This window comes from Blennius ocellaris (genome assembly GCF_963422515.1).
Source record: "Blennius ocellaris genome assembly, chromosome: 5".
In the NCBI taxonomy this organism is placed as follows: Eukaryota; Metazoa; Chordata; class Actinopteri; order Blenniiformes; family Blenniidae; genus Blennius; species Blennius ocellaris.
In genome coordinates, this window is record NC_137654.1 from 13,702,806 (window position 1) to 13,774,894 (window position 72,089).

The 72,089-nt window shown below is 40.3% G+C and overlaps 1 protein-coding gene across 1 annotated transcript; it reads right to left on the reverse strand.

Moving 5' to 3' along the window:
• Positions 1-6,493: 6,493 nt before the first annotated feature.
• Positions 6,494-55,523, reverse strand: ajap1 (adherens junctions associated protein 1; the record flags this gene model as incomplete). Its single annotated transcript, XM_080497036.1, has 5 exons — positions 6,494-6,566; positions 8,140-8,382; positions 8,515-8,602; positions 27,533-28,272; positions 55,495-55,523. The coding sequence occupies 5 exons, from the start codon at positions 55,521-55,523 to the stop codon at positions 6,494-6,496; spliced, it is 1,173 nt and encodes a 390-aa protein (XP_080353162.1).
• Between the last annotated feature and the right edge of the window lie 16,566 nt (positions 55,524-72,089).

The following is a 72,089-nucleotide window of genomic DNA, read 5'->3' on the forward strand; positions in this document are numbered from 1 at the left end:
CACACTCATCAGCTATTCTGAAACATAAACTGAAAAGGCAAGAAAGCAGTGAAACATTTCCGTGCACATCAGTTTGATTTCAGAGAAAGGTAAAAGGAAAAAGGGTGATGTATGCCAATGTCTCGACACATTAGTGCCTGAATAAAATATCTATATATCATGCCTGCCAGTTACATTTTCTTCCTCTGAATGCCCTTCAGAAATACAAAGTGGATTTCCTTGAGCTCGCAGCCCTTTGTGGTTTTAATGAGGGATGCTAACAATGTAATCAAGCTTTTAAATGGAAAGTAAAGTGGAATTTTTTTTTCTTCCCTGCAGCGGGAAACGCAATAAAAATTAAAAATCTAAAAACCTATTATTGTTCATTTGGAGGATTAGCGTGGTTGTCAGTAGGAGCAATTTTCGGAGGGGTCACACTGACATTTCACAAATATCAGGTATTGTATTTGTATAGTAAATGGGCCACTTCAATGTCCTCCCGTCGTTAATCAGTCCAATACAATTCAAAGAGCCAAAATGCCAACAAACAGTCGAACATCCAGATCCAGAATTGCTGTAGTTGTATGCAAAGACGGGATCAGGTAATGTTTTCGCACCATCTCTCACAATAATCAGTTTGCAAGTTTAGAGGATAAATTAAGTTTAGTGCAAGTAGAAATTAAGAAAATAGGAATACATTAAAGCAAGTTTCCAACTTTCAAATAGTTTTGACCATCACTGCAGTCAGTCATAATAACACTTTAACAAAGCTCACTGCAGACATGGTGTCAACATCATCGCTAAAAATAAGTCTGACAGGGCACATAAGGCCATGAGACAGGTTGTAAACAATGTTTTTTGAAAGAGAAAATCTGAATTTAACAGGCTTCAGAGTTGATTTTGGATCCCCTTGTTCGCAGTTGTCTGTTTCACGCTTGTGTTTTGCTCTGTCACTGCAGACGTGTTATCATGTTTTGAAGCCTCACAGCAGATTACTTGCTATGTCACTGGAGCAAAAAGATAAGTTGGCCGAAGCTATGAGGCGATGAGGAGCTCTGTGTTAGGCTCATCAAAAAGCAGTGCCAAGCCCAGTAGAAGTGTCTTTGGTAGTTTTAGACTGACATGCTCATCCTTTTCCCATCCCAAATGGATGACTAGATCTTGAAATATATAGAGGTCAAATACAGAGTGACACGTTGCGAATAAAAAGAAACAAGTTGTGACTAGTCTTGAGTTAGTGTTGGATTGTTTTCTTATCATTTTGAGGGTAAACTCAGATGCTCAGTGGTACTACTCTGAGACAAAGTTGTTATAAAGTATTACCTGGGAGTTATTTGTTTCTCCTTGTTGTCTAAGTTTAGAACATGAGAATGTATCTGCATGTCCAAACCAGTGGGCGATAGATTTATAGACATGGCACGGCAGCAAATGTATCTACTGAACAATGGATAATATTGTGTATGTGTCACGGGGGAACTGTCACAGTTACAGTTTATTATACAGAAATAATTAGCCACAGCTGTTGTATTTGTGTGTAAATTTCTTCTTCTGAAAAATATAACTTTATTACCGCAGGGCAATTTGTTCTAATGATAATGACCTGTGGGTGTGAATGTGTGTGATAGACTGGTGACCCGTCCATTGTCCACTCTTCTCTTGCTCGTTGGGGTTGGCTACAGCACCTCCGGGAACGTGAAGGAGAAATTGATAATGGCATTGTATTTATATATATATGTGCCCTTGGCTCTAAAGCAACTGGGCGATGGTACAAACCTCGGAATTAGGCAAGTGACTGGATACAATGACTTTGAACCATGTGACACACTTTAACCATAAGACTATCTGTCACTGCGATGTGACCTTAAACACACCCGTACGCAATTTATGTATTCATTTCAGGCAAGCATGTAAATCCCTAAGAGTCTGTAAGACTAAACTTAGGCACAGCAGCAGTTAAGCTGGACATCAGCATGCTAACAGACAATGCTAACATGCCAATGTTCTGCAGGTATAACGTTGGTTATAGTCACTGTCCGTGGCGTAATAACATGCTTGTCAGGAAGATCATATCTATAGAAACCCAATATTACCTTTTCACAATCACACAGCCATGACACCAGTGGAACAGGTGGTGCACATGCCGTGCAGCAACCTTTGGTCATCATCACTTTGTGAATATTTTTTTAAGCACTTGTTAATATTAAGCCTACAGTCTGATGTATGTGTGAATGACCGGAGTGGAAATGTAGGAGAGCAGCGGATACTGGCTGCAATTCTCATTCCATGCTCAGAGATCTTTGATTCACCTGCATCCAGTGCCAGTGGACAGATGTGGAATGGCTTCCACAGTGGCCTTGTGTCCATGAAGAACTTAGTATGTAATGTACCCACTTCTGTGGTTTACCAAGGGAAGGCCAAATATATTGATTTTAAAAGTGAAAATGAATGTGCGCTTCTATCCAGCCAAATATGAAATGAACCACAATCATCATTGTGAAAGATTTTTTTCTTTTTTGGGGGAGGGGGGGGGAGTTCAAACCATGACGATTTAGCTGACACACACACACACACACACACACACACACACACACACACACACACACACACACACACACACACACACACTTCTACAGAGATTACCTTCAATGTCCTCTCCTGATCACTTCAATCCTTCATAAATGCTTGTAGTTTGTTTCCATAGTCCTTACAGTGTGAAAGAAATCATACATTTTGGGGCAGTTGTAGCAATATGTACAAATACAAAACAAAATGTATGACAAACAAATCCAGTATAGATCAAGTTTAGTTGGTTTCTTGGCAGCTACTATTTGATTTACAGTTTTTTAGATAGAGATGTGGTGGAGCCTTGTCTGTTAAAAACCATGTAGAAATGATGATTTAAGAAGAGCGAGTCATTGGTTTCCCAGCCAGCCCACCAAGATATGATCACAACACCCTTTTGTTCAAGAAGTGCTTTCAGACTTCCCACCTGGAAATCGCTCTTCACTCCCGGAGCTATTGCAGCGTCTACTGAAGTATTATACTGGTTAGCTAACGATATAATACAAGTACTGCTTGAAAGTGCAGGTAAGAAGCTTGGCACAAGGTTAGTTTTGTGTTTTTGAAAGAAATACTGTAGTTACACATGTAAACAAAGACACTATCCCCGGCCTAGCTGAAAACCTGCCCAAAAAAATGGGAGGCCTTGAAAAATAGAACACACCTGTACACAAATAGAAGCAAATATATAGAAAATACATTTACACGTGTATAATATACAGTAAGTTTCATAACCCTCTGACTAGCAAGATAACACTCTTCATTCAAAAAAATATATGTTATGTCAAAGAAGCAACGCAGCCTGACGCATGTGAGGCTGAACTGGTATGGGTCATTCATGAGATTCGCCTTCATGTTGAGGATGGGCCAAAGGAGGAGTTTTGCACCACAGTGTTTTATCCACAGGCCATCTGGACACCTCCTGAATGGCTCACACCTACAGATACTGATCTCCTGGGGGACAACCTGTTTTCTTTATTTCCCTTTTAAGGAAGCGGGGCACAAGGCCAGAACCCACTGGAGTGAATTGCTGGAGAGTGACTGTCAACACTCAGTAACCGTTTAGACCTGTACATATTGCTGTCTGCAGCCACAAGCGTTTACAATTACTGAATCGTATTTGTGCTTTGTACAAACCCACAGCACAATGGAAAGGTAGATTAATAGGCGACTTCCTCAAAAGCTTCGCAGCACCAAGGTAATCTGTCTGTCAGAGCTTGAAGTTGATAATGAAATTATTGGTGCTGGGAAGCTCCCGGGAGAGTTTTACTGTCTCTCCTCACCATAGAGTTCCCTAACCTTGACTTAAAGAGATAGTTTAAACCAATTTGGTGGTGGCTGATAGGCTTGTCTTAATCCTTTTACTTCAACATAACACTAAGGGGGCGTTTTAGCTTCATGAAAGAACTTAATATATATCTTTCCCTCCCGTAGTTCTGTCGTGTTTTGCTGAGCTTCCTTTCGAGAAAATTGAAATGATATATTTGTGTGATGCTCCCAACATGGTGGCTTTGATAGCTGAAATTCTGATATGCTCGAAATATTGTTCCTCGAGTGCTGCATACTGATCCAGGACAGGGCTTAAACCCTCACGACGTGTTTGGTAAGGAAATTATTTCCTGCTTACATCCTGCATTATTAACACCTAATAGGGATAGCTTGGGGCTCGAGGGACGCCCATTCATGGCTCCTCCACAGCTACGGCTTCAGCAGTAGTCGAGAACATTAACATCATTTAAGGTTTCTCCTTCAACAAATTGGTTGATTGCTCTTCTTGACTTCCTCACTTAAATTTTATTTAGGGGTTTGTTTTTTTTTTGGCTCAAAAGTGAACCAATCCTAGAGTTGTGTGGGGATATTCAATTACTCTCTATGGGGGGATTAGTTTCTCAATCTCTCTTTGCTATTTATGCAAATTGCTGCATGAATTATTTGAAAGTGAGGCTGAAATTAAATCTGTTCCGCCCTTTATCGTCGCGGCTCGGCTCCAAATCATAACCAATCGTGGGACTTTAATCCCGAGCAGCTGCTGAGATGGAGACCGATACGAGGTGTGCGAGAGAGCTGGACAGACCTGAGACAGCGTGAACGTCCTGACCAGCTCCATGCAGCCTTCTGTGGTTGTCCACATTTAACTTGGAATCCATTCGCTGGTGCGATATTGTGTCGGAGCCTTCTCTGTATTTCTCCATTAGCCTAAATCTGGTGCAATTCTTACATAATGAGCAGTTGATGTGCACATTGGATGAGCTTGCACCATGTGTACTAAGATGTTTTGTTGTTGTTGTTGTTATATTGTCAGCTGGGAGGTTTCTACCTTCACCTTCAGGCTGTGGCAGAGTGCTCGGAGTAAAAAAATAGACCTAACTACTCTGTCTTTAAAATGGGAGCTCTAGAAACCATGTTTTGAAGTCGTCTGTTCAGTAAAGCATTTACCGTTCCAAATTCTTTTTTTTCCTTTCATCACTCCTCTCCAGGTAATGGAATAGTGCTTCATGTGAATATATTTTGACTCTTTTGCAACACATTTCTTAAAATTATTTCAAAACATATTTAAATAGATTTGTAGTTTGTTTTTTTGTTTTTTTTTAAACATTTCCTCAAGACAAACAAAAAAAAAAATAAAAATAAAATAATGTCACCGGAGTTGATACAGGGATAATATAGCTCTCTCTTTCTTGTCCATCGGTTGTTGTCGAAACTTCCGTCTATCCAGGTTGTGGCACATAGTGGCATTATTGGCACATTGTTCAGAAATACAGTTCATCCTCCACCCAAAGCGGCTCCTTGGGCTCCGTTGTTAAGTGTCAAATGTTTTCCTTGAGACATCCGTGACGTCCATAGTCTTGTTCCATACATCCTGTAAATATATCTATATATAATCTATATCTAAATGACTGTAGGTTCCTGGAAATATGGAGTGGCAGCGTTGTAGCTGCTCTGCTTGTCATCTCTAGAAAAATAAATATTTTCACCAGTGTCCAAAGAGTGATCACACTATTTTACAAAAGAAGCTGTTTTGTGTGTGTGTCTTGTATCCGTCTGGATCCTGTGGAGATGCAGAGAGCAAAACCTCGGTTAGCCCTTCATTAGGAGCGGAGTGCAAAACAAAACATAGATGCAGTTTTGTAATCTAGCCTACTTTTTACAACTCAGAAGAAAGAACTGCAACCCAGTGCCTTTATAAAACCAGATGAAAGGGCATAGCTGCATTATGAGCCAAAGAAATACATTAGGTTTGAAGAGATAATAAGGGACTTGTGCCTTTTAAGACTGCAGCATAGGGAGCATGCTGTGGAAAACTGAGCTGACCGAGGCTAATGTGTGTCCAGACGTCGCAGAGGCCCTGTCCTCACACTGCATTACCTGAAGGCAATCTATTCCTTTTAAAATCTGGGTCAATAGCAAACGTTACACCTCCCCCTAGGCTTCCAGCAACACTGTGGGGCCAGAGCATGTGTTTAACGCTCACGCTTTGAATTTCAAATGCAAGACCATTCTGGCATATATTATCCATGCATAAAAATGTGCCACAAGTCAAGTGAAAGGGCCTCTTTCCTTCTCAAATTGTTTAAAACAATATGCTTTTGGTGTAATAGTGAAAGTGACACCATAAATAGTAATGAAATAAATGAGGATATGAAGAGGATCTGATGAACTTCGACTGCACGGTTTATTCATGCTATTATATAGGTGATTAATCTATTATCTTGACTGAAGAACTGTGATGGTACATTAAATGTAAATTTGCATTTATCATCTCTGTGCAGAACATGGAAAAGGAGCAGAATCGTGTCACAAATGACCAACATATGCCAAGTTCCATTTTATTCCCAATGTGGGGCAGCGTCACCACGGGTTCAGAGCATGGTTAACAAGGGGACACATTACCCACCAGAGCGTGAATTCAGGAAGTCTCTTCCACCCACAGAGCATGAACAAGGCCTTCAGCTCGTCAACAGGAGATCTCGAACCATTTCTCTGACACAAAAGCCACAGGAATCAGTTGCCTTTCAGTGGGGGACGGCCTGTTGGGGAAAACACAACAAACTGAATGCACATTGACAGATTTGATTCGGTCAATTTGATCACAGATTTACATCATGTACAATCAGAACACATTTGTAGTTTGAAATAAGCACTGAACCTATTATAAAGTGGCATTCCTGCTTAGATAGGGACATTTGCCCAAACTACAAACTAGTGTTTTTTTAATAGATTTCTCTTCATCCAAGACTTAATTGAGTCCCTCGTTAGCTTCCTGGACTGCAGTCAACACTGCATCTTAGTTTTAGCCACAGGGAGATAGAGGCCTTCGCTTGTAGCCTCAGTAGTCTTTAACAGACACGACTGGAAAAATACGTTGTGTCCTGCAACGATATGATGATCATTTTAAAGACCAGGCATCAGTTGCAGTTACTCCAACGTACTGAGTTTTTTTTGTTTTTTGTTTTTTGCGACCCTCACAATGATCATGATGATGGATCACTGAATTGCTCCTTGGAAGTGAAGCCAGGTGTCTAAATTGCCCCTCAAACCACTGTCATCTCATGTTTATAATCAAGATTTTATCAGCATCATTATTATTTATTAAATTATTTCAGTAAAACTGTGTATTGATTGACAGCTGCTGAGGCAGGAATGTGTCACGAGCAGGACTTTGATATAACGACCCCATCACTCAGTATTACTGTGTGGTGTCTTATATATCCCATATCTCATTGTTTAGGCTTTGCATTTGGACACTGCAGATAAAAATGGACGCGATGACAAATTATGGGGCAAAAAAACAAACAAAAAAAACAGCCCATCCCATATTCATCAACTGTGCTGCCACTATACCTGAGGAAGATAACCAGGGAATATGTTGCCATGCTTTCATCATTTTCAATAGACAAATGTGGACATTTTGGGGTTATTTACACCTGATGAATTATGATCCTCCCCTCCTGCCAATATAATGAATCTGCTACAGGCTGCTGGTGCACTGAGTAAGTGTGAGCATGTTTGCTGGCCCTGCAGTTTAGATGACTGGACCTGTGATCCACTCAGACAGTAAACACTTCACCAGCTTATCATCACATACCCCCTTGTCATGGATGGAACAAAAGACAGAGGAGCAAAACACTTCAAAAGTACAATGTAAACATGTCAATGAATTACCAGCATTACATTGATTGACTCTTTATTTTGCTACAAAATGGCAAATATTACAAAGGTTAAGAAACTGGTTGAGTTCAAGATATGACATTAATGATTACTAATATAGTAAAAGCCAATTTTCTCAGCATGTATACACATATATGAAGGATAATGATACAGAATGTGGCACTGCAAAGAAATTACACTGAAAAACAACATCAAGAAGCTGACTCATTGCGCAGCAAAAAAGAAATCACTGGAACATTTAGATATCTGTGCCCACCATGGCATGCCGTCCAGGCGGGTGTGAGGCAGATGGATGATGAATGAGGCACCGGACAACCTTATCAAAGGCAATTCATCTGTGTAGATTGGTTCATGTTGATTTTCTCTGATAGTAGGGGGGGAACACTCGCAGTATTATTGCTAATTGTTTCAACTGTTCCTGGGCCGCCGTACCTGTTTCCGTTGTAAGCGGTCTTGTAGACAGGCGTCTGCTGGATCATCTCATCAGTGTAGATGGGCACGGCAGTCCGAACGCATTCATGCGAGCACTGCAGGCTGTCATTGTAGGCAGTGAATATATCCACCTTGCTGGGGACCCGGGCCGGGGTGAAGTCTGTCAGGTTTTGGCAGCTTTCTTCTTGCTGGTGGATCTTACGCTGATGGCTATTGTGGCGACCATTTCCAGACTGCGCACAGCTACAAAAACACGCACCAAAGACAAGAAACAAACATAAAATCATACCTTGTGCCTCCGGCTGTATGCTACAACTTCTGCGTCTGTGGAATGGGTCTGTGCTAAGACGTTAAAAGTAAAGGAATCTTTCCTACCAGTTTTTAAGGACGAGTGTTGTGATCAAGGCTGCGATAACCATGATGAGAGACACAGTGATTGTGATTATCTGGTGAACTGCCAAACCTGCAGAAAGACAGAAATAAACATGAGTGCAGAAAATCACAACCATTTGTAGAAAAAAATGATTTCAGCCCCATTGTTCAGAGCTACTACTTCAACATATTGTTGCTTTTATACTCCACAAAGATCACTGAAATTGGTATAAAAACTTTCCTTTTCTTTTTGGAACAATGTTTCAACCATTCATAATTCAGGAGTGTCATTCATTATTTCAATAAAATAGTGAATTGTTCTGGGAGTTTTTGTATTTGTATTTTTTTTTTGTGTGTGAAACTAAATTTGAATGAAAATGTGTATCAACTTTCTGACCAGCGCTCCCTCAAACAAAGAATTTGTATTCTTTGCCTCCACAACCTTCAAAGTACCTCAGTCAATTGTGCCCTGAGGCCCCTATTCAAACATTAATAGACAATTTGGTGTGAAATATCAAATGCAACATTTGATCAAAAGGTGTTCCTCATGGAAATATATTCTCTTTCAATTTATTAATCTGGTTCTAGTATTTTGAATTGCACTATATTAGTTTAAATACCATTTTGTTTGCTTTTTTAATTTTTAAATGGCACATAAGTAAATCATTAGCAGTAGTGGCATGACTAGTGTTAATGTTATTATTAATATTAGTATAATTATTATAAACGGTAATTATGAAGAGTGTGTGTGTATGTGTGTGTTTAATCATTAATAATTATTCATGTTAGTTATTCATAATATTGCAATAAAGTGCAAAAATACACAGTGAATGGTAATCACCCATTCACTACTTGCATATTTAAAAAAAGGGACATTTTTCTGAAGTGATAACATGGAGACAGCTGGAAAAGGAAGCAAACAGTGAGCAGCCTGGAGTTGAATGTTGTTGTTTTTTTTGTTTGTTTTTTCTGTGACTCAAACTTTAATGGTTTAAAACAGCATTGACTGATCTTTTTGGGTCATTGCAAGGAGCAGCAACAGCTTCGAAATGAAGTAGCGCTATCATCTTTTCTCCTTAAAATATACCATGGGGTCAAAGGGATGGTATATTGCTGTTATTTGGAATTGTGTGTGGTCAATGGCTTGAATTGTGCCGTTTTCCTTTGCCCTCGCACTTTGGAATTAGCAACAGTCTTCGGTGGTGTGGAGACCAATCCTGTTTAAGTTTATCTTGGCTATAGACTCTTGAACACTCTGCTGTCATATCTTCTGTTTGGTGCTGAGCAGGAAGCTGATTACATAATGTCATGAATAATGTTGACATTTGTGAAAATCGTCCCCGTTTTAAAAAGAATATTGATATTTATACATTTATATTTAGATAGAACCATTTTTTGTCTTCAGTGGCCATTTTTAAGTCAATATTTCTGTAATATTTCACATGTTAAATCCAGGCCACACTAAATATGTGACAGTAGGGAACAGACAGCCAGGACTTCTCCACTGGTCATAAGTTCATTGGAGCCAACTGTAAATATTCATGATGCACTGAGCCGTGAAGATCTGCCTGCACTTGTCTCAAAAAAAAAGAAAGAAATCCAAGTCAAATTATTACAATGATGATAGTCAGACTGAATATAAAGATACAATACAATACAATATGAATTGACATAGAAGGCTACAATACAATACAATCCAGTAGCCTACAACTGGGGGTTTGCAGGTTTGAGTCCCACCACCGTGGCTCCCTGAACATGTGCCAATACAGAGCAGAAAATGGTAAATGTTACTGCGAATTTGTGCATTAAACTGGTTGGTCGTGTTAAACTGAAGGACTGCCAACATGTCGGCAAATGTGGAATTAAGTCAAAGCAAAAACTGTGTAATCACGATTTCTCACAGTTTTGTTTTGTTAAAAATCCATTACAATGCAAAACCATGGAATTAATAATGGTTGTTTAAAATGAGAAACTGTGCAGGATTTTGCAGGACAACGAAATTTTCTCTGCTTCCCCCTCTTTGTTTTGTCCAACTAATGAACCAAAGCCGCGCGGCATACTCTTAAGACTACCGCCTGTGCTGATCTCTCACTTTTGCCAGAGGACCGTAATCCACTAACAAAACTGTGCAGTACATATCTAAAGTGAGGATTAGTGCAAGCCTATTGCGCTGCATTGTAAGTTTAGTGTGTATGTGTGTGGGTGAGTGATAGAGCATGAGAGTGACTAGGACACAATGACACACTGCAGCAGGTGACGTGCTGCAGGAGGACAGAAAAAATAAAAAGAGGAGCCGTCATGATGAAAATGCCCACATGGGCCTTATACATCTCACCTCTCTATCAGCCAGCTGCCTGGCTGCTGATCCAAGCCAATTTGTCTTCCAGAATCGCACAAAAGGAAGTGCTGCTCAGTCATTTTGGAAGAGCACACAACCTGCCCTCTGCTTTCCTTCTGCTTGGACATCGTCCTCGTAGATAATAAACTTCTGCGGGATGTGCCGCAAAAAAAAATAAAAATAAAATAAAAGATGCAGACTTGGTCAACCTTGGATTAATGATATCTCTGACCGGCACAGAGAAATCTTACCTTCTCAGTGCAATCGGAGTCCCATCCCACGGTAAAGGGACATAAACTTATCTGGAAAGTCATTTGCATTTCCTTTAAACCTGCTCCTCTATCCACCATCTTCCTCTCTGCTCATTTCTGGCTGATGGTGAGTTGAAAGTCTTCTGTTATAAATTAACATCTGTCCGAGCTCAAGTGTAGTGAAGCTTGGCCCTGACATTGATCAATAGCAGAGGTGTCTACAGAGAATTGTTTCACTGCGCATTGATGTTACATTAAAAAAGGAGCGTTCTTGTCACTGAATGTTGCACTTTGTAAATTTGATCTGTGGAAACAACAGCTGATTAAGGCGCATAATGATCTAAATCCTACTATGCGTCTCTCCAGCCTTCTGTGGACTCTGCCCAGGCAAACAGAAGCAAGTGAAACTTGAACCAGTAGATTACAAACTGCCATTGATTGATGGATGTGATGTCTGTAAACACGCCTCACATGTGTAGTAGCCCAGCCGCTCTGTAATTTCAGATGACAGGAATCTGATTGGCTCAGCCGGTAAACATGAGCATGCGGCACCTAGTTTGTTCCATCTTCTCGGGGTATTTAAGTCAAAGCAGCTCGTTAAGAGTTCCTTCAGGCTGCCTTTTGGAGCTAAAATGTGCACGCTTGCCGAGCGCTGCTCTCTAATGAAATGAATGAACCCAAGAATGTGAGGTCCAGCAACACAAACACTGCGTTAAGTCCATTATAACCCAATTTTCTGAGCAGTATGTTTGAGGGTGCGGGCATAATGGAGCAGATAATGACATGGGTGACAAATCTGAGCGCAGAGGCCAGTTCTATTTTCATCCAAAACAGCCAGTTCGAGGCAGGGATATTTTGGCCGGGCCATCTAAAACTCGTTGTGTCCTGGCAGTCGGGTTGAAAAATCACCTTTGGCAGTCACCTTGCTTTTGAGATACCCAGTTAGAGGTTTTTTTTTTTTGGTCAAATCACTGCCTAACAAAGAGAGGCTGAGAGAAAAATGGATGGAGGAAGAAAGGGACAGAAATGATACAGAGAGGAAGGGACAGCGAGCTCGTGACCTCTGTGGCAGCAAGATCTGAGCCGTCATCAGCGCTCCCAGCAAGAATTAAATGAGGTTTTTTTGGTTTGTTTGTTTTTTTGCCGTCTTGGTCGTCGACAGGTTGATGAACATGTCAACAAAAAACAGTGTGGGTAAATGAAATGTCCCCCCGCTACCTACTTTTAATAAGAGAGCCCCAGCTCAGATGTAAAAACTCAGTGTGCAGTCAATAAATGTGCACTGAGGGTGATTCACACTACAGCCCTTAAAGAAAAAAAAAAAAGATCAGAGTGGGTTTTACCATTGTCGCATCACATTTTCAGGCTGAACGCATTAAAGACGCGTGATATTGATCTGCCATTACAATGATATGACGATACTGCAGAAAGGTCAAGACGAAGGCAGAAAACACAGAATACAAAGTGAAAGATGTATCACTCGCAGTGACAAGGCCAGCGAGCTGTAATCACACATATTTCCCTATAATATATATTTGTTGGATTTTCAGTTGAATAATGATATGAAAAAGTGCAATGGCATAACAAGTCTTCTTTTGTGCATATGTGTGTAATCATATGAAGGTTACTGTATTTGTCTCAACGTATACAATAACTTAATGTGCAGCTTATTCTCTCAAGGCATGCCAATTTATCTCTTTCTCTTGATTGAAAGAATCGTCTTGATGTCAATGATGTTGGTTTCTGCAGCCTTTTTTGTAAAAACACTAGTGAAATGATGGTTGGTGTGTTCCTGACTATATTGCTTTGTCAGTCGCTAATCACACATTATGGGCTTAATTTACTACAATGCAAAAAATTGCATCATGAGTGATTTCACACACAAACAGAATAATTCAAATGAGGGTCTTGCCTCTAGGTCCAGTTCACGCAATAAAGATCAGCTGGAAACTGTAATGCTTGCTTAAGTTCACCATGGTGTAATTGGATCGAGAGAAATGTGATAGCATAGACTTGGATGAGCTGGTGGAGAAAGTTGCCAAAGAAAGTTCTCAGCAAATAAAGCTGAATTTGCCAAGGGAAAAAAAAAATACATCAAAACAGAGACAAAATGAAGAATGCAATCTGAGAAATGATGGATCACAAAGTGGAAGTTTGAGATACAAAACAGAAATAATCTTATAACAAACTTGGCAACAACAGTCGCGGTGAGCCAGCTGTAGGAATGTCTCTCATCACAATAACGGCAGCGTCTGCGCTGAAGGCTGAATTGATTTGCATATTGACATAAAACACTATTTTGAACAATCTGGTGACAATCCCACAAACATGAAGTGAAAGACAGTAAAGAGAATGGGTGTGTTAGTTTTTGTGCCTGTCAGATGTGATCTCTGGTGCGTCCTGATAGTACATCACTTTTTCCCCAATTTTATATGAGCAAACCATTACTAGATGACACCTCGGACAGTTTAAGTATGTATTTAAAGCTCTGTTAGTGTTGAGGAGAGTCACAAAGCTAAATATGCATTTATTTCGGATGCAGAAAGAGAAAATACACTCAACTACCGAATGAGGCATCAGGTATATGATTCTGTTTTATAGGACGGGGGAAAATTTATTTGAAATTATTTCTCAAATATAATTGAGTCTAACATGGCTGGATCAGTTAATTTCATTGCTTGTTGAATAATGATCAAAGTTGCACTTGTTCTGCTGCCCTCTGCTGGCAATAAATCAACTGTAACTTTACTGTAGGATGAGGATTATTTAGTCAAAGAAGAACATCCTGCTCCTGCTTGATCAATTTTAGAGCCATGGGAACTGGGTAGATCCAGCAGACATTGGGCCAAAAACAGCAAGCACAGAGAGCCATTCGCACACCTGCTTTCAAATCTATTGTTGATTTGTTCACGTCTTGGTGACTGTGAAAGCAAATTGGAGTACCTGGAAAAGGTCCTTGAACCCACCAGGTGCCACTGCTGTCAGCTGAGAAGGGATGTGTAGGTAGAGCAGGACATCTTTGTACCACAAGATTCTAGTTTGATCCCCGTCTCCCCATACAGACATGTCCATCTGCCCTTGAGCAAAACACTGAACCCCAAATTTCTTCCAATGGATGGATTGAGCTCCATGCGTGGCAGTGGTGTGTGTGTGTGTGTGTGTGTGTGTGTGTGTGTGTGTGTGTGTGTGTGTGTGTGTGTGTGTGTGTGTGTGTGTGTGTGTGTGTGTGTGTGTGTGTGTGTGTGTGTGTGTGTGTGTGTGTGTGTGTGTGTGTGTGTGTGTGTGTGTGTGTGTGTGTGTGTGTGTGTGTGTGTGTGTGCGCGCGCGCACGCACACAGAGTCCAGTTTCTTATTTCATTTTGTGTGAATCTTGATTCCCTGTGCCCTTATTCAGACGGTAGGATCAGAAGTTGGCGTAAACAACGTAAAAATATGGCTCCATTTTGCTTTTCATCAAGGATCAAGCTGCCGCTGGTGAAGTAAAGATGTGGGGGATATTTTCTTGGCACACTTTGGGACTCTCTGCAACAGATGAGTGTCCTTTCAACGTAATATTGCTGACTATGTCCATCCTTTTATTACCAGTGTAGCATCTTCTAATGGATGCTTCCAGCAGGATAACACAAGGTCACAGTATTCAAAAGCTCTCAAACTCGGTTCTTGTTCATAACAATGAATCCACTGTACTCCAGTGGCCCCTACAGTCATGACATCTCAATCCAAAATAGCCCCTTTTGGAAAGTAGTGGACATTCACACATAAATGGTGAGGCAACTATCCTGGAGCAGTTCTGTTATGCTGTCATGTCAATATTAACCATAATCTTTTAGGAATGTGTCTTGCACCTTGTCGAACGTATGTCACCAAGAATGTAAAAAAAAAAAAAAAGGTAAAGGCAAAAGAGGGTCCAATGTACGAGAATAAGGCCTGACCGATTTTTGGGGGATAGACACGTTGATTAGTAATGTTTTGTTATGGCCAGGCAATTAATCTGTCGGGCCCTATAGGAGAATATTCATGAGGTACAGATAATCAAGTGTATAGTGCATGAATGACTGTAACACACGCAGCCACATAGAATTCAACATACGGTAGCATCGACTGAACCACATAAGACTCATCTGGAGACCATTTATTTATACAAAATTGCATTAGTGAGACACAAAAAAATAATTGTGTGTTGATGAAGTAATTATGTCTAAATAAAGAATATAGAGGGTGTGCTAATAACCATGCCAATGTGAACATGAGCGAGAAAGATACCATGAATAAATGAATGAGATGCTTAAATTACTTATAAGTATTTATGATAAAAATCAATTACTGTCGTTATCGGCAGTGATCATTGAAATTATGTACTTGGAAATGTGCCCTGTCTGTCAATAATAATAGTGAAAGCCATAACATTTTGTAACCAAAGACGCTTTAATCTTGGTATGCTGCAGTTTTTATTGCAGATTTTGACCTTGCTAGATCCCCGATTCGTCTCTCTGCAGTTTGTATGGTGAATTATGTGACAGCATCTTTATTGCAGGCAGCCTGTCCTCTGACTAAGAATGCTATATAACAAGTTCATGCTGCAAAATGATGAGGAAAATGACTATTTAATTATTATGCATGTATTTATGAGTTGGTGCATGCGTGCGCGCGCGTGCGTGTCAGGTTGAGCCGTTCTCCGCAAAGAGCCATTTAGAGCTAATGGTACTTCTGCCCACGCACTGATTGCTTAAAAGCTCCTGAAAAATGTGGGAAGGGCCCCTCATTTGTAAAGCACCGTTGCGGCTTATAGAGGTTGAGCCACCTCACTCCCGCAAACCGCACAGTGCTTTCATACAGGGCTATTCAATACATGCTAATGACTCTGCATGACCCTTCCAAGATTGTCTCTCCTATAGCCAGGCACCTGGGTAGGACAGGTTGGCTAAAGACTTCCGTCAGAGGTTGCCTGCTGATAGTTAGGAATTGCCAATTAAGGCTGGTGTCACAGTGTCAATCTCGGCTGATTTCCACTGAGTCACCGAGCAATCTAAAACACTTAGAGGAGAAGAGGCTGAGAAGAGCGGGATAGAGGGGTGTGGGGAAAGGAAAGTTGAAGAGGGGGAGAAACAATTACTCTACACACCTTTTTTCCTCTCAGTGTCAAAGGCAATGCTGCATAAATGCATTCAGGCTGAATGGGCCAAGGCTAAAATGGCCCAAAAAAAAAAAAAAAAAAAGGACTGGCCAGAATGTGGTGTGTTGCTTCAATGATGGCCTCCATTACAGGAAAATATGCTTGCTGTGTGTTCCTATCTGTATTAGGAACAGCAGGGAGGAGCTCAAATGAAAATGACTGCAATTTCCAGATGGGTGTAAAGTGGCATTGCTGCAGAAACAGCTTCAAACAAGCCATCTTCAAACATGTGCACTGGCATGCAGGTGACGGGAGGTTTGGCTTGGCTGGACTGGAAAAGGCTCTGAGACCCATTGTGCACCTGCAGTGCTTCTGACTTCTGTCAGGCAATTTTCCAACAAAGGCAAAACAACATAAAGCTCAAATGAGTTTGAAGAGAGCTCATATTAAGATTCTGCCGTGGCCCCGACTGATTGACAGAAAAATTCCCTCATATCCAAAACAGTGTCTCAGTCAACATCTGTACTTCTCCTCCTTAAGGCAGATGTGTCAAGTCAAGAAGAGAGAGCTGGAGAAACCGAAAGTGAAACAGCATCTGCTCAGTCTGGCCCATTCATCTCCTCTTGGCTGAGCTTTTCTGTAAATCAGGGACATGGGGTTTGACTCTGCACGCCTGTCACCGAGCATCAGCATTTAAGTCCAGATTTAATGCTTCACCAAAAGGAGATTCATTTTTACCCACTTTATTGAGTCAATACTGAGAGAAATGGCAACTTTATTGGATTGCCATGGTAACTGTAGGGAAAAGTGGTTTCGCTGTGTGTGTGTGTGTGTGTGTGTGTGTGTGTGTGTGTGTGTGTGTGTGTGTGTGTGTGTGTGTGTGTGTGTGTGTGTGTGTGTGTGTGTGTGTGTGTGTGTGTGTGTGTGTGTGTGTGTGTGTGTGTGTGTGTGTCACTGTTGAAGAGGCTGTATTGTACGCCTCTACAGGTCCACAGCAGGTCAAAATTCTGCATTACATTGTTCACTTAACTCCATTGTTTAAAAATAGATATCCAAGACACTTAACATACATTTTACATGTGCTCACTTTGCTTTACAGTGAAAGTGAATCTTTGCCAGATGGATGTGTTTATTTTGAATACCCTGGTAGTTGCTGCGGTGGCTTATCACAAACGTTCATTTCAGCTTGTCGTACAACAAAGCTGCAAGGTGCTGTTGTGTCTCTAAGGAACAAATAGTACCTCCCTTTTGCTTACTCTGACTTTACCTATAATATTTAATCTTTCAACCCTCATATTGTCTAACAAGACCCAAGTCATCAGCCGTGGCTATGCTGACTGCAGGTTTAATCATCTCATATCCGTAATGGAGCTGACGGCTCCATCTGTGAAGAGTAGAGGGGGGTTGAAGTTACTCACAGCACTAACACCGGGAACAATCAGCAAGCATCTGGAGGCACCACAGCACTTGACCCACCCCACCCACTTCTTCCTCCTCCTCCTCCTCCTCCTCCTCCTCCTCCACTTTGACCAGAGTGCAATAAGAGTGGGATTAACAGGAACCGTCCATTGAGACCTGCATTGCTCCTCTAAAAACTGCTTTCCAGGCAAGTTCAGACCGACATGGGCAACAATGAATCCTACTTATTTTATAATTACTGTATTAGTAAATACATAAAACATTTTAATAAAAAACATTGAGCATCATTAAGTTAGTAACCGCAGTTCCATTATTTCCTACAAGTAAAAGTGATTGTACTTTCATTATTATGTATTTATATATTTTTTATATATTTTTTTGTTTAAGTTTCAAATGTTATTGCCTGCATGACACCAATAAATAGAATTAGCATTTACACAATTCCAATGTCGCCAGTGACTTCATTATTTCAACTTAGATAATATTGTGCTTTAAATCCACAGTATTGGACAAAACAGAATAACATAATTTGGAAAACCGATATTTCACACAGTACATTGAAGGGAAGGCAAACACTGTTATGGCATGTTGTTAAAAAGAGTAACTTTTGGGGAAATATACTTTCTAGTTTTAATATGTCTTCTCTACCATGCTATAGGTACAGGCAGGGTACACCCCGGACAGTTTGCCAGTCCATCGCAAGGCAAAAACAAAGAGACAGACAGTCTCCTAAAGGCAATTTTAGAGTCACCAATTAACTTCAAGTACGTGTTTTTGGACTGTGGGAGGAAAGCAGTGTACCTTGAGAAAACACACACCCAGTTAGGAAGAACATGCAAACTCCAAAGTCTCCCAAGGCTGGGCTTCAACTCAAGTCATAATCACGGCTAGAGCCTTTTACCTTTACTTAAAAGTTGTAGAATACAAACTTCCATTACTGTTTCGACTTTACTGTAAAGAGAAGCGACGATGACGCGAGAGATGTTGAGTGTGCCCACTGGTATCACATTGTCACGTTTCATGTCGGTTGTTAACTACCATGGTTGCGCTGTGTGTGGCTACTCACCGCGACTGTCATTGGCCTTCTGTCACACAGCCTCATTACAGGATCATGGCCACCTGAGGCTGCAAGTCATTAAACGTCAGCCCATATGCTGAAGGATGACTTGCATGAGAGCAGTTCAAACTAGTTAAATTAGGCAGAAAGAAATCAGCTACAGGGCTTAAAAACAATTAAGAGCAGCATTCATTCCTTTACCCTTGTGTAAACATGTTGTGTTCCAACTGTAACAGAGAGAGTTGTGCCTTTTGTTGTCATGAGGTGTCCGTGCCAAGAGTGAGGGGGAGGTAAGACACATAGTCAAAAAATGCAAATCACACGAGCTGTGGCAAGCTGTCATGTACTTTCCCTGTGTCACTACATCGCTGGTTTCCAACTCATCCAAAGTGTCTGCCGAAACGTCAGCCTATATGAAAAAAAAAAAGGGAAAAAAGCTCTGAAACAAGTGTGGGATTCATCCTGTTCGATGGCAGTGAGGCGGACACAAAGCTTACGGTTCACTTCAGCACACGCTTTTGATCATCGCTGGATCAACATTAGGCCTCTGTGACCTGTTTAAATACATATGGGCTCAGGACCAGAGCCCTGACATTTACTGCTATTGTCAATGCAAACGGCAGGTTTTGGAATGAACTTGAATGAATGAAGCAGGATTCAACTGTCATCACTCCACTGTGTAACACAGGAAAACTAAAGAAATTAATGAATAAAGACTTGATATCAGAGATATATTAATCTGGATATATGGAAAACATGCAACTTAAAAACAGTACAGACTGATCTATTTGCTATAATGTGAAAACAGCTAACCGAGTGTGTGCAAAAAAATTACTGAAAGAGAAAACCCAAAATGTATCTGACGACTAATTTGCCTGAGAAATTAAAATAAGGACAAGCCAAAATTCTTTGAAACCATGAATATTCTAGTTTTAACAAAGTTAGTTGGTCACATATATTGAAAGGTAATTTTAATGAAATGTGATATATTTCTGGGCCCTATTTACATGTTTTCAAGTGAATGCTTTTGTTGCCTTTTGGATGTCCGCATTGATTGGGGTATGAGTTTATCTGTTTACCCCCGCTCATTGTTTTGCACATTGACATTGAGGTTGCTATTAGTGATGTTAGCATCAATTAAAGCTAACAGCTAACATGCTACTGATGCTAACTCGGTTCTGTAAACAAATGTGGCACTGGCAAAGGTTCAAGCTCTACCAAGTGCCCGTTCTAGTTGTTTTAATATTTCTGGTGTCATTTAATTGTTTAGGTGATAAAGAGCATGCTTGGTGAGCTCCAGTTGAAAAGATAAAAATGGGGCTTTCGGAAATCTAGAATCACCCTTACTATTGCTCAATTTTTATTGTGATGCTTTACCACAGTCAAGGTGAGTGGATCCTGACAGTATAGCCAGTGGAGACACTATATTTAGTGCAGCATTCCCGGTTGACTGATGACTCCTTTACTGGTGGTTCATGACGTTTTATATTGTTCACACAAAAACCTTTCCTTTCCGTATCCATGAATATACCGTAAGAGCTAAAAGAAATGAATACAGAAAACATTAGCATAAACACCCTGACATAAAACCAAAGAGACTACAAAAACAACTACAAACTGCTCCAAGTAAATCTACATAGTACTCGGAATGTGTACAAACCTTGTGCCTCTATCAAGCAGGTGCTTTGTGAAATAAACTTTAACAACCGTAACTTACTTGTATTCTATGTGCCGTTTCTGCCTCGTTCTACTGGACTGGTTTTATAGCCCTTCAAAATATAACCTGCCGTTTCTAATATAACGTCCAGAAAAACAAGCAACACAAGAGTAAAAGCACCTTCAACAACAGTAACAAGCTATTTGTGTCCTTTATATTTAGAAATGTCTGCAATACTCTCTGTCTCATTAGACGCACCACCACATTAATGTTCGTGAGTGATGAAGGTGAGACGGGCAGTCATGACACACACATGCCATACCAGGCTGAGAGAAAGTACACTCATGGCACACATGAATGCTGGTTAACTACAGTATTCATGAGTCATGGTGAATTAGACCATGCAGCCCATTTACTGCACGGCTGCATGCATCGACTGTATTCCCACAGTCACTGCTGGAGTAAAACACAAATCTATCTACATAGTCTGAGGTGCAACAGAAATTATTCCATTTATGGGGAATTCTAAGAAAGATTTGGGTGTTAGGAAAACCAAAAGTGCGTACTGCTGTTTGCATGATTTATACAACAAATGATAGCTATGTAAGCTATTAGACACCCTTAATTTTCCCCGGCAATATCTTTATGTAACCTGTTTTGTTTTTTTTAACCATCATGTTTCTGTGGATTTATTCGTTATATTACACCTTTTATAGAACTAACAGCTCTACCAGTTGATGGCATGACCTAAAACAAACATTTAATCAATAGTAAGGTCATATAGCAAGAAAAACTGTCATTCCACGTTCGTGATTTCAGATTACAATTAGTTGTGAGTGCTGCGGTTATCAGGGTGGCTGGGCTTGTTTCTCCCAGAGGTTCACTCACTCAGAGCTGAGGTGTTTCAGTGTCAGATGCTGGATGAGATGGGTAGAAAGAAAACGATGTGAGAAAGACAGCAGATGCAAACTGATTACTCCCCCCCACCCGCAAGGAATAATCAAATAAGAATAAAATGATAATAGAATTCTCAGTGCTGATGATTTCATTTTATTTGTTTATGATGTGGCTGTTAGTGAGTTAGCGTGATAAACCCTGCACCAATTTGCAATGTCGCAACTAATGGCGTCTTAAGTATATATGTTGCTCCTCACTCATGCTGGGAGAAGAACACCTGGGGTTCACCAAGTTGCATGCTTTGAATGCAAACTGGATCACGGCAGCGTTGCATGCGAAAATAGGTGAATCTTTGCATCGTTCACCGGAGAGTTGTCGCAGATAACTTGGCACAGCGAGGGTTAGCTTGAAGGATGACGAACAGCCGATTGCAAACCTCACTCACATCCTTGCCATCAAGCTCACAGTGTATATGCGTTTGCATCTGCATGTGCACCAGACTAACTGCTATGGTATACACTATATCAGATGTTTGGATCTGTTTGGACCTGAAAGAGTCGCATTGTGTTCGATTTTGTGACAAGAATATCAAAAAAATATTTCAGCAGCTCTCCAGTTGGTAATTTAGGGTAAAGTAACAACATTGAATCCCAAAATATGTCCCCTGCATTTAAATGCTATATAAGATGTATCAGTCACATTTTTATTTCTATATTCACAGTTATAATCTGTTTTATTTTCCAATAATTCACAAAATAACTTGTAAACCTGCTTTACACACAAAAAGTGCAGATATATAACATGTATATTTGGTGGATTAGTTATTTGTTGCTGAGGGTGGTGGAGGAATAAACCTTCGTCTGGTCTACGCAGCCGCCGCCCTGTTGCATTATTTGTACCACAGCGGGGGATAAAATGTATCTCCCCTGCATAGTTAATAGAGCTACTTCACCAGCAGACCGAACGGTAAGACATAAAATAAACATTTTATAAAGCGAAGCAGAGCTTTCATCTCTCACACGTGGCGCCTGAAACTCACATAATTAACTCTAAACTCACATCTCACACCAAGTGGTATATTATGGTTGAATTACTGAGTTCCTGTAGTTTCAAATCATATTGTTGCCAACAGCTGCACCAGAAGCAATAAATTACATTTGTAGATGAGCAATAACACAAAGCTATGGTAAATCTATTTATTATTTATTCTTTCAAAAAGCCTGATGATTAACTCATTGCTATTTTATCTGATTTATGCTTTTGTCACAAATTACCATCCTGATTGGAATTGATGCATAATATACTGTATATTATACACTTTAACATTTATATCTTTTTAAATGATACCACATACATGTGTGGACTGAGCATCAAAGGTCAAGACTGTGCAAAGATTGCAAGTCACATACTCATCCCACAAATATGGTTCCATTTAAATGTAATTTGCCTTCAAGTCTGATGCCCTATTTTTGCTTCCACAGTCTTATTTGCCCTAAATTCTATCATTTCAACAGTAAAAAGCATATTTGATGAGCTCTTGTGATCAGTTTTATCTCAATGATATGCAGACAGGTGACCTTTTTTATATGCAATTCTTGAAACAATAATTTCTCTTTGACTATATTTACTCTACTCAAACCAATTGGACACTGGGTAAGTTATGGTAGCCATCTACATGAAATGAGCTTCTGCAATCATGAAGAAAAGTGAAATCCCAGTCTCAAACCACAATGCAGATAAGCTGCAAAATCCCACAAATAAAGTCTTTCTTTCACAATCTCAAAAGTATCATCCAATGTGTGTTGTATCAGAATAAATATTCAAGTCTTTCATGAACAGAAGCAAATATCATAGCCAGTTATTTCCTGAATGTTGAATCGTGAATGAAAAACATATAAATGTGTAATATACTTGTGATTGGTCAATGTAATAAACATAAAGGCATCTCTAAATGTTGCAGTATGTTTGAATCATGTGCAGTGTATGAGTATTTGCTCGGTTGTTATAAAACATTGTTTCTTCTTGCCCCTCCAAGGAGGGTGAAACTTCATTTATTGAACACAAGCTGTAATAATCACTAGTCTCAGGCAGAAATCTATATGAGATAAATTGTGAGATGAGCTCCTTTCATCTCCGAACTCTGATTAAGATAATCATTTCAAAGTGGTTACGTAGTTGTTTTGTTTTGTTATTTTGAGGATATATTTGCCGTAATCAGTGAAGGACTCAATGTAATGTATCCATAAACGTCCTCTCAGACAACGGCAGTAAATATACTGCATATGAGACAAAGCAAAGCACTTCTTCTTCTGCAATAGTTTCATTTCATCAGCAATCCAATGCAGCTCTGTCGGTGTGGTAATTATAATCTTGCCTTGGGGCTAATATGAATCAGACATGGGTTAATGTGTTGTGAAGCCAAAGGAAAGTTTTTCTGCATCAGCTGTGCGGCCTTTGAAAAGTGATTTGATTCATCTGCTGCGATGAGACACAGTCTGCTTATTGATACAATGATGTGCACCCAGCCTGAAAAAAAAAGAAAAGGTTTTTTGTTTTTTTTCCCTTTGCTGATCAGCTTTCAGTTAGCAGTGGAGACTGATTTCCTCCCGGATACAATATCAAGTCATCATTTGTGTCACAGGTGGTCTCACACTCACCTCCCAATCAAGAGAAAATAAAGAGATCACAAACAACAAAGCAGATGAGACAATTACAAGCTTGCCATTAAATTTCAGTCATTACATACAGTTCAATCTCTGTATTGTGCACTGACATTAAATCCTTCACTTTTTTTTTCCCTTTATGCTTGTACTGTTTTTTTCTGACATGAGTGCTATATGGTTGCCATGGTGGTATAGTGGTTAGTACTGTAAATCTCATGGAAAGATATAAAGGTTTAATTCTCCTTGTGCACGTGAGGGTTTTCTCCTCATACACAGTTTGAGTGCAAAAAAAAGTGTTTGAGGTTAATTGATCAGTCTAAATTGACTAAAGGGCAAAGGTGTGTGACTTGTTTACACAACGTTTTCATTTAGACAAAGGAAAATACAATGTTTAACACCGCTGTGCATATGCAATATGGCTGCCGTAAGGTCTTAGACGGACTATAGACGGACTAGTAGACGGACAATAACAATAATGGCGACCTCCAGAGTGTCATGGCTTTATATAGTAGTTAAGAGTCACCTGCAAAAGTAATCCATCTATGTTGTCTGTATATTTGAATGTCCGTGTGCTTGCCACAGTTAGTTTACAGCGTACTGTTCTCTGTGCGCATATGTGTGAGTACAATATAAAAAAAACCCAATCAGTAGCACCAACTAGTGGCCCAACAAGTAAACTATATAATTTTCAGTGTTTATGCTCTTTCCATGTAAATGGACATCTTTTTTCAAAATGTTACCGTGAGGTTTTGGAAAACGAAAACGCACAAACGATGTCTTTTCACCTGAAATGTTTTGACCTATGATGGACAGGAGACCTGCGCTACCAAATGTTAGCTTGGATCTCTTCCAGCCTTCTCGTCTGAATTTGAAACAAGATGGAGCTGAGTGGTTCTTTATTTTTCTTATATAAGTCACTGAGTCAGCGGCGCAGTGATGCAGTGGTTCGCACTCTTTCCTCACAGCAACAATAACCAGATTCAATTCTCGGCCAAGGCCAATCTGTTCGCCTTGTGCATACTGGGGATTTGTCCAAGAACTCGTGCTTCCTTCCTATAGTCCAAAAACATTTGCTTATCTTAATGGCTTGTTGGTGTGAGTCTGTGTAACTTTTGCTTATTGTTTAGCTGAGTTTTGGCTCTCGCTCCCCCTGACCCTTAAAGGATTAAGCAGATTAATTATTATAGATGGATTCAGGGGCAACAGGAGGCTTGTTCGGGACATGGTGTAGTTTCACTGTATCAATACGCAGTTATGAACAAGTTATTAACGAAATCAGAGAAAATACTTTCACCACATTTCACAGCTCATTCTTACAGTAAGATTTTTTGCTTCAAGACTTTTTTCATTGTGACAAAAGAGGTGATCAAGGACTCCTGAGCACCTCTTATTATTCCCTTCCTAATTTGATGAGGTTTTTATGATTGCTGCAGATGTGAAAACCTCAATTAGCACAGTTCTTGTTCCCAAGTTGTTAAACATGACTTATGTTTTATCGCTATTATAGACCTAATGAAATGTTAAATCTAATATGGCTGGCTGGAGGGTTTGTGTGTCCACAGCACAGTGGGACTACTCATAAAAATTACATATGCTCATGTGGGGTATATCAGGTACGAGGGCTACAATATGGTCAAGGACATGGTCCATGAAGCAGGGGCTGATTCCCTAAACTGTAATATTTTATTTACAAAAAGTAGCTCCATTTGGAGGTACAGGTAAAAAAAAAAAAAGGTTTATCTTGCATTATAATTATAGACTGTTTGGAAGCAGCATCACATTACTAAAGACACATTTTGACCCCCTTCATGTACCGAATGCAGAATTTCTAATCCCCCAGTGCATTGTGGTTCTTGACTCTGTTGTCCAGGGAAGCTCGTTTACAGCCAAGAGCCGCCCACATGGCTCTTAATGCTGCCAGATCGTTCTCTTTCCACATGCCAACAAGGAGCTTCATCAGAAATTTTGCAGCACAAGTCATTTGTCATGCTGTCCCACCCACACAAAGGCACCTCGACAATCCAAGTAGAAGTCTGTAGGGCAACCACACGAATTGTTATATCCCACATCAGCTTCCTACAACTTAACACACACCAGCTGTGTCCGCTGAAAATGCCCAACCAAGGTGGGCTTTCCACAATTGGAAATATATTCCTTAGACTCTCTGGGGGCGGAGGTGGGCGAGGATTTGATCCACCACTTTTATTTTCTATTTTCCTTTTTTTCCCCCCATTTTGACTTTAATCAAATTTAGGATTTTTCATACTGCTCATTCTTTGTTATATTTGTTTGATTGATTGATTGATTGATTGATTGATTGAATTTTGAGTTTGCTATGCTGTGCACTGACTTACTTTACACTCACGTGTGAATTTGTTGCATTGATAAATAGGGAAGCGCCGATCCAGGTTTTTTCACTTCCGATCTGATCCCGATCCCCGAATTTGGATATTGCCAATATCGATATTATTCTGATACTAGAGATGTTTGCTTTAATATTATTATTGATTTTATATGAGGTTGTAATAAACTCCTCTCTCCAGTAAAGTATGAAATGTGGGACTGTATGCATGTATTCTCTCAAAACGCAACTTGAGGTTAGTATAAGGACAGAAAAGGAAGCAGTACAAATCGTTTTGTTCACTTTGGACAATGTGGGGGTCTGCGTGACGTCATCATCTCATAAGAAACTAGTTCTATCTGTAAAATCTCAGAATCACTTTATTAATCCATGGAGAAATTCTTTACCAACACAGCACAAACTGTAATTTTTACAGCTCGAACGCAACACAAATCATTGGGACTATTTTCAGGGAGTTTAGCGTGGAGTAGGATGCAGCTTCACGGAGGTGTGAATCGCCTGCTACCGCAGAGGATCGAGCTGTTCCCCTCGGCGAGCTGGCGTTTTAAAATGACGACGTCTGGCGGCAGAGCGTCCGCCTTGCTGTACAACAGCTTTGCAAACATCCACAACGATGCTTTGCGGTGTTTTGAGCGTAAAATCCATCCAAACAGTGACATGTCATGAAAAGTCAGGTGCTACAGGCTGGGGAAGTGCTACTTCCAAGCTTGCTGGCTACAAACTGTGGAATGGATTTCCTGACTCATTACTCCACGTCTCATAGAGACCCACCTCCCTTCAGGAAATCCATTTCACATTTTGCAGCCAGCAAGCTGAGCAGCCGGCCGGGAAACACGTGTGGACTCATTTCAGCAGAAGCACAGATGCAGCTTCATGGATCGGAAATCTCCGCAGGTCGGATCAGAAATTGCCGAATTCGTGAATTACGTTCATATCGGCACCCGATCCTGATACTGGATAATGTATATTCATTCGAATGGTCCCATTGAAGTCATATTTGAGAGAAACACAGTGAACATTCATAATGTAATAATAAAACTTTGTTATAGTCAATAAATGAACATAAATTTAATGAGGTACGACATTTTTAAGTACCAAGAAATGCAGTTGCATAATAATGTACTCACACATTCAGCAAGTGCCCCATTTTGGACCTTCTTAAGTCGCATCATCATCTGAACAGCTTTCATAAAACAAGACGGTTCAAGCATTCTCACACTCATCACACATAAGACTCATCCTAATGGATCAGGTTTTGTCTTACCTGGTGTGTCCCCATATGGCTTTGGTGGTTTGACAGTCTCCGTGTTGCTGTTCGTGGGTTTGGTGGTGCTCTTGGACTCTGTTGTGGTCACCACAGTGAACGTCCTTTGGGAGAGCCTGGTTGTAGTGCTAGTGGTCGTGCCCACTGTGGTAGATGAGGCCCTGGTGGACAGCGTTACATTGGTGTCCAGTTTGCTGTCCTCATCTATGCTGTCTGTCCCTGTGGGTCCCCAGTCAATAAATCCAGCCACGGTGGTAGTCCGGCCCTCCTGAGACTTGTCATAGCTGTCCCATTTGAGCTGCCTCCTTGCTCTAATTAACAACCTCCCGCTTGATAAAGCCGCTGGAGCTTGACCTTTTACAGCCAACGGGTCACTTGTCTCTATTTGAGAGTATCTCAACCGACACTCCTTACATGCCATTTGTCCTTTATATGCTGACTTTCGATGCTTTAGACCTTTGACTTTCAGCCCGATCCCTACCCTGTTGTCCTGGGGTGGGGAGACGGGGCTGAGGAGCCGACGGGCCAAGGGGCTCACTGTTCTCCAGTGGAGCTTGTTGGGCGTATCCCAGAGGGGCTGCAAGCGAGGCCGTGAGCGAGGCACCAGCTTAGGCGTGAGTTTGATGCCCAGACCCTGGCTGAGGGGGCTGCACACAGAGAAGTCCAGAGTGAGGTGAGTCATGGCAAGCAGGATCCACACTCGATGCCCCACACAGCTGCCCGGCCTCAAAGCAGACGTACTGCAAAGGAAAGAGAGAGTGAATGAGAAAATTCCTTAAAAAAAAAAAAAAATGCTCATTAAGTTTTCAGTGCCTTTCCACTTCAAGTTAGTGGCCTATTGTAAACAGTGACAACTTTTTCTTCTCTATTTGCATACTTAGCAAAGTTCTACTCCACAACTTCTTAAACACCCACACATAATTAGCTTCACAAAGTGCCTCTTGAATTACAGTGTAAAAGGTCAAGCACAAAAGCAAATGTTGTAGAACATGGTAAAGATGACCGACTTGCACTCTTTGCTCTCCACTGTCAAATACAGGAAGGACCTATTCTTGATGGTACAGAATCATATAAATCCTGCGATGATTACACTAACACACAAGGTCGGGCATGGTTTAGCTGATCATCATATTCTGCATTATCTCCCAGAGACACAAAGTCATCTCATTCCCAAAGGGCAATTTGATTATGCAGGGCAATGATCAGGGTGGTCACGTGTTTTACCAGCAGAAGGCACAGTATGTCACAGAAGCCTTCACTTATACAGTTTTTCCATTACATTATTCAAGACTGACAGATGTCTCTGAAGCTTCTTTGCCTCTGTTTAAAACTCACTCCTGCTCATCAGCATGGTGGCAGGATGATATATAGTCTGTCTGTGTAGGCTCGGGACCCTGCAGTAGACTGATTTTAAAGACAACCTTCAGTGGCCCCTGGGACAAAGCTCCACATTGATTCTTAAGGGAGAAACCTCATTATGGGGTATCTTTCATCTCTGCTGTCCTTGGCCAATTTAAGCCCACACAGAGGACTCATGTTGGAAGCATCTCCGAGGTGAGGAGAAATGGGAAAGTGTGAAAGGATTTGTCAGTGATTCATGGTTGTACAAGTATTTAACTATCATCAAGCTATGCTGGAGGGACATTTAATGAGACAAACTGGACCTGTGATGCCAGTGTGTGTATTTTAAGAGAGTCGCCACTGTGATTATCAAATCTGAATGTTAAATAGGACAAATAGAACAGTGATTGCTGTATAATACCAATGAAGTCATCTCCACTGAGCTGGAAATGTTTTGGTAAATGGACTTGTACTTGTAAAAAATATTTTACTACTTTAGCAATTTCAACCTGCTTCATTTGATCTGTCACAGTCACTTATTCAAGCACACAAACATTTAAACACAGCTCAGTGACGAAGACTGCTATGTAATTGGGAGAAATTAAGTTTACTTTGTAGAACAGGATACATCGACACATGGTTATGGGAAGACAGAGACTGAAGATTTCTTGAAGCTGAGCCACAGCCAGTAATTGTGTTTGCCTGACAGTAATGTTAGCTTCCACCTATAGTAATTTGGCAATTTTCATGCTGTGCTGTTCTGTGATTACATCAAAATTCAGAAGCAATCCAGCACATTAATAAAAGAACAACATGATTTATGCTTTTATTGTTTTTCTTCTTTTTATTTTTTTAATGCTCACACTGAGATTGGCTGCGAGGACAAGTAGCATCTTTTTTTTTTTTATTATCACCACCCTTCAATTTAAGATGTTAAGGTCCAGCTAATGACTTACTGATAAATAATTCACAAAGGTATTTTAATTAAGCTATAAATGGTCACTCAGGTGCTCATAAAAGAGTGTTGAGAAGGTCAGAGTATTAATGACAGTTAAAAATATGTGCAATAACTTGTCTTGTGTTTTTTTTTTTTTATCTCTAACCTTAAACAAGGATCTTGGCACTTGACCAATCTGCACACTAAGGGAGTTTTACCTCTCCAGGCCATATTAGTACATTATGCGGTGAGCAAATTACTGGTTACTCCTCATGAATATTGTGATCTAAAAGCAGCTGTATAGTTTTAACTACTACCCACCAGGTTTGTTAAACTGTACACTTTTAAACTTGAATATGTGCACAAACTGCATGAAACTGCACTGAGGAGCCCAGGAGAGCAGCTCGAGGGCAGATGGTTTGTTACTTTTGGTCAATTACACTTTAACATTTATTCAAAGTTATTACAGAAAACAGTAAAACATTTATAACTAGAAGTCTCACCCTTGGGTTGTAGCCCTGCAAAGCTGCAGTTACAATAATATCACTCCTTGTAAAGAATGTGATAAATGCAGGCTTTTCTGGACTATAATTGTATACAAATGATGTTACAGCGATCTTGCCCTTAAGACCCTGTCAGCAAGGACCCAATCTGAGCATGTTTTGCAAATCCTAAGAAATTGTTGGGAGCAATATGCATTAGCCTGACGTTTTGAGTTCAGAGTAATCTTGACCTCTGACCACGTTGTCTCCATAACTGCTCCAATATTGACCTGTCTAAAGAAGGGGGAATCTGAGAATGTACTGCAATCTCACCTCAGCTAACACGAGGCAGAGTCTGACTATTTAAATATCGTCATCATCATCATCATCAGTAATCTCCAGTTTCTACCGGATCACACATCCTGGTGAAAATATAGATACTTTGTGGGTTGAGAGTGGGATGATTGTAATTTGGTCATATGTAAAACACTCTGTGCTATAATTCCGAACAGTGCTTTAAGTTTACATAATTGATACATGGATTATTCCTATTATATCATGATTGTCATTAAATATAACTCCCTACAATGTTTAAAAAAAATTATGATAAACCAGTAGTGGCAAACATATTTTCTCTTGTGTCTCTCCAGCTATTACATAATATTGTATCACATCAATATGGGTACTTGGATCATTAATAACTGACATATTCACAGCAAGAATTTGACAAAATTCAAATGAGAAGCCAATGCCTGAGGACTGTAGTTTTAGAAATCAAGAACTACCACACTTCTTCCACATCCCACATGATGAAAAGTATTGCGCAGATGGCCCAATAAAAGCTGTATTCGCAGAGTGACCATACCAGATTGCTTTCTGGTGGCATTGTCTGCTCGATGCCCTATTTTACGAGCACATGCTCCATCACGCCATCATTACTAATGCGGGAGTAAAGGTAAGCCTGAACAATATGGCAGGAAATCCCTTTAGTGGAGCCTGTGACGTCCTCTGAGCATATAATGCCCCTGCCTCACATTGTTACCATCATAAAGCTCTGTGATACCACATGTACTTCTTCTGGGTGATCCAGGCAGATGGACTTTATTTTAACGGCGAAAGAAAGCTAATTTAGCTGAAATAAGGAAGAAGGGGACTATTGATGGAGGACACCCTTACACATATGTTTACTGGAGGAATGGGAGAAATTATAGTTGACTGTTAAATACTTCAAATGTATTATTCAGATCTTTTTCCGTGACCCTACAGGCTGCTTTCAAGTCATGGATCTCAGTATTCCAAGCCCACTCTTTCGCCAGACATACAGGGAATGAAATTACGTTGTGAAGTTATGGAGTGAGCTGCTAATTAGCGTGTCTGTTGGCCTGGAGGAGTCGGGTTTGAAGGTCAGCTAAAGACTTGCCGGAATGATGATTTGAACCAGGACTTGACAGACAGCAGATGAAACAGGCACCTTGGGCTTCTGCTCACAGACACATCAAGCCAAAACAAAATCTCTTTGCATAGCACGTACACGCGCTCACTCCTGAAGCCTTGAATATCAAAAGCACACATGCAGAGCGCGGCGTTTTGCATGTGTCATATTTGTTGTAATCCCTCATTGTTCCTTGTAGCTATTGATTCAATAACCAATATTTCTGCCATATGTTCACTAATACCAGACAGCTACAACAGAGGGGGACACAAGGGTGTGTGTGTGTGTTTGTGTTATCCCAACCTTTTCTGTCCTTCATCAAACTGGAGCAATGTAGAATTTCAAGAGAGCACCAGTGATGTAACAGTGTATGTAAGATGTGATATTTTAGAGCAATGCATTTGGATTATGCTTCTCAGCCCAAATGTGAAAAAAAAATGTTGGAGGAAGATTCACCAAGCTTGACTCTCTCTCTCTCTCTCTCTCTCTCTCTCCCTCACTCTCATCTGTGCCAGTTTAAGCTCCACTATATTCAGTAAATCTACTTCCAACTTATTCTGCAGAGTCTTACAAATGCCACTGTCACAGGGGTTAGGATTAGTCCTTGACAGGCACTGCAAATTAAACACATGATTTGTATGCTCGAAAACCACAGTCTACAGCATATAAGCAGGGTTCCACAATTGCAATATCATTGGCGTGCACTTAAAATCTGTTTAGTGTAGGTATATGTACGTATGGTCATAAATAGATAAATAAAATCCAACTTTGTTGACCACATGCTTATGACCCACAACTCTCATGCAAATAAAGTTAACGTTTGGGTCCTAGGAACTCATCCAGAACTGAGGTTTTTTTTCTTTTTCTTTTTTGTGGTCAGTATTTAATATCATTCACCTGGCCTTGAAACTGGAAACCTCACATAAATGGCATAATGCCATCAAAAGACCAAAATGAATGAGGAAAAGTCTTTGAAGTCTGTGAAAAAGATTCACAGTGTAATCCTGAATTGAATGCTTGAGCAAAGGGTGAGGGCGGTTAATAAAAAAAGGGCCATTCACAGGCTGTTATATAGTGAAGATACAAGTTGCTTTGCATAAGAGGATGTTGTCTCCGTCCCACAGGTCAGATTATTGACATGTGAAGTAGTCTCTTGTGGTTTGTACTTTTCCACCACCGCTATTGTTTCTCCTCTTTTATATGATCTGTGAATTGAGCCAGTCCAGTGTTTGAAGTTTCTCTTTCCCAGCAGCACAATGATGGAGCCACTCCAGATGAAGTAATTACATTTCCTGCCCTCTTACACCTTATGCAGCCCGAGCTCAGGGGTTTCAGCTGCTGAAGCTCATCTCCATGTACCTCAGTGAGAGAAAAATGGCGTCTTTGTGTGGTGAATTTATGTGAATGTCAAATTTTTCATAGCATGGTCAAATGCTTGCACACTCTCAGCCCCATACTTTTCCAGCATGAACTCCCAAAGCACCTGGAAGAGCATGAATTGGTTCAGGATGTAAAAGCAGACCTGGTCATGAGTTATTACCCCGCTGTTGTGAAAACCATCCAATTACCAAAACCTTTATTCCTATTCAGTCACAGAAAACCCTATGGTCTGTGTTGTAATTACTATATTTGTCCCAAAACATCTGAGAGAGAAATTATTTAAACATATATTAAAACTAGAGGGTATGGCTTTGACCTCCAGTCCCAGTGTGAGGAACTTGGGAGTTATTTTTGATCAAGAAAAATAGCATTAAACAAGTCTGCAGGACTGTTTTTTCACCTGTGGAATATTTCTAAAATCACCAACATGTTGACTCAGAGTGAAAAATTAATCCACGCATACTACTATTGTATTTTCCTATTATCAGGGTGTCAATAACTGATTAAAATTATTCAATTTATTGAAAATGCTACAGCAAGAGTTTTGACAGAAACTCACGGGAGAGATCACATCACTCCAATATTAGCTTCTCTCATTGTCTTCCTGTGAAATCTAGAATACAATTCAACACCTTTTAACCTATAAAGCTCTTAACAGCCAGGCTCCATTGTATCTTTAAGAGCTGTTAGTCCCATATTACCCCAGAAGAACAGAATGTAGTCTTACTGGAGGTTCCTAGGTGTTCTAAAGGTAGACTGGGCGGCTGGCACAATCTCTACTTTTAGGCTTAAAACTTTTTTTGAAAGATTACAGTGAGGGCTGGTTCAGGCCACCCTGGACCATTTTCTAGTAAAGCTGCTACATGTTTAGAACATAACAAGTGTATTAGTTTGCCTTCTTATTACACCTTGTTTATTTGCTCGCTGCCCTTTCATTTTCTCTTTCCATGTTCTCACACCAACCAGAGCAGCAGAAAGCCGCCAACCTCTGAGGCCCTGTTTACACAACAACGTTTCAAGTGACATGTGTTTACGCTGCAGCAGCGGACACAGGGACAACAATGTAATTAGTAGGCCAGGCCACAGGAGGGCGCTGTTGCTTGATTGTGTAATGAAACCACACAGACATGTGTGCAGAGAAGAATATGCTATAAACGTGAAGAAAATGGAGAGAACCCGACATCCGCATGGACTGATGACGCATCGGATGCTATCAGGGGTGTCTCAACTATAAAACTACTGATATGTATAAAACTAGAATACTGACCATGACTAATCCCACTGCGGGTCGCCATGTTTGTTTACAAGGGATGGAAGGGGAAGGGAGGGGGAGAGATGCGCATGCGCAGTAACAGGCTAAATAGCCTCCGGCAGTCTCCGCAGGAGGGATAAGCGGCTGTGAAAGAATTTTTCCACTTTGGGAGCTGGATTAAAAACTTTGCGGATTCAGTGCATCTGCACACTGGTGCCGTGTAAACGGACCCCCAAAAGTGAACAAAGTTTTGCGGCTCGACTTGTAATCGTTGTCGTGTAAACAGGGCCTAAGTCTGGTTCTTTTTTCTTTCCACCATCGCTTATGCTTCCTGATGCTGAATAGTTGGGATTTCTCTTTAAAAGTGCCTTAAGATGACTGTTGTTAATGGTCCTATACAAATAAAAACAGAATTGAATTGTGTGAAGTGTGTTGACTGTTAAAGTACAAAGACAGCAAGGATATGAAGCAAAGCTGGTTAAACTTCCGTTCATCTATCTTCTATTTTGCTTTACCCAAATGTAAGTTAGCATGGTATTGAAGTGAATCGCAGCTGAGAAGGTAGGTTACACTTTGAAAAAGGCACCAGTCCATCACAGGGTGAAAACACTGGGAAACACATACTCACCTTCATACTTAGAGGTAATCTAGAGACACCAGTTAGTCTTAAATACATGATACTGGGCTGTCGGAGGACACCGGAGTAACGATTTTTTTTATACAAATATGTGTGGAGCTTTGCTTTTACATTTTCTATTGAGGCATGCTGAATGTGCACGGCTTTATTAATAAGAAGAGAAAAGAACCAAATTCAACCAGCTGCTGTTTGTCTTGATGAAATCCTCTGTCTACCACCTTCAAATCTCAATCCTTTCCTTTCCAACAAACACTTCAAAATCCAAACAATGTTTAGTTTACCGAGCAGTAGATTTCAATTATCTGTAAATAATTTAATTAGCCACATATTTTTCTTCTGTGTTTTAACTTATCAATTATTGACTCCCCATCTCAGCTTTAATGTGATTTAATGCTCTGCCATCCATCTTTTGCAGTATTAATTAGCTCTGCATATTTTCCAGCTTTTTATCATCTTTTCATTATATTTTGATTGAAATACTGTGAAAGGACCCTAGTATAATATTAACCCCAATGTGGGATCTAATCAAACAGCTTGTGCGATTTTTTTTTTTTGGGTGGGGGGCAAGTCACAATCATCACTTTATTTCACCAAAGAAGAACCTCATCACGTCCTTGAAGCTTGACACATGTCAAGCATCTTGAAAAACGGCGAGCTTGTGCCCAGTGCCTGATGATTCTGCTCTTCCCCCAGAAAAGATCAAAGAGGTGGAGTGCTGTGTAGGCTATTATGCGCCGCAATTCTGCAAACCATGTGCCAGTGGGACACTGATAAGCAAAGAAACAAAGGGCAGGATGCAGGCTCTGTGAACGAGGCCAACTTTAAAGGCTCTTCTGAAGCCTTTTTTAAAATGCTTCGCACAGCTTCGATGTTTTAGTAATCATAACAAGTCAAGCTTAAGAGACAGTGGCAAAACAGTTAAGAATACATTAAAGTAGCACTACACACAGACTTAAAAAAAAAAAGTCTAAATTTAGAGTCAGATTCATTTCTTATAGTGCATATAAATAATTGTCATGAGAATACAAGGTCCTACTGCAGGATTATCTGGCTCCTTGAATTCGTCCATTGTCAGACCCAGCGAAACAAACCTATTATCTCTGCAGCTAATCAGATATTGCACCTCATTATTGTCCCGGTGCTGTATCTCTGGCCCACTTCTTTTGTCATCATCACACTGTGATCACTTGGGCAAAGTAGGTCTTAATTAGAACTTGCAGGGAGTTTGCAGAAGTGAGGCCTCAGCAGATGGACTTCCCACCTGAGGGAGGTGAAAAAGGCATGCCTTCTTTCATCCCTTCCACCTATGTCCCCAGGCTGCCATCAATAGGAATTTTATCAGCATGGTCTCGACAGCCCTGCCTCTGAGTACACATCATTTCCCAGCCAACACGAAGGCATTCAAAGACGCCTTGTTGAAGGTGACTCCACCTCTGCTGAAAAGCAAGGTGCGATCGCAGACGCAGGGCAGGATAGAGACTGAATCAGAGGTTTGCTTTTTTTTTGTTTTGTTTTGTTTTTTTTCTTTGTAACCTCTCAGTGGGGTTGCTGCTATTCAGCTTTGTGTTAACAATTTCAGCGCACAAAATATAACCAGTGTTTTCATTCAGGGTTGCACGAGGAATTTATAGAGTATTTACACGTATCCATAGCTCTCCCACATGCTTCTAAAAACAGCATTTGTGATAAAAAAAATAAAAAAATAAAAAAATTCACTGGGGGAAAAGGTTCACGGGCTATAGTTCACAAAGTTTCAAGCTGCAGTGGGTGGTTTTCTCTGGTGGCTCCCAACAGACACAGCAAGAGGTTAAAATAAGACTTTGTGAGCATATGCTTGCAGGACGGCATCTCGGCAACATACATTTCCAGTTGCTTGACTTTGTTTTGGCAGTTTGTTCACAAGTAGACTCCACAATAAAAGCATCACATTTCCCTCTTTTGCTTTTTTACTTGAGAAATGTAATATATTACCATTAAACTGTCACTGCCAAATATCTGAGACTTAACTTGAATTTTGCCTCAGCAAAGATGACCTATTTTTTCCATCATAGTTAATTTTATGTTTAAAGACTCTGAATTTTGGCAGAGTAGATACTGTCCTAGTTGAGTTTCTCTGCTGCAGAAGTGCAATGTTCATTTTTCAATTAACTTTTCAGGACAAAACTGGCACATACAATACATGTTAACCTAGTACTTGACTGCACCATGGCAAGGTTGTTAGTTGAGAAATACTCATTTGGAGGGGTGCCAGAACATCTTTGCTCTCTAAACAACCTCCTCATGTGTGCTAAACAGAAAAAGGATCAATGAGTTGTGCATGCTTTTGTATGCAGTAATATTTTATTGTTAATTTATGATCCCCATTCCACAACAGTTACAGCTATTGAATCCTTGTAGATATGTTTCCATCAGCTTGGCAAACCTGTGTTTTAAAGAAGAACTATGTGAAATTGAATAAAACAAGTCTATGAAGTGCCACTTCCATTTATGCTGATGGAAGCTATGTGTGTTTAAAGTCTGGGCTTTGTCTGGGCTCCTCCAGTGTTGTATTGCCTGGGGGCTTTTGCACATTGTCTCGCTGAACAGTAAATCATCGCCCAGGTCTCAAGTCCCCACTGCCAGACGCAGATTGACGATACAATTATTTGTGTTCATCCCTCCGTAAGTTCTGAGTAATCTCCAGTGCCCCCATGTTGAGAAGTACCCTGACAGTGGGAGGCTGCCACAACCATGCGTCATGATACGGATGGTATTATTGAGCAGTGCCTTATGTTTTGCAATGTTCAGTAGTACAAAGTCTTACCAAGTAGCTTTTGACTGGTCAAGTCAAAGGTTGTTCTCCACATGCACTTTCTAACCCACAGAAATTGGCCTGCTGGTCCTCCTGGTTTCAAGTTAGTTCAGCTTGAGAAGGGTTTGTATTCTCGCTTGGTTTTTGCAGGCTGGAAAGCTAGCTCAAATGTCTGTTTACATCCAATTCAAACCCAACAATGAGAAAAAAAAATGACACTGAACTATGGCAGGTTGCATATTACATAGTACTACTACTTACTACATTTTACATTTAAACAGAAATTACAGTATTTTAGCCTCAAAGGTTTCAGTTGACTTTGGTTGGTCACAATCTGCAGGAGTCACTTCTTTAGGTTTTGAAGCACAAAGACCTGACTTGAGGTTTTCCTTGGTAGAAAAGGTACCCTTCGGGTCCCTTAAATGTGGCTTTTACTAACTTTAGATGTTAGAGGATAGTTTGCCTTGTGCCTCTTACTCATCTCTGAGTTGCCTCTGTCAAACAGTTCTGCCACAGGGATTTGATTGACGTCGCACCCATTTCTGTCAATGACCTCTAAAGCTCAGTTATAATGGCTATTAGATCCTCTGTAATCTTCCTGAACAAGGCCCTCAGACCTGTGGGTTCAAACTGGTTTCATACATTTGTCCACATTCTACCTCGGTGTTGTCCTCAGTTATACACTAGTTTGCCACTGCCACAGGTATGTGTGTATGCCTTTTTTAAAATGTCTGTCGCTCTCAGCTTACCTCAAGTTGGCTCTGAGAAGATTGTGAATTCAATGACTACCGAAGCAAACAGGATGCATTTAACTGGGATTTAGACTATCGCAGTGACTGATCAGATTACAAATCGGCTGGTGTGACAAAAATGGAAATTTTATTCATGTGATATTTTATTTTATTCACACTGCATCGGTATGGTGTGCCTCATTCCCTCCCCTTATGGCATATACTTTGAAATTCCAAGGAAATGTAAGGAGGGAGTAAAAATGCATTTTTTTATATTTCTGTCCAGTCATGGTCTGCAGCTGAGGAAGGTATTAATAGAGTAAGCTTTCTATGCATCATTTATACCAAAAGCATATCGCTATCAATACTAACTCTGTGTAAAATGTATACTCTCCAGCAGCTTCATCAGGTATAAAATCTGCCATGTTTTAAATATTTTCTGTATTTATAAAATAGATCATCTTTAGTTTAGCTTGGGTGTTGGGTTGTCATTTACTGCATATTCACTTTACGGCTGTTTCCATTGATACAGTTACATTGGTGACGTGATAAGTTACATTATCGTAGCTTTTCCGTTCAAAACCATGGATTTGATATTAAGAAGTTACCCTGAATTGCCTCAAGGTGTTAATATGGGTGTGTGACATCCGGCATTGGCTCCAGCCACCACTCCAAGTCAGACATTGAAAAGTACAATACAAAAAGATAAAGTTGAATTAAAACTTTACAATAATACCAAAGCTAAACTTTGTTGTCTTTGTGAAAACAAATCCATTAATTACATTGATGTGCTAACAAATGTGAACATTTGTCTATTTATATCTGCCGAAGTTCACTGTCATCAGAACCAGCAAAGATAAAGACAGTTCAGTCATCGTGTGCCTGCTATACATAGTGAGACTGCTTTTTTACTATATTTAGTTGCAACTGTCAGTCCTGATATACTTTATCAAACTCTGGGGCACACGTGCTGGTAAGATGCCAGCGGCCATGTTGAATATTTTCGTTTTGAGGAAAGAGGAGGTTTTTCTGTCTTCCATTTTCAACAAAAAGAGCAACATTTAACAGAAGCTCTTTACATGTGGCATACTCTTCGTGTTGGTTGTATCATAACCTCTTAACTCATAGGCTTAACAGAATGCCTGAACTGAGCAAAACCAGATTCTAAAGCTACTTTCAGCACAATTGGGATTACATATGCGCATCTCCAGAGTGTAAACAATTTCTGTGTTTGTGTTGATGGCTTTTTCAGATGTATATAAATGTTACTGAGGGCTTCCTTTTACATTCAACAAACCAAATAACAAATTCTCAAGTCGACACGTGTGATTCACGAACTTACACTTGTAATTCTTGGGATGATCATTGATGTTTCCTGCTCAGCATCGAGGCAGGATCAGTGAGTGCATGAATATTGTATGTTGTATCAAATAACCTTCAACAGTGATAATATAAACTGTATGCTATGCAAATTATGGGAAAATATCTGTGATCACACCACGTTCATCTTTCCTTTGACAGTGACTACTCATTCAGATACATTTTCCAGTTCAAAACATTCATTCTGGTTTTCGGTGCCTCACTGTATTAGACGTTATTTATAGCCATGTTGTCTGAAAAGCCCGGCACTGTCATGGCTTTCCTTAAAAGCCTCCAGGGGATTTGTGGATTGGTAAGTCTTCTTTTAAAGTCATAGACTTTGAGGCAACTGTTAAGTAGCTCCAGGGGCTATGTTGCTAGATTGCACAACTTTAAAGGATTATGGATTGAGAACACACTAAAGACAGTGGGTTGCTGGTGAGAGATCTTGTACAATGCGTTTCCATTCATTCCATCTTCCCCGATTCTGCCAGCCTCCGAGCATAGTGCGTCCACACTGGGGAGAAGTTTCCTAAAATAGAGATGGGAAGATATGGAGTATGCATTTGCATTACCCTAAGAGGGTGACAGAGATGGAGAAAGAAAAGAGAGAACAGGGAAGAAGCTGTGTGGCGGTCTTGCCCCTCTGGGTAGTAACAAAAAAAATGTGATAACATCCAGGCCATAGAACAAGGACAAGGTCCTTTCAAATGACTCACTGAGAGGACAGTGCACACAGGGATGCAGATTGGACCCTACTGCCAAACAAGCTGCTTTCTCTGCTTCATCCCGCCACGACGGCAGAGACGCTGAGTGGCATAAATCCGTACATCTGCATCTGCACATTTATATGATAGCAAGAGGCAGCAAATGCACAATCAGATCAGTCTGTCTTTTGCAGACCACAGTTCTGCTAATAAACAGCACCAATCCTCAAAGGTGCACCGACACGCAGTTTGTCTTATTACTTGGCAGGCAGGTTGTTATGAGCATCTTGGTGAACCTGACACAGTTTGTCTGTGGATTTAGGCTGCATCAGTGTCTTCTGCCGCTTCATGTAATCCCAAACTGTCTTGATGATGTTGAGATCAGGGCTCTGTGGGGGTACACACCATCTGTTACAGGACTCCTGCTTCTACTTCATGATGCTTAAGATAGTGCTTTAGAGCAACACATGTGGGGTTGATATCACGTAGTACATGCTGTATTTAGGATTCATCAGACTCCCGACTGGTTAGACTGAGAACCTCTGTTAAAACCACGTCTTATGTGGGAGCTGTGAATAGTTAAACTACTTTCAGAAAATCAACACTTTTAGGGCACGTTTATGTGTGGAAGCCGACCTACGAATGGGAGAAATTGAGGATCGTATCTGATTGTGATGCAAATTAACGCCAATGTCAATCTTTGTGAATTTTACATTATGAATAAGGGATTTTGGTGAGAGGTGTTTACTCTCTTGGCTCTTAACAACTTTTATTTGAAGTTATTAAAGCTGTTTTGTAACATTTTTCTTAGGACTTGCTGTCTTTTCTGTATCTCTTATGCTATTTTATTTTTTCCCACTGCCTTGACTTACATCTCCCATGTTTTTTTTGGTTTGTTTTTTTTCAAAATTCAGATTTATTTGCTGTACTACTCTGATATGATTGAGAATGTCCTCTGCCAACACATCCAAATACTTTGGATCGTATTTCATTTTGTGGTTGTTGGGGCTTAGGGCTTCATCCAATCACTCTATGGTGAAGACAAACAAACTGAGGCCCCATTTATGCGACGATGTTCTCAAGTGAAATGTAAAACTTTTGTTTGGTGTCGCCTGGCATTCTAACGACATCGTTTTCAGCGTTTCTGCAGTTTTGGTGTAAAAGGACATTGTTTTCAAAACATTGCCATGTAAATGCAAAACTTTTCTGAAATGAAAATGCAAAAGCGGTACATTTTCACTTGAAACGTCGTGGAAATGGGGCTCAAAATACCATTTCCTGCACATCATTGTAAACAGGGCTTAATGTGCTCATAACCCTCGTTTGAATACTCCGGTTCGCACTCAGTTGCATTCTATTTAACAAGCTTCATACCAGGTTTTCGAAAGTCATGTCCTTATTTTTGCTGTTTTGTTGGTGCATCACTGGCAACTTATAAAAAAAATTCTTAGCATAATATCCATTACTAAAGCCAGGTAACAGGTCCATCCTTTGCTCTCCAGATCAGTTGAGACTCATAAATATCCAGCATAGTACATAAATTACATCACACACTATTACACTATCATAACACACCAAGGTCTTCAATAATGGAGGAGGGTTCATGCCATATTAACATCACAGTAAAATCACAAGTCCATGAAGCCTTGGGGAGCTAAAATGCTGCTTAATCTCTCCAAAGACTCCACTTTAACCTCTGAAACGCACGAAAAATAATGCTGATGCACAGTAAATAATTGCGTCACCCGCACTCATTCCCAACACTTTTAATAGGCTGCTAATTGTGTTCCTCTCTTATAAAAATATTCATTTGCAACCAATGAAGATAGCTCTGAGGTTGGAGAGGTAATGTTTTTTTTTCCTTTGAAGCTTTGACTGTAGTGTTTTAAAAAAGAAAAGAGTACGATAAGAATATCTCTTTGTCCTTCCCAGCTTCATTAATTTCAGCATGTACCTTTAAGAGAGCCTGACCCAGAATAATCAGCGTTTTCAAGAGGAGGTCAGCAGAGATGTCTTGTTAAGCCGAGACAGCCTCGAGTAGCAAGGCTCTAAACAACTGAACTCAACTACTCCTCTCATTGTAAAACACTGCACACTATCAAAATAACCCGGTCAATATTTTGAGAATGCATTATACATGGTTGAAGTGTTCCTTTACTGTACTTCATGGGTGAACAAGAAATAAGCCATCGAGTCAGGAAGCTCTTGTGTGGAATACAACCTTCTTTGCTGCTTTGTGCTGCACATTTCCTGCTTTAATAAATTCAGATGAAGTTTGAGGATATAAAGTTTCCCCTGATGCATGAGCGATATTGGTTTGGAGCTCAGGAGACTTTGTGCATGCACTGTAAGAGACGGGTGTCTCTTTCAACCCACACCGTTTTGAAACTGTGACAGACACATTCAGTGGTCAAGGTGAAAGAAACGGCTTAAAACTTCTATGAATTTCCACCTCCAGAGAATAAATGCTGTATTGAACAAACACTCATCAGCCCTATGCTCTACAGCTATACAACCCCATACACAAACAAACATTGTGTATTCTCACTCATTTTATCAGAACCAGGGGCTTGAGCTCCAGTAACTCGTATGTTGGATCAGACATCAGCCAGCCTTCAAATTCCGAGTGCATCAGTGAGCCTTGGCTGCTTATGACCCTGTCACTGGCTCACCTCTTTTCCTTCCTCGCTGATTCTGAGGGCGAACATCTCCTCGGGAGCAGCTGTTTTTGGAGAAGCTCCTATTTAGTTGTCCAACCATCACAATATGGTCCTTGTCAAACTTGCTCACGTCCTTATACTTGTCTACTTTTCCCACTTCAACACATCAATTTGAGAGCATACTGTTCTCTTACTGCAGAATATATACCACCTACAGAGAGTTGTCATGATGAATGAACAATCACTGTTATTCAGTCCATTGGTCAATTGGTTCATGATGTTATTGCTGTGCGTCATGCAGTTTGTCATGTAAAAAGCATGAAAATCCCCACTTCTCAGAATACCCATGGCAACAAGAAACAAATGGGGAAAGAAAGATCTGAAGATACATGCTAAGTGATGTTATCATCACCTCACTCAGAACAGACAAATGACTCACTTCTCTTCAACTGGAAACTCTTTGATCAAATGTCCATTATCACGTAGTTGCACAAATGTGGTCGCACTGAGTGACATCATGATGGCTGGCTGGATGGGTGGATATCAAACTCCTTCAGTATTTAGTAAATGCCTTCTGAAGTTATAACTCTGTGGTGTCCTTCACTAAGATTTAGGGTAAAACAAGTTGAACAAGTCCCAACCATAAATTTAAATTCAAAAATGCATATACAAAAAATAAAACTGAAACAAAGTCGTGATATGTCAGGAGTTTGAACAAGCAGCAGGAGCATTTTTACAACGATTACATCATAAAAACTGGCAACAACATAACACACAACTGAGGTTGAGTAGTCGTCCATGAAATCTGCATGCATGTATTTATCATGTTACATGTGTGGTACATCTTTGTTCTATCATGTAAGTGGCAACTGGGAGCCTTTCATACTTAGAGGACATTGTGTCATCTTTTTGTCCTGTTCTTTTCGTTTTATGCCTCAACCTCAGCTGTGTAGTCTTGGAAATAAAACCTGTTTCCTAATAAGCCTTCTCTGAAAAAAGAGTTTGTTGATGTTATTTTGTACATTGTTGTGGTGATTTATGACCACAAGTGCATACACTGTGTTATTCTTTCAATGTTCATTGGTTTCTGTAAGTGCCTCTGCTTGTATATTGCGCTGCAGCGTGTCAGGTAGAAAGCAAGCACAGAATAGAGTGACCTCAGTGAACTCCAATGTGGCATGTGGCCAGATCTAATAAATTTCAGGGGTCAACGTGGTGAAATCACATAAACTGAACACAACATATATCCGTGTTTTTACAGTACACCTTATTTGTGTTAACCGCAGTTTGAACTGCCACGTGACTAAAGCACAGTGTTGTATGTATGGAGGTGAACTCGTTGAGTTGTGACTGTTGCTTCATCGGTACATAGAGGAGGTAGCATATGATTGGGTTGATGACCTTTGGGACATTGAAATTATAGAACAAAAATGAGGGCCATTTTTGGCACTATGCACTAGGCACAGTAAAACCCTCAAGGGGAATGAGCAAGCTTTGATTCAACAAGCTCCTGAAGCATACAAGCCATTAAAATAAAGTACCTGTCTGTCAGGTTGACCTTCTCGACATGTTCACTTTTTTAGGCATATCGTGGGGATAAGAAACCAGTGTAACCATGAGTGGTGCTTTCTGTCTGTTTTCTATTCAGTCGGGGAGCTGGAGTTGATCCAAGCTCACAATGGGTCGAAACAGGGTGTGCCTTGGACACCTTGGACAGGTTACCAGGCCATCACCAGGTAACCAGACAGACAGACAGTCGCACACATTCACATCTATCGATAATCCTTGGTTCACAAATGAATTTAACTCCACATAAGAAATACCCGGCCCAGTGTCCAACCTTCACACTGAGGCATGAGTGGTCTGCCACAGTCTGCTTTGGTTCATTGAAAAAATTGGATTTTCTAGTCTTTTTATGACATAAATATAACTCGCCAAGTTTTCTAATCACAATTCCAAAACCCTTCCATCTTTCCACCTATTTGATGGGATTATGAACCCTCAAACCCTAATTATGAGCTGCACATGTAATGTTATATTCACATTTCACTAAACATCATCATGAAATGCTTTAATTATTCCACAGATTCCTGTGGAATTTGCTACACTTAGGCCGTGTGCTCAATCTGATAGTCGAAGTTCTTCACTTGGATTTAAATTCAAGACTTTCTTGGAGTAAAATCCACCAGATGCAACATCCAAATTAAAGTAGTATATGCATGTCAAACATGTGATCCCCTTTATCATAAACATATGTAACAATCTAACACAACCATTCAAAAATGCCAGTGTTTTGCTTTGCGATAGGCTAAAATATTGAAAAAAATCTGTTCAGTCCCTCAAGGGTGTTGCAATTTAAAACTGGTAGTAATAATATTGCTGAGCATGCTGTTAGCTGAGAAGTCTTGATGCAATTTACAACAATTCTTGCGTCAGAGGGAAAAAAAATTAAGCTCATTCCTAAAATGAGAGATGTATTCACTCGCTATACTACATACAACAACAAAAACTGCAAATGTTTCAGCTGTTCTCCTATTCAATTTTGATTTACAAACCGAGCCTTATTGGAGCTGTTTAACCAAACAATATGACAGGGAGAAAAAGAAAGCTGTAGAAACATTGCAAGTCCTTTGAAAAGTAGATAAAGTGGATTGAGTTTCATTACTGTGTTGTACAGGGTTATAAACTTAAAAAAAGTGCACTTCTTTGAAGTAATATGTGTTTATTTAAATGCAATTTGATGATGATGATGATGATGATGATGTCATGGTGACACATTTTTGTATTGAGAATTAAAGAACAAAAAGGCCTGTAAAAATTGCAGTCCCTGTACAATTTGTATTTAATAATGCCTGAATTACCTGGAATTACCTCTTTCAAGTAAATAAAACTCCACATGAGGGAGTGTAATCATACACTGTTTGAGGGAGACACCAAACTGTCATTTGGAGAAATATACGGCCATTAAAGAAGCTGAACTTCTCAGAGAAATCTGGTATTGCTGTGAAAAATGTGGCAGGTCTGTCTTTCCTTTTCAATAAGCTCAATAGACTGTTAATGATAAAGCAAATTGAAAATGTCAGAAGGTATACAAAGTGCTGAAAGGAATTCTCTTCCACTTTGATGAATGGCCCTGTGTATTGGATATTTATGAATTATGAGGCTACATGGCCTGTTGCATTATTCTATTTAAAACTCATTTTAACAGGCACCTGGCCCGCAGTGCTGGACACAATAGGAACTCTTATGACACCAAACACAAACTTTACCACATGGTCGAGATAGTGCCTTACATTTTAACAAGCTCTAAAGTTCATTCTTTACTAATTGTTCACTGAAAGCAAAGATTAATTATGTGTTATAGTGTGAGGGGAGGGTCCTTATACTTTGTGATAATAGACGAAGGCATTTGGGTGAGAATGACAGCCGGAGTACAACCGTTATCAAATCCTAGCATTCTCACACAGCATGGCAGTGGAAAGCATTAGGACTTCACTGAAACATCAGCACCTTTCTTATCCACCATAATTCTCACAGGCAGTATCATATTGTGGCAGCAGCTCAGATTGGACCATTAGCAAAAAGACCCATTGTTATATTAATCCAGTTCTGCTCATTTTTTTTTTTTTTTTTTACCCCACAATGCTTGGCACTTTTTTTCCCTACTCGCTCCAATTATGAACGGCATTTTTCAGGGACGAGGCTCCACAAGCATTTTTCAAAAGATCTGCTGGATGGCAGATTATCGGAGTTAACATTGTCATGATGGAAAAACCAGAACACGTCCTCATATTACAAGAATGCCCTGCGTTGTGTTTCTGTCTCTCCAGAAAGATCAGCCAAAAGTTAATATCATTAAAACATGTGCCTCCATTTGTTGTTCAACACTTTACAAATCATTTTAATATATCTTTATCACAGGACTACATGTGCCCGAACAAACTTTAATTCAATTCCAATTACTATAGACAGACATGTTTGTTTGAGAGTAAAATACAACACGGCTTGATGAACGTGACTTAGATTGTATATGTGTGATATCAAAAGTGTGACAATAATACATTTATATAATGACTAGGTTTTAGTTCAACAACTGCCAAAACCTTGATACTGAACACCCAAAATATGGTAATTTACTCTTTGGTGTTTTTACGTGTTTTTAACACAGTCAGAGCTAAATGAGTGAAGGCTAATAGAAAGGAGAGATTACCATCTACAATTAATTTTAAAGAGTCAACTGAGGGTTTGAAGAATGTATGTAACAAGATGATGTGTGTTGAAAATTATAGTAAGACCACAATGATGTAGAAATGTAAAAGGACGATTTATTTCCAGTGTTTCTTTCAATTGTATGCCTTCACCAAAGCTGCTATTTGGAGCCTGTCCCTGGCTGTGTTTGTATTAGTATTTGTATTAGCATTTGCATCTCATCCTGTGCAGCTGGGGTCGTCCTCCGGCTACTTAAAGGAATAGCTGTGACACCTCTGGGTCTTTATTTGCAGCCTGTTGAATATGCAATCGTCCTTTTGTTGGAGCTGAGGAGGGCTGTGTGCTCAAGCTCTACGACTAAGTGACAGGGCAAATATAACCCAGCACGCAAGCGCGGGTGCACGGGCGGCTGTGTGATGGCAAGCCCCTTTGCCAGGATAAGCAGGAATCAAATCACTTATTCCCACTATGTTGTGCTTCTAATTTGTTGATTATGGTGTTTAAATCATGCCAGATAGTGTTCAAACCAAGTGACATGCCCCTGCTGTAAATGAGTGCGGTGAGCTTTGGGGCCGGCCAGGTGTTTTCCGTGGCTGCTCACATCGCCCACTGATCATCAGCCAAGCATAAAGGAAACCTCTTATCACTGGAATTAGGCTTGAATTCTCACAGTCATCAGTATTATTACCATATAATGCAATGTGTTTATTTAAATGATTTAAGAACTTTCCAACCCAATAATAATAATAATAATGTATTACTGCCTGTGGTGAAATGTATTTATAGTTATTTATAGATATTGTGCTCCTCAGACATGCTGTATTTATCAGGCGATATTATTATTGATATGTGCATGATACCAAGGCCCTGCTGACACGGCAATGTCTTCAAGTAAAAGTGAAAAACTTTCATTGCGTTTTTGGGGTTCGTTCACATGACAATGGTGCTTGGAGCCACTGAAAATGTAACTTAAAAAAAAAAAAACAGTTCCCAAGATGGAACTTTTGAAAAGAACCCGACGATGTCTTCTTCGAAATGAGAGAAAACGCAACATTTTGATAATGCTCCAACTCTGCGTATAGTGTCCTGAAATGCTGATATTGCACATGCAACAATTACGACTTCCAGAGTGTCATCACTCCGTCCATATTCTCCTGGGACTTGGACGGATTTATTGCTGAGAGTTGCCTGTAATAGTAATCCAACTTTGTTTGTCCATATAAATGTCTTTGTCCTCATTGTTGATGTTTATAGGGTATTGTTCTCTGCGTTTTCTGAAATTGAAAATATTGCGTTTTCACTTCAGACGTCGTGTAAACGAGACCCAAGGCTCCTTGTTGGCAATAATATGATCTCTTAATACATCATAGTACAATGATTTGAATGTGATAGATGACAATTTAAAGCTTTATTGTAACCATCCCAATGTTTTATTAAGAAAAATAATATAAAGAAAACTCAAAATGTGACTACAACTAGCACTGCTAGTATTAACACAGCTGAGGTTGATATAGCTTTAAAAAAAGGTTTTAAAATTGACACATTGTCACCAAATATCTATGTAACAGCAACCTGTTATTTCCTGCAAGATTAATAAAGCATATATAGATAAATCCATGTGAAGGACCTCGATCCCCTTATTATTTCTGTAGACCGTGAATGTCTTTTACACACACACACACACACACACACACACACACACACACACACACACACACACACACACACACACACACACACACACACACACACACACACTGATGCTCATACATGAGACGCGGAGTAACGAGTCAGGAAATCCATTCATAGTTTGCGGCAGCCAGCGACGATGCTCGGGAAGTAATGCTATGCTAACCAACTTTTCATGACATGTCGCTGTTTGGATGTAATTCATGCTCAAAACACCGCAAAGCAACACAGCAACATGGATGCTTGCAAAGCAAGGCGGCTTCTCTGCTCAACATCACCGTTTTAAAACACCAGCTCGCCGAAGAGAACGCCGCTGACGTCAAAACAATGAACTGCAGCTCTTCCGCCATAGCAGGTGATTCACACCTCCATGAAGCTGCATCCTACTCCACGCTAAGCTGCCTGAATATAGTCCCAATGATTTGTGTTGCGTTAGAGCTGGAAACACTGCAGTTTCTGCTGCATTGCTACCGCATTTCTCCAGGAATTAATAAAGGGATTCTGAGGTTTTAAAGATATAACAAGTTTATTATGAGATGAGGATGTCAGGCAGACCCCCACACTGTCCAAAGTGAACAAAAATAGTTTGTACTGCTTCCTTTTCTGACCTACTACTAACCTCAAGTTGCTTTTTTGGGAGAATACAAGCATACTTTCCTACAGTCAACAACAACAACATTAATAATAGTATTAAACCAAACAGCTCTGGTATCTGAATAATATTGGTATCGGCAAATATCCAAATTCAGGGATCGGGATCGGATCGGAAGTGAAAATACCAGGATCGGTGCTTCCCTACTACAAACAGATAAAAAGACATTCACGGTCTACAGAAATAAGAAGGGGATCGAGGTCCTTCACATGGATTTATCACAAATGTATTCTCCATTTTATCATCTTTAGAGTTGTGTGCACGTTTAAAAAATTCTAAATGAAATATTAATGCTCCCAGATTGTCTTAAAAGAAATAAAAACGACTATTTAAAGGATTTTCTGCAGCAATAAGTGAAACATTAGCTGTAACCTTGTTCGGTATAAATGAATGTTTCCTCTTACACAGCACTACGCTTTTAGCTTGTTCTGCACACAGGTACCCATCTTTCATCAGGTTCTCCATTAAAATCGTATTCCAAAAAAAAAAAAAATGCACACGCACATTTTATATTTAGTCTTCTTAAGAGTTGGAAAAGTCTCTTGAGTGCTGCCTTCTGCCATGTTTTCACCTTTTTATTTTCAATATTTCAAAGCAAAATACACACTGAACCGTCATTGTTTTGTTTTATCCCTGCAAGTAGATCACTTAAATATTCAGATTCAATTCAGCTTCAATGAACGGGATTAACCATTTAAATAACTGAACTTGTGAATCGAAACGATCAGTACTCCAAATCGTCCACTAAACAGATGCAAATGATCACGTAACCATGCAAATTTCATATCAGGTAATGTCTCATTTTGTCCAGCTATATTGAAAACATGTCAAGACTAATGAGAAGCTCATAGAAACATTGGAAGGGAGATGATCACTAAAGATACACACTCTTCTCTTGTGGCCAATATACGACCTGGTTTTCTCTGGATTTAAAGGGAATGTATTTCTCAAAATCGTTTCATCAATCATTGTTTCATAAATCAAATTGTAGTGTTTAAAACTACCTATTTTGCTGTATGCACGTGTGGAGTTCTGCAAAATACAGATTGTGAGGTATACGCATTAAGCTACCCTCTGTAGATATCAAGTGTTAGGGAGATAAATACCACTGTTGGCTTTCCAAAGAGTTCCTAAGATGTATGGATCTCTTCTGTGCAGCAGGCAAATATTGTATAAAAGCTTTCAAATGTTTTTTGGTGTGCAGTACACACACATACACATGCTCGCGTGCGCACACGCACACAAACAAACGCCATCCATGCCTTTAAGGCTGAGCTCCAGCAGCTGCTACCGCGGCCGTAGTGCAAGAAGCCGCATGGCTGCGGTCGGATCATAATTTATAGAAGAAAGCAACCCGAAAAAAACAAATGGAAAAAGGTGCGGAGGTGTGCATGTGTGAGTGTGGTTAGAGAGGGTCCAAGATGCAACAGCCAAGGGTGTTGCATCATCCCATTAATTACTCCCACTGCACAATGTCCTACACCACAGCATAAATGACCCACATGCTCAGAAATAAGCAGCGCTGGCTGCAAAGGAACAGCCTGCTGAAGGCGAAGATTCAGAGGAGCGGGACAATGCACCGATCAGACCCTCGCTCATCGCTGTCAGAGGTTTTATTATGCCTTATGCCACATTCATTACCACCACGAAGCTGAGAACAAAATAGAACAGGAAGGGGGGGGTCCATTTCTTCATTTATGAAATATTTTAGTAGAGAGTGTCCCACTGAGAGACGCCCCCGTGCCTGGAGAAGGCCAGTTAGCGGGAAGGGCTGTGACGGATAAATCTGATCCTTTTGTAGAGGCAGTATTGATCCGGCAAAAGCCCACTACATGAATCAAGTATGGCCTGAGCCAGATATGAGTTGTGCTTCTTTGCAACAGAAACACAGTCTTTCTTGTATAACACAAACTGCTCGCTGGAAACTTCCAGTGAGTTTTTTGTTTGTTTTTTTTTAAATTCCAAAATAAACAGGATATTCTTTCAGATTTTGCAAATCCAAGCCTAAATTCAAGTATTTCATCCAGTCATATTAAGCACTTCGTATGCAAATATGTGATGCAGTTATAATCTGCTTCTGTGTACGTCTTTTTGGAAGCAGCCACCGTCAGTGTTGGGTCACTCATCATTCACTCCTGTTGGTAACGGCAGCTTTTTTCTCTTATTGGTCCTCTCTTCTTACTCACGGAACAGCATTTTCCCGGGAACGGTCAAATGCATTGGCCTCCGTGCCTGTTTGGTCTTTTACATTATTACACAGGGACAACCTGTTCTGGTCCTTCTGGATTCAACAGACTGCTGAGCACAGGATGTTGAGGATGCACACGCAGACACACTCGCACATACGCACTCAGGCGCGCACACACACCTCCGGAGGATGGAAAATGAGAGAAGCAACACAGCCTATTTCACTGCAAATTAGGTTAATCATGCTCCAGAGAGGCCCAGTTAATAACCCTCATAGAGGCTATTAAGATGGCACCTAAATCGTGGGAATATCTGATGGTCTCAGAATCCAGGAGTTGATGTTAGGGCTTGTGGCGTGGTCACAGCATCAGTATCTATGGACGGATGATATAGTGAAGTTGTTTCTCTCAGAGGAAGAAAAAAAACAAACAAACTCAGCATCATGTATAATATATTGGAACCCTTGTTCATTTAAGCCAGCAATATTAATCAACATTAGACCGTTAGTCATAACAGGAACAAATTTACTTAAAAAAAAAAAAAAAAAAAATGTCTGTGAGAACAACACACAGAATACTAAGCACATCATCACCGGGAATATCAACATGAAGGATGCAATTCCTGAGCTCCTGCAGCTTCATTAAAACCAATTTCCCTTTGTTCCCTTCAAACTAACACTCCTCTCTGTCTGGGCTTTTCACAATCACGCTTATTGCGAGAATTCCTGCGGGCTGGAAAATGTTGGACACGTGACGGAGCGTTCACCTGTGCATAACAATCCCTCCGTAAGCAACTGACAAATAAGGCCCTCATGAAGGGCAACCGGTGTCCCTGCCGGTAATATTTTACAGCCGCAGCGTGCCGAGACCTGATAGCATCTCCCATGCCTCAGCAGTACGAGAGCTCACCGGGGGGAGCCTAAAACTGTGTGACGTTCATGAAAGATTGAGCTCGGAGATGCCGAGTGTGGAAGAGATGAGTTCCCGCTGGTTAAAACCCTCACATTAGACACTCTCCAGTATGAACGTGTTATCACTTTGAGCCATTGTGGACATTTGCTTTGTCAATTCACACAGGATGTGTTTTGTTGTTTTTTGGGGGGGGGGTTTCTTTGTGATTCATCTACATGTGTAAGAGTAGATGAAAAAGCAAATACAGCATGTACAAACATCCATATCGTCACATTCATCGTGAGCTTGAGTGTTTAAGGCTGTGAAGACAATTTAACCAAAGGCACTGATTATTACCATGTAACAAGCTCCAGTTACATCGCACGGAATAAAGCATATTTTAAATGCACTAAAATTGTGTCTAATTGGTTCTGAGAGCAGAAGCTGATATCAGCCAGTTAACAGACTATAAGTGATCCAATCTGGTTTAGTAATTTATCAAGACAATGTTCTCCACATGTAACACAAGTCCTTTCAGCGTCTACATTTCAACAGTTTAGGCAAAAGTTGTCTGACAAGTTTTATTTGATCATGTTGTAGAAGACAGGTTCAAGACTGGGAAACGTTGCGATGCCTTTGACTTCAATGCAGTGTTTTGTGAAATCAGAGCTCAGATGCTCCGCAGCTTTTGAGGCAATCTGTGGGCCTCCGGGCAAACGTGGGAACCACTGGTCTGGATTCTATGCAGTACTGTATATACTTTAATTTTTTTTAATAACGGGGATCAGAAAAAAAATATTTTATTGAACAAACTCATCACTTCCCTTCACTGTTAAAACATAAAAGTTACACAATAGTGTTCAGTCTAACTTAAAAAGTCACTGTAAGCATGCCGGAGAAGGCTGGTTCAAACAATTCTCAAATGAAAGCATGATTACAACTTGTTAAAATAATGCCGTCACATCATTTCAAAGTCTATAAATGATGATCATAAAGAATTATATCACCCAGCCCCAATCCGTGGTCCAGGTTTAATGAGGCTGTTTGCGCAGAATACATAATGAGGAACCACCATGATCACCCTCTTCAAACGCTTTAATGATTTATATTCAATCTATCCATCAGTGCTTCTGCTCTGGTTTGCTCAAGTCGGTGCTGTTGCATTCACAGCCCACGTATATCTAGCTCCCGTAGGTGTTTTGTTCTTTGTCTGTTCCAACAGGTACAGTAGCTTCCTCTGCAGACACTCAGTTCATCTCTCCCGCTTGTTGCTCAAAAAAAACAAACAAAAAAAAACCATCGCCATTCAGGCAGAGATGTTTTAAGTCCTACATTTACCATCAGAGTGTTTGAAGGGGTTGGGGGGGGGGTCTGGAATATGTAGAATTACCACTAATAAAATGCAGCAAACCCTTTGACTTTCACATCATGTCAGCGGGTTGACAGGGAACTCCTGAAGATTAAAATTGGTTCCTCTGTGTCTCTGACCGATCCATCTGAAGATACAGGATCCTAAAAGCATTTCATCTCACCGTCTTACACAACTGCGTGCATTGCCATTACCCTGCGAGGTCAGCCCTGAGATGTACAGTGTGTGTCATGCATAATAAATGCACGGCTGCAAATGGGCAGGGATTAGAGCCACTGGGGGGAATGAGATCCAGCAGGTGGCAAGAGCATCTCACCGCTGGCAGGTTGGGTCTCGCTTCAGAGCTCTGTCATTAGCTCGGAACCTGTTTTACCTATAATGAATCAGACTTCCTGACTAAGTTGAAGCCTACGGTGCTGCTTCGGGTTTGGGGAAAAGAGCATTGTGTCCAGCAAAGCCACACAGGCTATATGCCCTTTTTTTTATTGTTTTGCTGTGCATGTTTTTCTTTATTTGCAGTGTGAAAGCAGATGAGCAGCTCATCCCTCACAACAGATCATCTTATTTTCTATCTTATATAGGTGCTTATCACTCCACGTATCCTCTACATACACATTTGAGGGTGCAAAGCCATAATGTGGAGACTTTGAAAGCGCCAAACTCTAGAAATGACATGTGAGTGTCACCCCACACTGACGAGCATGTATGTTTCCTTCGTCTTTCCTCGGCTGTAATTTCTCCAATTAACTATCTGATTGTTTGCGTACATTTGTTGTCATGTATGAGGAGGAGCTGTCAGACCTAACCTTGAGACTGTGTGCGTGTCTGTGAAATGCGTATGGTGGTTGAGCCGTCCTGTTGGCGACCCCCAGCGTGCAAAATGAGAAGTTTTTCCATCATATCCCCTAATGAAAAATCCCAAAACATATCTTTAACCAATAAACCCTTTAAATCTAGTGACTGCCAACACTACAAAATATAATACTTGACGTCTGTGAGCGACTTCGAGGTTTCACAGCTCGTCTGTGTGTTATTTCACAGACCTGTGGAGATATGAGAACCAATCAATTCCATCAGACTCTCATAACTTGCAGTGGCGTAGATAAAAAAAAGAAATAAAAAAACAACACAAAATGAGACATGTTGTCGAAGAACGGCATCAAATATAAAACCACTGAGCAGTAAAGAGGTTTGTCCACCTCCTGTGACAACCTCACAAATGTGCCATAATCACATTGGATGTTTTCCGCGTCTTACCTGCGCGCAACACTCCGTTTTATCCACATTTTTCTCTCGACTGCCGAATCCGACTCAGTCCTCCAGGTATCCTCCCATTTAGATGGGTTTACACCAAAGTCGACAGTAGCTGATAGAAAAGGTTTAAAAAACACTCAAGTTATGGACTTTACTCCGCCTGTCAACATCATTTAAGCCATATCCGTCCCCAGCGTTGCGCACATCAAAATTCATCCAACAAACGCTGTCAAATCCCAGTTTTGAAAAAAAAAAATAAAAATAAAAATGAAAAAATAAAACCCCACCGGAGCACAGGCGGGTCTCTGTGAAGTTGTCCGTTAATTGTTAGTCTTGTCGACCCCCGTGCCTCGTTATCAGGTGGAAGGAGAGGGACGGACAGGTGAGCGTCCTCAAACTTTGCCTTTACGCAGATCGTTCATGGCTCCCCCGCCGGCTGCGCGCACACAGATGGAAGATGCGGAGAGAGAAAGCGGGGCACATAGTTGGCATCCTCGTCGCTCAAATGACAGCGCACCTTCTCCTACATTTTTTTTTTTTAAAGGCAGATGAGCGTCCAAAGAGAGAGGGGGGGTTAAAAAAAAAAAGGAAAGAAAAATGGGGGCGGAAGATGAGGATGCTCGCCCCTCTCTCTCTCTCTCTTTCTCTTTCTCTCTCTGAAGCACGGAAGATTCAAGTCACCAATGGCAGAGGGTCCTCATTACATCTCTGGAGGTGTTGCCAAAAAAAGGGGGGGTAAGAAAAAGTAAAGAATTATTATTATTATTATTTAAGAACAAAATAGATGCAAGTGAAATAGAGAAGGGAGGCTGAGGGTTGTTTGAGAGGAGTTAAAGAGACAGAGGGGGAGATAGAGAGGAGAGGAGACTGCTCCGTCTCCTGCTGCTCCTCTTCTCAGACTGACGAGCGACCTGCCCGCTGAGCCCCACGCGGCCGTGACGTCACTTTAAAGCCAGATATACCATGTGCTGGAGGGGCGCGCGGCAGGTGCGCGAGAGCGTGCGCGCGCTCGTGACTGTCAGGTTGGGGTTGACGCTGCACCGGGCAGCGTTGTTGAGTACGTCTCACACACGCACACGCCACGGTACACGACTGCACGATACGCGCGCGCGCGCACACACACACACACACACACACCAAAAGTTCCTTCAAAAATAAACAAACAACAATAAACAACAATAAGCTTCATTCCTTTGTCATTTATTTATCCATTGATTTCATTGATAGTATATAAAATAAACCACTTGAAATATTTTTTCACATTTAAATTGAGTTACTAATTATTATATTGAGTTACTAATAATTAGTATACTAATGGGAACAAATGCTCATGAATTACAACAATGTATGAGCTGTTCTGTATTTTCACAAATTTAAAACGACTGATCAAATTATACATTCCAAAATAGAAAATTGATTACAATAGGTTTAGGGAAATGTTTTGACGTAAATTATTGGAAAAATAGAGCAAATGCTGTGATTTTCTGTAACATAGTATAAACTGTTTTATAGTTTGTTTGTCCGGATGTTTAGTGCGAAGATGCAGTTATGGATAGAAGATGAGCAATAGGAAGGGGTTCTGTTCTAGAGCAGAGAGATGCTACTTTTATGACTATAGGAGCCATTTTCCTGGATTCCCACCAAATAAAATTTGACTGGTGAATGAAAAATGTGAATGATCTGTTTTTTAAAAGTTTTTTTATTTGTGATTTATCCTTTTTTTCCCTTTTCTCATTTTTTTCTTTCATGATTTTCCCCCTAAAATAAAATCTGGACTAGCAATTTCAACCACTTTAGTTTGACCATTTTTCCTGTGTTATTATTTGTTTTTGAGCAGTTTTAGCAGTTTATTTTATTCCAGCTACCCTGGCTATTTTAACTCTTTTTTTTTTTTTTTTTTATAGCTGTGGCATGCAAATATATACATAATTTAAACAAAATGTTAAATCATTTTCTGAAATGTTCAGGGAGCCATATAGGGGCTGAGCTGAGGGGTTGTAGATCACTGGTCTCGACTGATATTAAACAAAATAATTTGTGTATTTGTCATTTTGGGGATTTAACAGTGAGCTCTGTTGCCTGACAGAAAGAGGATCTGAGTTTTAATTGACAGATCTTTGATAAATTATTATACACATGTAATCACAGTCACAGCTCCATGCATTGTGGGTGTGATAAAGCTCTCATGCTGATATCATGAAGTCATAGCACTTAATTGTACTTATACATTAAATGTGTATCTTGTACATTGACTTTTCAAAGAAAATATGCAAGTAGTAATAATCAGTCACCATTAATATTGGTTTTACTGAAACGAACAAAAAAAGCTTTAAAAGTTTTAAACCGAGCACTTGGAATCGTCAATGACTCTTCTGGCCACCCTGGAAAAGCCTTGTTCCAGCTTTTTCCTTCTGGCAGAAGATATCGTTCGCTGAGATGCAGGACATCTCGATATGCCAGCAGCTTCTTTCCACAAGCTGTTATCAGCCTAAACAGAGCACTTTAATGTATGATCTTGCACTTTATTGAATCTGTTTCAGTCGATCGATTTCACAGTGTCAATTGTTCACTGTTCTCTTTGTTTTATTTCTGTACTTTTATCCTGTTTTATTTATGTACTTTTTAATTAATGTTATTTTATGGCTGTACCTGTCTTGTGCACACTGGGGACTTTTACAAATTTATTCCAATGTGGTTTTACTGCAAATGGCAAATAAATGAATCTGAATCTGAATCTGATCTGAAAAGATTCATATAATGATAAAAGGACATGGTGTTTACAGCTAATGTGCTGTACAAATACTATAAAAAATAACAAAGTGATCGGACCACCACAGTCCCTGTGAAGGTTGAGCTCCTGTTCCTTCACATAGCTTTTTATTCAAACTGTTGCACGGCTCTCTGTTCAATCTTTATGCAGAAGATGAAAGGTTGTTTCAGGGATAAAATAAGATATTATGGGAACCTGTTAAAAAAAAAAAAGATCTTTACTTGTAACAGAGTAGACAATGTATGCATATTACATCTTTGTGTGTGTGGGGGGCTGTTTTAACTCTTTGATATCTCATAGTCATTGCTTTAAAAAAAAAAAAAAAAAAGACCCACTGTAGCACCTGGCTAATCCTCATTTACACAGTGTTAAGTTGATGTGTGTCACTATATCAGGATTCATCCCGTCTTCATAACATCAGGATCAATCACATCACCTTGAGCTTCATAACGGTGATAACTCCCCGGGCTGAGGTTAAATGTGTTTTCTCATAATGTTTACCAGCTGTGGGTTGAATTAAAAGGTGCTTTGTAGTGAGGGCTTTATACATCAACCATTGTTCCCATTAAAGTGTTGTCCTGGAGGCTTTTTGCACACCTGCACTACAAGTCACTTTTAGGTGAACTCCCATTTCATTAGAGTCATTGTGCTCGTGTGACCGCATGGTAGGATAGGTGGAAATATTCCCTATGACATTATCAACTCTTGCGTGCGAAAAAAAGAGAGAATGTGGCGGCTTGTCTTGGCCACCTCGGGGTCAAAGTGTCAAACCAATGAACACATCACACCTGTTTTAGCCTTTGCAACTGCCCACTTCCCTCATGCTTCCTAAAAAAAAAAGGACTAAAAGTCGCTTCATATACTGCACTAATTCTCCAAAATGAGCTTGCTTTCTCCTTCACTATGGCTTCATTTTTTTCATGTGTTTTGGCTCGCAGAACTGTCTAAATCATCCTGTGGTTATGAACACACTCATATCCCAATCAGATGAACTGCAGCTGTTTATAAAATTGATTGCTCTATATGTGATGAAGCAACTTTCCTCCCCTCGCTAATTGTTGCTATGAAGCTCACTTCTGTCAAATACCCTCATTACAGCATTACTGTGTATACATACAGAGCGATCCAAGTGGATATCTGTGTCTGAGGGAAACGTCAGCGGCTCCCCAGCAGATGGAAGCTGCCATCGCTCCCTTTCTCTCCGTCACATCCTCAATCTCTTCTCCTCTCACTCACACTCCATCTCCCACTCTCCATGCTTTGCATGTTGCTCTCCGCTCTTTCATGTCTGCGTACGCACGCACACACGTTTGCCTCAGTGAGTTGTTGCGAGTGCCGTATGTGTGATGCGACTGTGAGCAGGTTTATTTTGCTTCGGTGAGAGAGTCGCTGCCTGTCATGTATGTCTGCGACTGCAGGTGGCTTCAGCTCACATGAATCCAAATGCAGCATACTAAACATCTGTTGTGTAAGCCATTAACACCCTGCAATGCCAGTGCGAATTAAAGGGAAGAGGGATTTCAGTAGTGCTGTGTGTATCTGCTAAGCTGGATTGAGTCACTCTGAACAGCTCTGGTGTGTATGGTTAAGCATGCGGGGCCAATCGGCCGCCACGGGGTCGGTTTATGACTGCAGGTTACATGGCGAAGGTACAGTGACTTCAACTGGACACAAGTTCAGAGGATGTCCGTAAGCTGACCTCCACACTCTTTTATAACGCAGTGTTCCTACTGGCAGGTTGTGCCTTTCTTTTCTTTTCTTCGGTCAATGTCTTTTTTTCATCAAATGTATATAACATTGACAACAAAGAGCTGAAGGGTAAAAACTCAGAACTTAACACACGTTGTTACTATCAGTGATGTTAAGGATAATGTTTCAAATGACTTTAAGCCAACAGCAGAGTGACCAAACACGTTTCTAACCAAGGAACACCCTGGACAAGTCACCAGTTCATCACAGTCTTAACACACAGAGAGACAGACAATCACACGCATTTGCACCCACAGGCAAGTCAGAAACACCAATTAATGTAAAACACATGTGTTTGGACTGTGGGACAGAAAATGTTTACCTGAAGAAAACCGACGCACCCACAAGGAGAACATGCAAACTCAAAAATACCTCAAAGCACAAATGTGTCATTGCGCGGAGACTTGGCGTGGGTTAAAGTGTGATAGACATTTGCACCTACTGTTGCCGGTCTGGACAAACTGCCCATGACTACTGAGCTTGACAACATGGGTGTGAGTGGAGGGTGGACCGAGTTTCCATGGCAACTGAATGGAGACACAAAGATGTGAAGAAGAGTCAGGAGGAGTTAACTATTTTAATAGCACCGGTCACTATTTTGTATAATGTTTGTGTGTTTAACTCAAAATATATACTTTATAATGGAGTGAGATTGCAGTTTGTTCTTTGCAGATACCGAATGACAAAACCATCAAGCTGATATCAGATGGCGATACGAGGCGGTTTATACCACCCCATCAGAATAGTCTTGATGTGGTCGTTTTAGAGCGTACCAGTATTCACATCTTGTGTCACTTCATAATTGCACCTAGGTCAACCTCACAAATCAGGTGTGAAAGGGCCCTGAATCAGCTGAACTCCAACAACAAGATGCCACTCAAATGTACATGCTGCATCTTTAACCTTCGAGGCCTTTGGCTCATGAAGCACAGCTAATTCTATTCTTATGCTTGGCTGACACAAATCAAAGTTTACTCAGAATTTATTTTCACACACATTAGCTGCTGGCTGAGAACAAGTTCTTAACCAGATTAAAAAAAACAGTGCAGGAAGTAACTGGTACACATACAGCATATCCCTCAGATTCCCTCCTGTCACTCTAAAATTAATCTTCCACACACGGGAACGTCTCCCTTGCTGAAAGTTATAAAGCACTGACTAAGAATATGTATTCTCCGGTTTCCGCCTTTCAAAGTCATCACTAGTGGGAATTTCAAACTGAAATCACAAGCACAGATAAAATAAATTGCAAAGGCTGCAATATAGAGACTTTTTAGTTTCCTCTTCATACTACTAGCGGGTAAAGCAGCTCCAGTCGGATTGAATTGGCAGACGTATCTGTCTCTGAAGCCCAGAAGAATGGGATGAAAATAGTTAGTCAGGGGAGTCTCTGCATCACTGCAAGCAACTTTTTTTATGCCACAAAAACTAGTGTTCTTCATTAAAAATTGCAGCGTAAGAGTGAGAATCCATGTAGATTTACTGTCACTTTGCACAGCGTTAACTCAGGTCAAGGATGCATTCTAGAGAAAAACTAATCCTTGGTTTATGTTCCCAGTGGTGGCTTGCTCGTGTGAATCGTTGGGAATTTATGCTTACCAATCGATTTCTTTCCGACTACATCAATGAGAAAAACAAGTGCAAGAGCAACAGGTAGCCTCTCTTGGTTTACATTTGAAGTAATTTACTTTATTATTTTTTTGGAAGTGTTACACTTAATGCCCCTTTATTGATTCGTGCTGAGTTGTACCTCTTGCATTTAAAGGTGGAGCGGCAATTTACATGTTGCTAGTCTACACGTCGCAGAGGGTTTTTGTACCCGCATCCTGTCTTTTCATTCTTCAAAATGATAAATGTAGCATGAGTCATGGGAATCTCATATTCATGACACCTCGTGGGCCAAAAAACTGGAGCATGAGAAAGGCTGATGTGTTACTATGACAACACCATTTGGGTGAATAACATAATGGCAGATAGGATTAACAGTGTATCTTTCCAAGGATCTTTTCTTTCAAGCAATGCAATGTGCAGCTGATTGTGGACAAAGGCATGGCCGTAAATTCACAAATTAACCTTCAAAGCATACTTTGGAACGGTAGGAAAAACCCAGAGTACCCGGCAAAAGCAGCACACACAAGAACTTGCAAATGCTTCACACAATGTTTTCCAGCTGAGCTCGAACTCGGGACATTGTCACTGTGACGCAAGGAGTGCAAACTACTTTTTACTTTTTTAGTTTGTTCCAGTTTGTCTTGTCAAGGCGTGCCAGACACTTTAGTGTTCTTATTTAGAATATTTGTTTGCAGGATATTGACGATGTTCTTTCCAATCTAGCCTAATGTTAAGAATTTCATGTTTTTTGACCCAAACCTGTCATTACTATGACAAATAACTATTTTCTTCGGCCTCATTTACACAATGTTTCAAGTGAAAAATGCATTGTTTTTGTGTTTTCTTTACCGAAAGGTTTTGTGTTTAGAAGGCAATGTTTTGATAATGACGTGCTTTGCATGCCAGGTCATGAGCTAGCGCTATTTGTTGTTTTTGTAATGAAAACACACACACACACACACACACACACACACACACACACACACACACACACACACACACACACACACACACACACACACACACACACACACACACACGTGTGTGCAGAGAACAATACAATATAAACATTAACAATGGCAAGTACACAGACATTCACATGGACAGATGACCAAGATGGATTACAAGTGACTCTCAACTCTGAAACTATTAAGTACCAGGAGAATATTGGCTGGGAGTCATGACAGTCTGGAGGCAAGTGTTGTTATTGCTATGGCCATGGTGTGCATGTACAGCAGCAGCGTTTCACAAAAGTTGTATTTTCCTCTGTTTCCACATGGACGGTCTGGGAGTGTCTTCAAGAAGTTCTACCTTGGGAGCGGTTCTCAAAAAGTAGCATTTTCAGTGGTTCTGAGCACTGTTGTCATGTAAAAGGACTTTCCAAACATTCACTTGAAAACTTCATTGCATAAATGAGGCCTTCAGCAGCTTTCCTACCACTCAGAAAAGACTGTGTTATGGCATTGTGAGGTCTTGAAATTCTGATAATAGACTATAATGTGATTTTTTCAACATCTTAGGTAGCATTTTACTTTTTTTTTTTTTATTTTCTTCTGTGCCTGTCAACAGTACGTTGCTTCACATCGACGGCAGTAGAGACGCATGCCTCTCTGATCTGGACACGTGCCGAAGCCCATTTTACTGCAACTACTACACTGACTATGATTAATGCCTAAAACCATCTCAGATAATCTGAATTGCCCTTTTAGCTCCCTGGAGGGAAGGCAATACAAAAGCTTCCCTGGTACATCACTTTACTTCTTTGTTGGCTTTCTCTTTAAGAAGACATCATTAATCTTCCCGCTGACATTACAAACATAAAAATCATGTAGAATTTATGTCAGTGAGGTTCATCGCATAAACACACACCAAAAAAATTATGTTTTTGTGTTGCTTTGCTGTTTCATACGATGTACTCTGGAAGCCTTGTGTGTTTTCAAAGAATAACACAATATGGATATTCATGAAGTACTTAAACTATACAATGCAGCTGTCATTTTTGCAGCCTTGTCGCCAATATTTCAAGATTGATGCTGATTATAGTAGACACCAGTTTTTAAATGTTGGGGTTGTGCACCGTGATTCTTTGAACAGCTGGACGTGAATGGAGTTTTAAGAGAATTAGATGGATCCAGTGCAGAGATACTGCCAGCATTTTATCCTCTGAGCTTGCTTTGCTTCATTAGATAATGGGCAGTTAGCTACAGCTGTGTTATTTTTGGGAGGCTGTTTCATGCCAGCGGACAATATTTGGACCAAGAGCAGACTCAGCTGATGAGCAGGTTGAAGTTATGTGATGGGATCTTCATTCTTCACATGGATTATGCTCAGTAGTCAAGAGGAGCAAGTGTGGAATGATCAGCGAGCAGCAGCTCTGAGATGATCTCAACAGCTCTGATGCGATATCAGTCACACCACATCTACCACTAAGGACAACATCGATTGTCTTGCCATCTTTTTTTGTTTTGTTTTTTGGGCTTCTATTATAGACAAACAGCACTAAAATGATTCAGATAGGATGAAAAGAAGAATATTCAAACCATAATTGCTGAGAAATCAAGATGGAAATGAAGAGAAGAAGAAGAGACAATGACAACAAAGATGGAATGAAAACAAATAGACCAACTGCATGACTTTTGTGAAGACAGAGAATATAAAAAGGGAGAGATGGGGGGGGGACAAATTAAAAGAATGACTCATTATTGGAATACAGGATACAAGGTATGATGCCAGACCCACACTATACTTCAGCTATATATGAACAGACGCGCTAAAAACCTGATTAGGTATGATGGGAAGTTTGCCTATAAATCATTGATCACCATCACAAAGTGAAGTATGAACAAACTGAATCTGGTACACATAACTTTCCCTGATCTCAACAACTTGGACAAACAACACTGAAACCAATCAGAGCTGATTAGAAGAAGATGAAGCCTGCAGAGAGGCCTAGAATTATGTCGACATTCACACACACTTTTAAAGTTATTAGTTAACCTCACTGATGAGGAGAGACACACTGGACGAAACCCACACATGAACAGAGAGAACGAAGTTCATGGAGAAAGGCCTCTCAAAATCAATCTGCTCACTGCAAGGTAGCAGTGTGTCCGACTGCCCAGAGCTGAACCAGAAGAGAAAAGTGTCAATAATAACAGTTAATACATTTAAAACCGACTATGAGATTAATTTGTAATTGAATCATTTGAAATTGTGATTATGCAATGTGATAAGATACACTATAAAACACTATAAAAGTATTTGATGTGTTTTCCACAATTTGTATTAAAATACAATCTCTCAATTTATATATTTGTTTCCAATAGCATCAGATTAAGATTGAGATTTTATGATGAATTTAAAATGTTTTATTAATTTAATACACACTATATAATTGTTTAAAGCTGTCACATCCACATGTCTGAATTTCTTCAGCTGTCTTTGTCCAAATATTATTTATTTGACATAACTTGACATGACTTGTTCCAAACAGGTTGTGAGAACAGGAGTGAAACAGATGATAGTTTGAGAGTGGCAGATGATTGGCTGTGTGGATGAGCCGTCTCCATAGATCTCCTGCCACCCAGCGCTGTGATAGTTCGCACTCAGCGGGACTCTCAAGTCAAGCTGGACGTGCACCTATTCAGTCGTTTATTTAACACAGACCCAGACACGCACACATGTGCAAATACACACAGATGGACAAATACACCCTGTCAGCACACTGGGCTGGTGCCCAGGGCCACTCCACTATATTCAGGGAAATGTCATATCTTCTCTATTTAAAGACAAGCAGCAGATTTTTTTTTTCTTTTTTTTTTCCTAGCAAGATTTCAACTCGGATTCACCTTTGCAGTTTGTGTGCAGTATTTGGTGCATAAAGAGAAACTGTTAAAAAGTGTGCATGTATCCAGGAAAAGAAGTTAAACAGATTTGAAATGTATGTCTTAACAGATAGCTTTACGTGGAGTTTAGAAGGACCAGGGTTGGTATTCTACACTTACAAATGTGAATGTTCGCCGTCTGCTGTCTGTCAGTGACAGCAAGTATCTATTCGATTCACTTCTCTCAGCACTATTTTTCCCCGGCATTCACACAGCTGTGGAGCGGTCACCCAGATTTTTCACATCTGCCTGAAAGTACATAACTTCACAGTGTCTCTTCAGCTCCAACTTTCAATTTTCTCATATATTCTTATATCGAGATTAGGAAGTAGCCTCAGAGTGGTGAAGTGGTCAGCACTCTATGAGAGTCTCCACGGTTTGATTCTGAGGGGGCCTTTCCGGAGTTTCTCCCTGTGCATGTGTTGGTTTCAGTTGAGAAACATGTATTTGAGGTAAATTGGTGACTCTAAATTGATTCTAGCTGTAAATGTGAGCGTGTGTGTTGGTTTCTCTGTGGCTGTTTCTCATAATCAGCTGAGCTCCACTCCAGCCCCCAATGATCCTGAGTCAGATAAAGCAGCATACAAGAGGAATAGACGAAGTAGTCTACATGTAGATCTGACAAATCCCTGATTAGCAAATTCGTTTTTTTTAAGTGATTGTTTTTCTACTCCTCATGACTGTTCCTGTAACGAGTGACATGTGTACTTCTGGCTGACAGTTCCAAAGCAGATAAGTCCAGGTTGTCCCAAGTTGAGATTAAGGAGCAAGATTTGAGAGCCTTTATTGATTTAAGCCAGGAGCATGTGTTTCTCAAAGAAAAACGGTCGGGGGTGATTTTATTTAGCATTCATGGCTTTCAGAGATAAATGCTGAGAATATAGGTGACAAAAATAAATCAAGTAAGCCACTCTGTCTATTTTGCTGCTGGTGCGGTCCTTTCTAGAAGTGGGAAAGATTGGCAGAAGATAAATCACCGCTGTGCTTGAGTGTTTTACATGATTAGATGGTGGAGGGAACATTAAATCAAGCTTGATTTGCTAATTGATCGGCTGCAAGACCCGGATAAATGTGCATTCTGGCTGCAAGCATTTTCCATGCATGAATGAAAATTACTGTCCCAAAAATCAACATTCTTAATGATGACACCAAGAGTTCACATTAGTGTATAATGGAGTGGTCATGTGGACTTTGTTTTATTTTATAGAATACCACAGACGCAGCTGGATAGATTGGAATTTGAGCAATGTTTTGCAGAGCCTGTGGAAGAGGGGTGATGTGATGTGAAATGTGGGGTACTGACCTTGAAGAAATGTTCAGTTTGAGTTACGGTAATAGCAAGGACTGAATTCTGGTTCAGTAGTGAAATCATGAAAATGTCCCGTCTGGACAGAATATTCCACTTTTTTGAGGGCTGTGTATAAAAAAAAGGACACAATAATACGAAAGCATATTGCGCACAGAAACAATGCCTTCTTGATTAGCTTTTTCTAATTTCCTCTTTGATATGCCGAGTGAAAAATCCATCAATGTCTGCTTCAATCTGACCCCTTTGGTTCAGTTTATCATACAGAGTACAAAATACATTGTGAAAATTCCCTTTAGTGTGTTGAATGTTAATGCCTGAACCTTTCAACGAGATATCAATGGAAATTTATTGGAGCACACTCAAGGACAATTGACTTGCTGCTGGAATATCTCTCTTTAGTCTAGCAGAGGAGCTGTAATGATGAGAAATTCTTCAGTGAAGCATTGTCACCCCAGCAGTGCCTACCTGGAAGCAGAGAGTGTGGGAGCAATGGAGTCATCGCCATGGAAACAAGCACAACAGTGCCAGAGAAGAAGAAGCATAACTTAAAGCACCGCAGAGGAAGACATGCACTAATTGATTGGTTGATAGCGTTGACGGAAGTGCACGGAAAGATCTTGTTCCATTTTGCAAGGTTGCACACATGTGCCTTGTTTTGTTTTTGTATAAGCAAGAAAAAAAGTTGTGACAAATGTGATAACAACCCCGAACAGTAGATGACACACACATTTTTTTTTTTTTTTTTAAACAGAAGTGAAGGAAAATCTGTTTGCTGCAAATTCAGTCAAGGTTTGATCAATTTATTTATTTATTTTCATTGCATAATATTTGTATGACGGGCCTCTTTAAACTGTGTCAGTGTGGCCAAATTCTTAGTAAGAAAAGGAGCTTTTGGCTGTGCTAAAAGCTGTTTAAGGTTCATCCTTCTATCCAACCATGCATCCATCTTTAAAACCCTTTTATCACGTGTATGGTCAGATGGGGCTGGAGCCAATCCCAGCCAACTATGGTAGGAGGCAAAGTATGCCGTGGACTGGTTGCCAGTCCATCACATGAAAAACACTTAATCAAACATGCTCACATTCAAACATATGGGCATTTTAGAGTCAACAATTAAGCTTATATGTTTTTGGACTGTGGGAGGAAACCAGAGTAAACAGAGCAAATCCATGCACACACCAGGGGAGCATGGAAACTCCACACAGAAAGGCCTGGCCAGTATTTCAATAAATGACCTTGTCCCTATGAGGGAAGACCACTACACCACCATGTCGCCTGCTAGGGGTTCATGAATGCTGTCATTTGGGTAATCCATCATATTTGTGATTGATGAGAGAAATAACGTTATGAAAGAAACAACCCGCGATGAGAAAAAAAAACCTCTTTAATAAATTCAAGACTACAAATACCAACAAAAGCTTCCTGAATCTTGATTATCTTTGGCTTTGACTGCAGGTTGGAGGAAGCTGTTGTGCAAGGTTCATGACAACACTCAGTTTTTAAGAAGTCTACAAAAATATAAGTGGCAATGCTTCGAAATGAACAAATTTGGGCAGTGTCGCAATATGTAGTAAAGGTATCACCAAGGAAAATGTTGAAAATACCCGTCATCCCCCGTCAGTTCAAGCACCATCCACAGATATCTTAATATATTTTCATGAGATTTTGATGGGACAGAGAAAGAGTTGAATCACCTCACCTTCATTTGAGAAACAGAGCATCATGGACAGTGTGACCGCCAAGGTAGCTTAAAAAAAAAAAAAAAAAAAAAGATAGATTCTGAGTCACTTCTGCGCCCCTGTCACCTAGAAAAATGCAGTCTCCTTGTGAGAAACCTCTGGCCAGAAAATTCACGGTTTCCTGTCTACTGGGGAAGCAAAATACTCGCTGGAAAGGAATGGGTGGATGGTGGTCATTGGAAAGCCGGCACAGCCAATATCACACATGGTTGATTTTAGTATTAAGTAGGATGGAATGTCTAAGGAGGGTGAGAGAGGACGGAAAAGTGGACAGACCATGGAAAACCTAGTGGTGGTCTGCAACAGAAAAATGGACCGAGGACCAACTTTAACTGACAGACTATTGAGAGATATTGTCTTTATCAAGAGAAATACATTTGTAGCCAGTGAAGCTTTAAAAAGCTTTGGTGGAATAAGTTGTCTCCCTTGAAATATGGTATATTTCATCTGTATGGCCAACTTTAATGTAAAAATAACTTAAGAATACTGAAACACCCTCCAGGAGGGATATTAGGTGGAATATTGCAATTATTGCAATTGCTTAGTGCTGACTTGAGATGATTTAAACCAAAACAATCCATTGCACATAATGACATTGTAAATATTGGAAATTGACTTTTAAACTGATTTGGAACAGTATCTCAAAAACGACTTAATTATCCAAGGTTGATAAGAAAATGTGCTTCATTTTCCAGGTTCGGAAATTACTTTTTTAATTGGAATATTACTCAATGTCTCACAATTTGAATGTGCTGAGTGAATTATAACTACACACAGCAAAGTTTTTGCTGCCAAGGTGAGTCGGCAGGTCTTCCACCCCGATCAGATGGTTGATCAGATGATCTGATGAAGGGCCAACTGTGCTGAAGTTAACTGGTGATTCTACATTTCATGTAGGCGTCAATGTGTGAGTCTCTGTTTGCTTGTTTGGGGTCAATCTGAGATGGACGGAAGACCCATCCACCATGCACCCTGCTGTTGTCACTTGTTACCTGGAATCAGTCACAGATCAGTTACTGATGTGCAATTCCTGTTTCATTGTTCCAATTTAGCTACATTGTATATATATATATATATATATATATATATATATATGTATGTATGTATGTATGTATGTATGTATGTATGTGTGTGTATTTTAATTCATTCAGTAGTTTCCATGGTTACCAATGACAGACACACACACAGTTGATGTCTGTCTTAGACAGCAGCACAGTCATAACATGAGCAGTGAATATAGAAAGTATCTGAAAACATTTTTTCATAACGAGTGTTTTGTCAGACTGGGAGAATAATTCAGTTGCTTGGATGTAGAAAGTCCCTACAAAGAAGAAAGCCCATGCAGAAAGAAGACAGCAGAAAGGAAACCAGCACATTTCTGAAGTTGAAGCTATAAAAAAGGCCCCGAAAATGCAGATATTGAGATTGCCATATATCTTAGAAAAAAAACTTGAATGAATATGAGGATCCCCATTATCGCAGCTGCAAAAATGAGGACCTTAATTGAGAAAAAATGTTGCAAACTGTAACCGCTAATGATCGATTCACTGGAGGATCAGAGAGAATCAGGTGGCTGCAGAGAGAAAAGCATGTCAGGATGACAAGCACAGACCATCACAGGCACCCTGCATTCCAAAGAAAATGAGTGAGCAAACTTTAAAAAGGCACTCAGTGAAATTACCGGAACGGCTACTAACCTGAATCCACCTGACAGGAGGAGTTATGCCAGAACCAAGAGACGGCATTTGCCCATGTTAACCAACAACGACCATAAGACATCAGAGAGGAGGAGGAGGAGGAGGCTGCAGCGAAGGAAGAAGTGCAGAAGGAAAATGAGCACGGAATCAGCCAACTGTCTTTGGAAGTGAAGTCAGTGAAAGATCCACTAAAAACTTCCAAGACCATGGTCACAAATCTGAGGAAAGGCTCCAGAACAGGACAAAACTCGATCTCCAGCTCCTGGTTAACAGGATCATTGAACTCCACGAGCTTTCCACCAGAAGTGGCCTTGAGTAGGCCAAGATGAGGAAAGTGGGAGAGAAAGCCCAGGAAACAGGCTGCCCATGAAACAAAAGCAAGAAAATCAAGAGAAGGAAGAAATTGACAAGAAAATGAAACAAGAACTTGAGAAGGGGAAAAAAGAGTGGAAGAAAATAAATCCCCAATCTCTGTCCCATACAATCCCTTCCAACTGTGTCTACTTAACATGCACCACCATCCCAGACATTGAGGTGAACTCAGGTTTGAAGGGAAAAAGAAATGAGTAAAAAGGGCAGACTCTTAACACTAATGATCCGACCAGCAGTAAGCAGGTCATTTTTATGGGGAGTTTCCATGTTGTCACTGAGCCTGTATGTGTTCATGTGTAAATATGATGACATGCTACGTGTGAATGAGAGCAAGACTAATGTACTGACTGTACACCTTTTTAATAATATTGTCATGTTTATTTTTTCAGCTTCCGTTGTGTGTTTTTAATTTGTTATAAATCATGGGACTGCAACTTTTTAACATGGAATGCCAGTTTGAAACGCTTTCGAATTACTGCCTCAATATTAAACACAGAACAGTGTTGAGCTCCTGGTAAATCCAAAATGAATTAAAAAAAAAAAGGTTAAAGCTTGATTTAAGAGATATCGAGTCCCACAGCAACTCACTACTGCCACCTAAAGCACACGTGGCATTACTCAAATGCTACACACTGTAGCTTTAAGCATTTGGGTTGTCAAAGTCAGTGTGAGATTGTATCTGAATTAGGGCAGATTGATAGTACTTATCCTTGGCCTGCACTGATGGGATGGTACAAATCACTTTGCTGCCTCGCAATAACAAAAGAAAAGTAAAGACAAGTCGAGCAATAGATTGAACACACTCTGGGCATCAACTTTTCTTCCTCCTCACATGCCAAGCAAATATGACATTTGAAAAGAACAGGACCCTTGAAGGGAAAGCAGCAATCAGCCTTGTTACATATCCGACCACATGATTGCGATGGTATTGTCTGCCAGCGGCTGAATAATAGTGTGTTTTGATAAGAGCATGTGTGCTACCAGCATATTATGAGACAGTTAATAGGTTTTACTTGCTTTTATCTTCAATTCAAAGGATTTTGCTGTACAAACAAAATAATTTGCCTTTCCTGTCTTCATGCCCCTCCATTCTCTCCCGCGGGTATGTGTGGATTTAACACCCGTTCAGACATCTCCTAGATTTTAAGCGGGGTTATGTGAGGTTGTGTTATTTGTTTGATTTTGTGTTAGCCCTCATCTCCACACCTGTTTTCCCCATCAGTAGTCCTCCGCTTCTGTGGGTTGAGCTATTGCTGGAGAGACGAGGGTCTCAAATCCAATAAAATTCATCATGGGCTCAAATCAGATTAGTTTAATCTGGTGTAACGCAGAAGCCAAACGTAGTCCCTCTCGTTGCAGGGAATCATAACCCAGACAGAACAAAGACGGCTCATCACAGCCGCTTGTTGTAAAAGAGTGAAGTATTGGTCACAGTATATTAAAATCCATAGAAGCACTACGTGAACT